Below are 53,783 nucleotides of genomic sequence, written 5' to 3'. Positions count from 1 at the left end.
GGCCATCTGAAGAGGTAAGTGCCATGGCAGTGGATGGATCAAAGCCCACAGTCCCACTGAAAGAAGAGATTGTCCAGAAAATTGGAAATTTGCTGACGGGAGAGAACTGGGAACTTTCCAGCAGAGAGTTTGGCAGAAGCAGAACCAAGAAGTTGAGGCGGGGGGAGATGGCGGGGACTGAGGTGGGGGTCAGAGTGGGGTGGGGGAGTGGGGGGGGAGGAGTAACACGCTACCTAAGAGATGCTGCCCAGCCCTGGAGGGGGGGCTTCGAGCAATTCACAGAACAAAAGAATGTATCCCTCTGCCACTCAAGAAGTTTTCCCTTTACAAAATCATTAAACCAGCATCCTCTTTGCATTAGTTTCCTAGAGCTGCCCATGACAAATGACCACATTTGGTGGCTTACAACAGGAGGGATGTATTGTCTCCCAGTTCTGGAGGCTGGAAGTCTGAAATCAAGGTGTTGGCTGAGCCATGCCCCCTCCCTAGACTCTAGGAAAGAATGCTTCCTTGCCTCATTCTGCTTCTGGTGGCTCCAGGCCTCCTTGGCTTAGGGCTCTAAGATTCCAACCTCTGCCTCCACCTGCAAGTGGCCTGCCCCTCCTTCTTCCCTTTGGTCTCTTAGAAGAATACTCATCTCTGGATTCAGGAACCATCTGGATAATCCAGGATGATATCTTGAGACACTTAACTTAATGACATCTGCAAAAACTCCTTTCAAATAAGGTCACCTTCACAGCTTCCGGAGGTTGGGACACGGGCTATCCTTCTAGAGGACTTAATTCAACCCACTATACTCTTTAAAATGTGAACTTTACGGGGTGCCTGGGTGGCTCAGTCGGTTGAGCGTCTGACTTCGGCTCAGGTCACGATCTTACGGTTCGTGGGTTCAAGCCCCGCATCCGGTTCTGTGCTGACTGCTTGCTCAGAGCCTGGAGCCTGCTTCAGATTCTGTCTCCTTCTCTCTCTGCCCCTCCCTTGCTCACGCTTTGTCTCACTCTATCTCTCAAAAAAAAAAAAAAAAAAAAATTAAATGTGAGCTTTACTTGAACGTAGAGCTCCGTGACACAAGTCACTAAAGAACAGAAAATGTGAAAAGCTGCTTAAAATACCACACTGCCAGCAGATACTAGAGCAAAAAAACAAAAACAAAACCAAACAAACAAAAAACCCTAAAAATGACAATGCAAAATTCAAAGAGTCAAATGAGGGAAAAGTGGTTGCTTTATTAAAAAAAAAAAAAAAAAAAAAAAAGATCACAGTAGAGCTTTAGATAGAAAACTTTCAGTATATTCGTGACTGTTGAAAATTGTCCAAAATCTAAAAGTATACAGAACTTTTTGAGTTCACCTCTCCTAACCTTTCACGTTGTTAAAAGCTCTGATGAGGACTTTCAAGCCTTCAATTTGTCTCAGCAGCTCACTGAAAGTGGAATTTGGCCATCTGCTTTGTGGTGCCATGAACTAAGAGGCCAAGACGTGGCCACAGAGCCTGCCCGCCTTTCTCTCAGAAACGCACGTGCTAAGGTCTTAAAGCTCATTTCCTTCGTAGATAAATTGGAGCGATGCTCATGTACCAGGGAAATACAAGATGAATGTGTTTTTACATCAAAATTCTGACACTGGATTTCACAAGAACAAGGAGCTCCCTCCCAGAGCTTAAAAGCCCCGACCAAGTACTCCTCTCAGGAGAACAAATCATCGATTTTAAAATACCGGGAGTTGATCTTCAGGCCGCGGTGTGCCAGAGCTGAAGGGAAAATGCCCTTTAAGGTGAGGATGTGAGAACTGAAGAGGACGCGTCCGCACAAAAGCAGGCACACAAACGATCACAGCAGCATCATTCAGAGTAGCCGACAAGTGGAGGCGCCCACATGTCTGTCAACTGACGAACGGGTAAATAAAACACAGCACATCCGTACAGTGGCATATTATTTGGCAATAAAAGGAAATGAAGCACGGTACACGCTGCAACATGTAAGAACCTTGAAAACACGATGCTGAGGGAAAGAAGCCAGTCACAAAGACCGTGTGTCGTAGGCCTCCATTTAAATGAAACGTGTGGAACAGGCCCATCTCTACACAGCAGGTAGACTGGTGATGGCCAAGGGTTGGGGCAAGGTTCAGTTGGGGGCAGGGTGAGTGATTGGGTTTTGCTGGGGGGGGTGGTGCACAAAAATGTCCTAAAATCAATTATGATGACTATACAACTCTGTACATATACTACAAGCCACTGAATTGTATACTTTAATTGCCTGAATCTTACGGTATGTAAATTATGTCTCAAAAAGCTATTATCTTGGGGCACCTGGGTAGCTCAGTTGGTTAAGCGTCCAACTTCGGCTCAGGTCATGATCTCACGGTCCGTGAGTTCGAGCCCCGCATCGGGCTCTGTGCTGACAGCTCAGAGCCTGGAGCCCGTTTCAGATTCTGTGTCTCCCTCTCTCTCTCTGCCCCTCCCCTGTTCATGCTGTGTCTCTCTCTGTCTCAAAAATAAATAAATGTTAAAAAAAAAAAAATTAAAAAAAAAAAGCTATTATCTTTTAAAAAAAAAATTTTTTTTTAACCTTTATTTTTGACACAGAGAGAGACAGAGCATGAACAGGGGAGGGGCAGAGAGAGGGAGACACAGAATCTGAAACAGGCTCCAGGCTCTGAGCTGTCAGCACAGAGCCCGACGCGGGGCTCGAACTCACGGACCGCGAGATCATGACCTGAGCCGAAGTCGGCCGCTTAACCGACTGAGCCACCCAGGCGCCCCTATTATCTTTTTTTAAAAAGTTCCAATGATCCACTGTGTCAAACACTGCTAAGAGACCACGTGGGAGAAGGAAGGAGGATGGACCATGGGATTTTGTTTTTCATTGTGGTAAAATACGTAAACACAAAATTTAATAAGTTAATCACGGTACGTGCCCAAGTCAGTGGCATTAAATATATTCACAGCATTGTGCAACCATCGCCAGCATCCATCTCCAGAACTTTTTCCTGATCCCAAACTGAAACTCTATGACCATTAAACACTAACGTCCCCCTTCCCCAGCCCTGGGAACCACCATTCCACTCTAGGTCTAGAGGGTCTGACTCCTCTAGGGACCTCATGTAAGTGGAATGATACCATATTTGTCCCGTAGCTGGCTTATTTCTCTTGCATCATGCCTTCAGAGGTCATCCATGCTGCAGCATGTGTTGGAATTTCCTTCCTTTTTAAGCCTGGCGCATATTCCATTGTCTGGATATACCAACTTATGTTTATTCATTCATCCATCAATGGAAACTTGGGTTCCACCCATCTTTTGGACATTGTGAATAATGCTGCTATGAGCACAGGGTGTACACACAGCTCTTCAAGTCAGTGCTTTCACTTCTTTGGGGCATATACCCAGAAGTGGCATCGCTGAATGGGACCACTGGATTTTAGCAGCATGGAAGCCACTGGTGACCCTGGCAAGGGCAGCCTGATTGGAGTAGGTTCAAGGGAGGACAGAAGACAGAGGGGATAGCAAGGAAAGGCAATTCTTTTAAGACGTTTTTCCATAAAGGAGAACTGTCGACTGAAGGGGGCAATAACAGGAGAGCCCTCCGAGGGCAAGAGACGATTTGACTTAGAGCAGCAGGTTTTCATACTCACAGGGGTGATGGACGAGAGCACAGGGAGAACCCAGAGTAGGAGGGAGGGCATGCGGTCAGTGCACATGAGGGGTCTGGCCTTCAGTAGGAGCAGAGCTCACCTCTGTCAATAGAAAGGAAAGGGGAGCATGTGGATGTCGATGCTGGCAGTTTGGAAGATTCCGGTGGGGGAAAAACTAAGGAAGTTATTCTATCCTTGGTGAAACAAGGAGCTGAGAGGCAGAGGGAAAGGAAGAACCAAGTGGGAGAGTTTAGTGAGGAGGGAAAGACAGATTTCCGGGCAGTGCTGAAGGCCCACCTGAGGTTTGGGGTCAAATTTTAAAAAGTCCAGCCAACAGGGCTGTGTTTTGCTCCAGTCACGGTCATTTCCAGTGCAGGAACTGAGTCACTGAGAGGTGTCCCTTACCGAAGCTGGGTTCTGGAATAATTATGATTTAGAACTACATAAAATTTAAACAGAGTAAGAAGGGAAGTGAGGACATGAAGAGGGTGATGATCATTGAGAACTGATTGAATGTTCTAGTAGTGCTGAGGAACTTAATGGGGGGGCGGAGTCTATGGTAAATTAATGTTCAGATACAGTCACACACACGTGCGCACACACTCCACTTCCAGGGGTGGAGTACAATTCCTCACTCTTGGACTTTGGGCTTAGCCATGTGACTTGCTTTGGCCAATGAAATATCAGTGGGCATGGCACAAACAAAAGCTTCAAAACCCTTGTGCAATTGGGATTCTACTCTTGCAATCTCAATTTCCAGAGAAAGGAAAAAGAGGTTTCCTTTTCTTGCATTCTTACACTTCTGCCATCACTATGGCCTAGCCATCACCATGCATCCCAGAAGGCTGAGAGACATGTGACACAGAGTCACATCGCCAAGCTGCCCCAGCTGAGCCCAGCCTAGATCAGCCAATCCCTAGCTGACTTGGACACGTAGGTGATATCTGACTTAAGTCACTGAATTTTAAAGTGGTTTGTTACAATGCAAAATCTGACCAAGACACAGTCCTAGGGGGCTGAACTGGAAAGCTGTGGTGGTCAAAGTCAAATATTTTGAATAACCACCATACAACCCTAGGGAGATAAGAACAATTATTGATTCCACTTCGAGATGAGGAAACTAGTGCTCAGAGAGGTAAAGCAACTTACTCAAATATCCACAGGTGGATAACACACCATGTCTCACTAATTTTAGTCACCTTATGAATTTGGCTCAGAAACTCTGAGGATGTCTCTTAATGTCACTTAAAAGGAATACAACTAGGTATTGCTTCCCAGGAAGGAAAACCTAACTGGGGAAGTTAACCTCATCAATATTTATCTTTGAAAATTACAGTAAGACGTCTCCAGAGCAAAACTGGAGACACTTCCAGGTGTCAGATTTTTATATACAGGAAACACGTTAAATGCACGTGATTTTAACTACTGACTTATTTCTAGATGACAGAATAAACCAAAACGGGAAATTATCTCAAAAACTCCATCTCTGTGTTTATAACCAATATTCAAATCAACTCCTTCCCCACTGTCAAATTATATTAATTTGTATGACTTTATCTTATATCATAAAGATACATATATTTATCTTTTATGTACTGTAGAAAGACAACTGTAGTGAGGTCACCATATTGAAAGTATTCACCACTGGGTACATATGGATAATCTTACTTTCTATGTTGACAAATGTAATAGTTTCAAAAACACACACAGGAAGAATTTAGGGAGTAGGATTTGGCAGGGGGTGGGGGTGGGGGGTTAAAGAAGTTTGAACTAGAAGATTGAAAAGATCTCAGGGAGTTCCTGCGAGCAGAGTGCAAACTGGTTTTCAAGATCAGAGATGAAGGGAATAAGGGTTTTCAAAGAAAACAGGTTTTCACCGAGTACTTCAAAGCACTCTACTTGATTTTCGGTATGACAGGCAAAGACGAGTCAAAGAAAAAAAGAAAGAAAAGATAAGGAAGTGAGCTAATGGACAAGAGATCTCGGCAATTTTCAAATTTGAGGAAATTTGCTATTTTCCCTATAGAAAAAAAAAGTCCTGGTCCCCAGTGTCTCAGAAGGCTACTGGTTTAAACAAATAACAATAGCATCCTTGTGACATTGGTTTATTTTCAATTTTAAGGGTAAGCATCTGATAACACATGATACTCGGATTAAGAGTCCAAATTCCAGAAAGAGCCTAAAGAAATCAAATACCATTCTTCTATTCTTATGTACAGATTATTTTATTGTAAAAATGTAACAATTACAAATCAGTCTGTCGTAAAATCAATGCTATATTAGCATAAGTGTAATCCCAAGTTTAAAAAAGCTGAGCAGTTCCAAGCAGGAATAAGCATTAAGCTATGATGTCACTGAAGTTACTATCAAAAAACATCAATGCATTAAATGTGTTTTTTCTATAGGGAACTGAGAAAAATTAAAATTTCTGAGCAGATTATCTTTTCTTCTTATATAATCACAGACATATTTTCATTTAATAAGGCCATGAGATGATATGTAAACATACTAACTTCAGCAAGATTTTTTTTTTATCAAATAAAATCATCTTTCTGTTAGAAACTTTCATTCCAGTCATCTTAAGTGAATAATCCAAATGTCAAAGCAAATACATTTTCTTTAATATGACCGGTTAAGCCCTAACCCTCACTTCCTTCTAGGGGAACAGCATTAAAAGCCATTGCTGCATTACTTGCTATAGAAACCTGGATTATCATTTTAAAGGCATGAGCTTGCCTTTGCACACCTAGCACAGGAGAAGGCTCTATCCAGCGAAGAGTGGACACCGTGCTCTGCTTCACAGGTGGAGAGCAACCTGGGGCCGGACCAGGGCGCCGACTCTCACAGATTCGCTTTCTCCCTGGCAGCCAAGTGAGACCCATGCTGCATCCAGGTGTGAATGGCTTTCTGTTTGAAAAGAACAAGACCAGCAGGTTAATTAACTCCCTCAGCAGCAACATGGTTTTCGTCTTTGCTTTAATGTGTGCTCACACTAAAATAATAACAATTGGGAATTCGTTTATCTAAACTGCCTTATATCGTCCAGAGCTAAAATGAAGAGTATGGGCTTTGCAAGTGAGTTCTTTACGTGGCAAATGAGGGTCCGGACAGCTTCGGAAATCTAATAGTTGGCCCTGAGAAGAATCACTGTAAAAGGAAACCAAACTACGCATCGTCTAATCCAGGGTACCCTTCCTCTACCTCCAGGCTGCACTGGGCTCACCTTAGGTTTCTCAGCATTGTATTTGTCCAAAAGAGCCTGGATGCGGGCCCCATAGTCAGAATGGACATCACTGAAGTTCTTGACCTGAAACCAAATGAAAATGATGTAAATGTTACCCGAGCCCCTAACAGGCCAGACCCCGGTGTCCGGTTCACAGTGTTTACTCGTTGGGAAGGAAGGAAGTGTAGAACCACACAGGGTCTGTCGACACGGGGTAAGATTGGGACGGGGTCTGGGGAAAACCTTGGCCCATACTGGCTGAGCAACCTTGGATAAGTCATTCCTCTGAGCTTCAGTGTCCACTCCCCATAAAATGAGTGAGATAATTAAGCCTACCTCACAGAACATTATAAGAAAAACACATACGAGGTGAGCTGCGCTAACGACATGTGATGAACTGACCTCAGAGTGGCTCAAGTCACGGTGATTCGTGTACAGAAATGGGCCCAGACGCTACCTGAATTTTAAGTGACGTGCACAAAGACACTGGCACCTGCTGGACAACTCCACATACTTCAAGCAGGAATTCCTCACCGGGGGCTGATCCGGAGCAGACAGCAGGAGGTGGGGCACCGGGAACCCACATGAAGCCTCCCGGCTTCGGCGCATGTGAGATAAGAACGCCAAGGGTCCGAGCCCAGTTCTGCTACTTCTACACATCTCACTCGTTCTCATCAGTAAGAGGAGCTAAAACCCGTACCCCCTTATCTCACAGAGCAACTGTCCAGTTCTCTGCTGCAGGCGGCAATAATTAAATAGTGCCTCAAGAATTTAAAGGGTTATTTTTCATACACTCACTTGTGAAAGACAGTTAAAGACACAGAACTTTGCCTACAGACAAAGTGCCCAGCCTGCTGGTCCCTGTCTCCAGGCCTTTGAACACATCCCACAGAGCTGCCGGCCAGCTGCTCCTTTGAACAGAAAAGCAGCAACCACGAGACGAGGAAACTGGGGTTGCCTAAATTTACGTGAAGCTTAGCCCTGCGGCTGGCCAGAAAACTGCCAAGTGAGAAGGCTCCGTGTAGCACAGTGAACTGCCATCAGAAATACCACAGTACCTCCGCTCAGAAGTTCAGCCTGAGTTTTGGAAGCAGCTCAGTTTTCCCCAGAGAGCATGGAAGTTTCTAGTTGCTTCTGAAGGAGGGTCAAGTGTCATGACACCCAGACAGGCTTCACGATATAAAGTTGCAATCTGTTATCTCTCACCTTCTTTTTTTTTTAATTTTTTAAGTTTATTTTTTTATTTTGAGAGAGAGAGAGTGTGCACATGTGCACGAGCGGGGGAGGGGCAAAAAGACGGAGGGAGAGAGTTCCAAGCAGGCTTCACACCATCAGTGCAGAGCCCGATGCAGGGCTCGAACTCACAAAATAGGAGATTGTGACCTGAGCCGAGATCAAGAGTCAGACACTCAACCAACTGCACCACCCTATATTTCTTATCTTCTAAAGTCTAAGAAAAATTGTGGCAGGACCCACATTTTTATATAGGACAGTACTCTCTTGAACAGAATTTGGCTGCAGTCAATAAAGAGCATAGGAGAGAATTCACCCGAACTCAACTAAATTATTATATGCCGGACAAGGAGCTAATGGATCAATGGATACACCATACTCACTGCAGATAAAACACAGAGAAAAGGATCAGAGGTTGGCTGGGGATTAGTATTGATGTTTTTTTTAAGTCCAATTAGCTCAAGTACAATAAAAATGACACTTCCTTTTAAGGGTTCTTTCACACAGCTGCACTCTCTTCGGCCAGCAGATGTCACCGTCGGCTTACAAAGCGTGACTCACCGCTTTCTTCTGGATGAAAAGCTGTGCATCTTTCAGATGGCCAGCAATGTTCTCACACAGGCGTTTCCTCTCCTCTTCATTCAGTACCTTCATATAGAAGGTCCGCACCTGCTCAGTGAAAATGCACAGTGCAGAGAATCAAATAACCAGTTTATCATGAACAAAACTCACCCGATGGGCCCCTTTTGAAATGAAAAAGTAAGACTTCTTATTGGCATAAGAATGAAAACGATTTTAGAATTTAAGGATAATTTAAAGTTCTAGTTAAAATTGTCATTTGTGCGGAGTTCATCACTTTTTTTTTGTTTTATTTTAAGCAAAACAGAAAGAATTCAGTTGATCAGAGCCCACAACTGCTTCTTCATAACGTCCTTCTTCGTCAGTGTTTGTAAATCTCTTATGAACAGAAAACCATACAGTCTACAATTAAGAATCCCACCACACCTTAACACTGCCAAGTCCAAAGTGTGCAAGCTGTCATCACATAGAAATTCAGCACAATACAACCTTTGTTCAATTCACCCAGAACCACAGAGGAAAAAAACTCTAATTCATTAATATATATCCTTAGTTTTTCAGAAGCCAAGCTTTCTTGGAGAAGACACAGGGTGCCTGGGTGGCTCAGTCAGTTGAGCGCCCGACTCTTGATTTCAGCTCAGGTTGTGATCTCAGGGTCATGGGATCGAGCCCTGCATTGGGCTCCACACTGAGTGTGTAGCCTGCTTAGGACTCTCTCTCTCCCTCTCTCTCTGCCCCTCCCTGCACTCCCTCTCTCTAAAATAAATAAAATGAAAAAAAAAATTTTTTTATGAAGATACATGTTAGTAATGATATTTTGTTTATATTATTGAGCTCACCTCTAAAATTAATATCAATAGATTAAAATGGAAAATTGGAGCTTAGTATTGGTATAGGAGCCCTAATGGACTTTGTTCATTTCTGAAATCAACCATTTCAAGGTAATAGCTATGATTTTATTCTACTATTTCATTCATTCAATCAACTGATACTTATTTACTGAGTACCTATAATGTACCAGGCACTGTTCTATGCACTTTATATTAATGTTTATAAAGTTAAAAAAATCCCATTATCCAAAATATCAAATTCATAAAATGTCAAAATGTTCATAGCTTTTCTAAATATGTTATCAAATATCAAGCCATAAAAACATTGTTTAAAAATCTGAGCAAAGTTTACGTTTGACACCAAAGTTTAAAAATCTGACTTTTGATAAGAAGACAATCCAATCACAGTACTGCATTATGGGGATTTTCTCAGATCTCTCCCTCAATTCACTAATTCTCTCTTTAGCTATATCTAACATATTGCTTAATCATCCACTGAGTCCCCATATCCATTAAATTCTTATTTGAAAAATTGTACTTTTTGATTCTAAAAATATCTATTTGGATCTTTCTTAAATCTATTTGTTTTTGTTTCCTCACATCCTATTCTTATCTTGTAAGTCATATTCCTTTCTGTATCTCCTTGAATACTGTATACATGCTTATTTTAAAGCCCTTTTAGATTATTCTATAATGTACAGGATTTTTCCATCTATTGCATGCGCAATTTCTCAGGGCGATGGATTTCCCTATATGTACTGTAATTTTTCCCTGTGACTCATGTCCAACAGGAGTTTTCTGCACAATCAATTGTATCCAAGTTATGAAGGTGTCTTGTGATATTTTCACCATCTCTGCAGAAGCCTAGCAGGGTTCACTGACCCACTGTCTCTCACTTCAGGGCTTCTTTATGGTTCTAAGTGGAACAAGAATACAGAGACCTCACCTAGAGGAGAGGAGCAGAAGAGTGGGACCCCCAGTTTCTCAGGAAATCTAGGGCCCACATGCCACAAGCTGCAGCCTCAGTCTGGTGGATAGTTTGTTCCTGGCAGTTCCTGGCTCTCACCATGTCAAGAGCCCAATTCTAGCTCTCTGCAACACAAGGAGCCTGAAGCCTATACTCCTACCCCCTTAAGTCATAAATAGGGTCTGGTTACACACCGTAATATATATACCTTCAATGTTCACACACTGTTGTTATTCCTAGAGATTTAATTTTGTCAGCTCAACCACTTTTTAAAAAAATTTTTAAATCTAGCATGTCTATGTGTGATGAGTAGAAGTAAGGCATCCTGTGTCCCATCAATCACCATCAAACTGAAAGGAATCTGGTCCTGCAATTTCAGTAGTGTGCTGGAGCCCGCTTGCTCATGAGGGCATACTGTCATCTTTTTACAAATTTTGTGACCTGTTCACCATAGCCGTTATTAAAAATTCAATTACATAAACTTACATTATAAACTTTATTTATAAAATAAATTATATTACAACAAAGATAATAAACTCCTGGTTTCCTGGGTGGCTCGGTTGGCTGAGTGTCCAACTTCGGCTCAGGTCATGATCCCACGGTTCATGGGTTCAAGCCCCGCACTGGGCTCTGTGCTGACAGCTCAGAGCTGGGAGCCTGCTTCCAATTCTGTGTCTCCCTCTCTCTCTGCTCCTCCCCTCCTTGCACTCTGTCTCTCTCTCTCTTTCTCTCAAAAATAAACATTAAAAAATTTTTTTTAAAAAATAATAAACTCCCAAAATGTATGATTTCCCAATTAATACATGTAACCTATGCTCCTGAGGTTATTTGTGTCTGCTGTATCTCTACAGTGGAAATACTGAACATCATATCCCTATGCCACAGATTCAGTGACACCATGTTGCTAGCTTAAAATCAGCTCCAGGGAATATCTTCATCAAGAAAATTGACAAGCACTATAATCCAGGGTTTCCCCTGCCCGCCCTGCACACAACTGCTAATATTTATCAACACACCACTGAATAAAAGCCATACAAAAAACTTGTTTGCCTAGGATCTGGCTGGTCTAGCTCCAAGTTTTTTAAAAAGTACACGTGCAAACAGTGATGAACAGCACCCCTATCTCATCATGCGGACATGACGACTGCAATGTAAATAGTATGTAACCCTTACCATCTAAGCCTGGCTTCAGCATTCACACCACTCAGGTCAAAGGCAGGCTGGGACGTGGAAGTCAAACTGAAGAAGTCTCCAGGGTGCTGTGATCTGCATGTTCTTACACCTGGCTCGCAACCACCATCTACAGTTGCTCACTATAGGTGGCACGGACCCCACACATGGGACAGCTGTTCTAATTTATTAGCCAGATAAGGATTCTGAACAGCTTTATCAGCTCCAACACTTTAACCACAGACCTTTGACCAAATTCCCTTTAAACATTTTTTTAAACATTTTTTTTTAATGTTTATTCATCTTTGAGAGAGAAAGAGACACATAGCATGAGCAGGGGAGGGGCAGAGGGAGAGAGAGACACAGAATCCAAAGCCGGCTCCAGGCTATGAGCTGTCAGCACAGAGCTCAACATGGGGCTCAAACTCGTGAACCACGAGATCATAACCTGAGCCAAAATCGGACGCTTAACCAACTGAGCCACCCAGGTGCCCCCAGAAAACTGGTATTTTTACTAGTCTATACAAAGTGAGAGAATGATTTTTTTCTTTAGTAAGCTTATTAATTGAAGTATAATAGGCCTATAGTAGAGGGCACCAACCATAAGTGTGAGGTTCAATATTTGTAAGTGAACACACTATGTAACTACCACCCAGATCATTCACACTCAGAAATCTGCCCACTGTAGTCCCTTTTCCCAGTCACTTTCTTTCCCCTCCAACTGCCTCCCTAAAGGCAGTTCTTTTGACTGCTAATATTTTATTTATATATTTTGAATTTTTTAATGTTTATTTTTGAGAGAGAAAGAGAGACCGAGTGCAAGCAGGAGAGGGGCAGAGAGAAAGGGAGACAGAATGTGAAGCAGGCTTCGGGCTCCGAGCTGTTAATACAGAGCTTGACAGTGTTTGAACCCACGAACTGTGAGATCATGACCTGAGCCAAAGTCAGATGCTCAACTGACTGAGTCACCCAGGTGCCCCGACTTCTAATATTTTAATTGTGTTTTGCCAAATGTGCTTATCCAAGCTCTTGTTGAGCATTTGGTAACATGAACAGTCCTGTACGTTTCTTCAGGTGCTCATATGTACACATTTCTATTGCGTTCCCACACAAGAGTGTACTTTACTAGGTGAAAAGACCCACACGTGTTTAGCTTTAATGGATCCTGATACACAGTTCTCTGAAACAGCTGGACTAATTTACACTCACAGGAGAGTTAGAGTTGTTTCTCGTTCTCTCGACACTTGGAATGGGCAGTCGTTTTAATTCTAGACATCCTGGAGCATATGTAGTGCTATCTCTTTGTGGTTTCATTTTACATATCCCTGATGACTACTGAGATAAACCACCTTTCATATGTTTTTCAGTCATTTGGATATCCTCTTTTGTGAAGTACCTATTCAAGTCTTTGCCCATTTTCTATTCATTTGTCTTTTTCTCACTGCTCTGTAGAAGTTCTTTACATATTCTGGACATGAGTCTTTAGTTAGATGAAATGCAAATATATTCTCTCACTCTAGAAGCCACTTACTATCTAAATTAATTTTTGCAGACATTGTATTCGCTAGTTTAACACTGGAATAGGCCTCATGCAGGCAAAATTCTTTGAGAGGCAGGGATTGTATTATAATATACTTGGTAACACCTGCCTCACCAAGAATAATGCAGTTACCACAAAAGGCTTTTAGGTGTTTCATTTCATCTAAATGTGGTTTATATCCTACTATAAAGTAATTTCTTTATTATATACACATATCTATGTATACACATATGTGCCTTTCAAATAAAGGTATCTCCACAGTGAATAAATTCATGTATTTCAATATCTTTTACTTGGAACCGACATTTATAAACTGAGAAACTAGATATAGGTCCTATTCTAAGTTTATACACTAAGTTTAACACCAGCTATCCAAACAGAGCTCTTAAGGCAACTAGACTCTTTAATTTCATTCTTCTCTTGTGTGAGGTATAAGTTGTACTGGACATGTTAATGAGGAGGCTGCTCTATAAAGTCAAAGGGTCTCTTGCAGTGCATCCACAGAACAGCTCTTAGGCAGCCACAGGGGATTGGAAAGAGGGTGGGTACTTGACCAAGGGCAGTCAACCATAGGCTGGCCAAAGGCCAATGATGCAAACTGAAGTGAAAAGATCAGTCAAATCAATCAGACCTCCTCTCTCCAGAAACTGATATATAAATATTGAGAGACAGAGAGAGAGAGAGAGAGAGAGAGAGAGGGAGAGAGTGAAAAATGGTGTAAAAAAAAAAAAAAGTGATACATGGAGAAAGAAGCCATAAAGAAGGTTAGGCCATGGTCAGAGCAATGTTAAAACAGAAGCTATGAGGTGGTGAGGAGAAACTCGGGAGGACATGGTAAGAATAAGAAATCAGTTCTAGAAAACAGAAGACGACAGGTGGAAAGCAGTGGAGTAATATGAACAGGGTGCCCTATGATGGAAACATGCATACTTTTGCTACCGAGGCTCCTAGAGCTATTGTGAATCAAGTTCCAGCCCCTTAAATCTAGGCTGTCCTGCCCATCTTCTTAGATGTGGTTGTACTTAGTTGCCTTATTTGCCCATCTCTTACATTCTTATGTGTCACTGCTTCCCCAATGGCCCCCACCTATAACCCCTTCAATAAAATTTGGGGGAGCTGAAATGAGTCTCCATACCTTGTACTGAAAGAGCATAGCAACACAGCTCTTCAACTCCATCTAATAAAGGGACTGATTTATGATTAGGGATGTCTTCCATGAATTCAGTTTAAGACATATTAGACACTTTAGGAGGGGGAAATATGCAGACACTAACAAGAAACTGATCTAATGAGTCTCACAGCTGACAAAGGAGTCATTACCTGAGTGACATTGTCTTCATTGGCACTGTTGAAGCGCTGCACATCCGGAGAACACCGGCTGCTATGTTCGATGGCACAGCGCTGTTCTTGGGGGGCACTAAAGCTATTGGGGTAATAATTTGGAGCACCACCTTCAAAAAAAAAAACCATACGGATTCACTTAGGGAGATGAAAACTGAAGTAAGTCTGAAAACAGTCAACGTGATAAGATATAATTCAAGTGGCAATTACACATACACATATATACACACACATGCCTGCGTATATACACATACAATACATATGCATGCCATGTACCTATTATTTTTAAGGTCTTCTGTCTAGCTACAGGCAGGACTCAGATTCTTAAAGAACAATGCCAGCTTCCAAATGCTCTCACATGGGCGGGCCCACTCTGGGTCTTGCTGAAGACATCTCAAGGTTGCTTGAACACTTCAAGGGATCTGACCTTTAAAATCCTCCGGTGCTTACCAGTACGAATATATTCATACAGGTTTGATCTGGCCCCCACAGAAGAAGAGACCCAAAGACACGTTTCAAATCTGAGAGTTGCATTTGGGCTTGAGCTCAATTCAAACCCCAAATCACAGAATTCTTGGGAGCAACTGAAAGTTGCTCTGCTCCTTCAATCTACAGACACATAAACGGAGCCCTGAGCTGTTAACTGCTCGCCGCATGGTCACGTGGTCATTAGTGGCAGAGCTGGTGTCGGGGATCTTTTTCGTGCCTTCCACTGCAGCACACCCATCTTCCCATTTCCCATTCCAGAGCTCTCCTTCACCCTTCCTTCAAGGTTTTTAACATTCTCGAAGTCTCTTTCCTTTATTGACTATGACTTTATTCAGCTCTAGCTTCACTTTCGCTTCCCTCCACAGATGAATAAAAAAGGGTTTTCAAAAAAATTTGGTATTTCAGGTATGTCAGCACTCATTTATCTAGACTTCTAGAAAAAATAAGGATAAAATGCAATCAAAACATATTTTACAACTTCTGGAATAAACGAAAAGGCTTTTCTTTTTCATTTTGGCATATTTACTTTCCTACCTGCTTTGACTGGTATTAGCTGAAGCTTGAGTTACCTGAGCACATGCTGCCTAAATAGGAGTGGCCTAGAAACATATTAAGTGTTCTGAACAAACCAGTCTGAGCTTGGAACTTTAACCAGCTCACTGCCAGAACAGATTATCCAGAGTGAATAATCAAGATGCACCTGTACATGACACTGATCAAGGTACCAAGTGCACGTAGGAAGAAGGAAGGCACCATACTATTACGGAGCCCAATTACTAGCCCTTGGAAGTCATTCTAGGCGAGCTTCATCTATATCAAAGGTGTTGTGCTCCAACAACCAGCCACTACAGTGGTCTTCTGCATTTAGAATCAGCTCTTTGAAATGTGCCTATTTGGGTAATCTTAAAATTCTATTTCCAAATAAGTTCCGACCTTTACTCAAAGTAGGAGTTGTCTTCGAGTCTTTGACTACTGGGAACAATTGAGCTCTTTCATCAAAACTCAAGAGCACAACCCAAATGCTTGGCTTTTAAAACTGGGCAAAGGGTGTGTCAAAATGTAGCCTTAAGTAGTTTTTTCATACATATGCCACTATAATGGTAAACAAGAATGATAAACATGAAACAGGTACTAATTAATGAAGTTCTGAAATCTACATGAACCTCTCTGATACAGGTAGTCTCAATAACAGAAGGACTGAGGAATATGAAAGAAAAAAAAATCACTTTAGAATAAAAATACAGAAGACAGATACAAGGAAGTAACAATTACTTTGGGTAATAACACACCCCGTTAGCCCTATAAACCTCAGAAAGCAGAAGTATTGCAAACACCTAATATAATCAGTTAGTGAGTAAGTAAACTTGTTAAATACATAGAAAAGGCTTAGTCATGATGATAACAAATGCAAGGCACAAAATCATATAAACAAAAAAATCTTAAGTATATAAAAAATAGTCACAGAAAAAAATACAGCAAGAAATACAGCAAAATGCAACAGTTGTGGTCTCTGAGGGCTGGGGCTGAAAGTGGGTTTTCCTTCTCCCTTCTCTTCTTTCCCTTATGTTTTCTAAATTTTCTTTAGGGCACATGTATTATTATTATCATAGAAAAGTCATCTTTGAATATAGACATCTATAGCCATAGATATAAATATAAATCATCAGTAAAATTTCTAAAGGGATCAATGTAAGCAGCCTATTGCTAAAATAAATGTGTCCTAAATAGAAAACAAAAAGAAAATTAAAATCTATATTAAGCTAGAAAATATTAAAAGGAAAAAAACATTAATTAAACAGTCTCTAATTAGAACAAGTTATCACAAATAGAGGCTGCTGGTACATGGCACCAAAAACACAAGTCAAAAGAAAAAAATCATAAATTTGAAAAATGAGTTCCAAAAAACAAAATGATGCACTACAGTCTCATCTCACCAGTTGATTTACATGAATTCAACTACACGCCCTTAGTGAAAAGGGAAGAATGCCTTGATTTACTCTGTCTCCCTTATCTCACCTGCCCCATCCCCTCTAAACTCTAGCTACATTTGCTCCTCCTCAGCCCCGGCAAAGTGCAAAGAGGAACAAGAAACAGGAACTCTTGGCTGTTGCACTTCCAAGAGTCTAAGTCCTAGCGATTTAAGAAACTATCTACTTTGTGAAGTCCCTAAAACCTAACCCCTAAATTGAATGCTACTCGACAACAGCCAGTGTGTGTGTGAAGGATTTTCCTCCCTGCCTTTCACTATCAGATGGACAGCAAGTAAAAATGTGAGATGGGAACTGTCAATAAAACCTATCAGATAAAGTATACAGATAAACTTTCCTTGCTTCATAGAGGAGAAGGTCCCCTGGGTCTTCTCCACAGAGCAGGACACGGCAAACCGCTGGCCTGGCATGGCGTCCCCTGCCCTCTCCCCACTCAGCAGGGCCCTCTGCCCTCCCTGGGCGAGCCGAATGTCTTAGGCGTACCCTGATTGTCGACCATGCACATGGGGCCGTCACGCTGGTAGTTGGCCACTCGAGCACGGAAAGGACAGTTCACAGGTATCTGTAGATAGTTGGGTCCCAGGCGGTGGCGGTGGGTGTCAGGATAGGCAAAAAGGCGGCCCTACAGTTATAAATGGAACAGGCATTGGTGCTGTGCAGTAACAAACAGAAGGGTCTATAAACTTCACTCTCAACTTTGTAGCACAAAGCACTCTGTACCGGGTTCCACAAACGCTGCCTACTATCCCCTGAAGACAGCAAAGTTTCTTCCCTTATGAAATGAGTTCTCCCTAACTGAACAGCTCTTAATCTTCCACGTCACACAGCGAAACAACTCCAGATTTTCACACCTGTTCTCGGTAAGAACGCCTTTGTTTTCTCAAATAACAAGTTAGCGTCCTGTCTTATATTACTTCCTACTCTCAGAGATGTATCACATCGTAGGCAACTAACTGGAATCTGTGTCCTTTTCACGGTGATCTGGCTTACCACTTTGGATGACCCTTGAAAATTTATTAACGTGACCTTGCTGAAAGGTAACTGAACCCACTGTCCATTACCATACAACCACTACCACCCTCGGACACTCCTCAGCTCCTGTTGGAGTAACTTCAAAGTTCTCCTCACTGGCTCTCCGCTTCCCGCCCCTCCTCCGACAGTATCGTCCTACACGCTCCTGCCACAAGAATGGGCCTAAGGCCCCACACCGATTACGTTACTTACCTACTTTAAACCTTTCCTCACTGGTCACCAAGTGGCTAAACGAGTATCACGGTTCTTCCCTACATGTCTCCTCACATGCTCCAAGGCATTAGAACTCACAGCCAATGACTTGAGAAGTTGTGGAAAAACCGGGCTAGGGACTGATATCTTGACTGTGCCTACTACATAAAGCCCTTTCACTTTCTAAACACACTTTTAAAAAACTGTAAAGACAGCACATTGAATATAAAATACATGTTTGCCACAACCACAATGCTGATAGAAATTATATGATTCATTCATATAATTCAATTCACCCGTATAATTGCATGGTTTGCATTTATCATCTTTTCTCAGGACTCTCTTCCCAACAGTTTCAATGAAAGGGCTTAGACATTTATTTTTTCTTGTTGCAGAGAACATGTATTTGATCTGTGGTCCTTTCTCCTGGGCCTAGGCCTCCACCCAATGCTTCCGTGCTCTTCTAATTGTATGACTCGGTGTTGTTAACTGTCTCCATGTCTCACTGTGGTCCCAGAGACCCATGGTGACACGGATCGTGAAAAGAATTTTGATGACATTTGCTCCTCACCCTGTGTCCTCAATACCAAGGCTATGCAGTCTTGGCTCTACCCATGCCAAGTTCATGCCTTGACAAATCCCATTAACCTCCTTCACACGGTCCAGCCGCCTTCCAACTCCAGGCGGGGAGGTTGAGGGCCCAGGGTCATGCTGTCTTGGCTTCCTTTCCTTTCCAGTTTCAACACAGGCACTTCTGCCTATCCTCTGCACTCTGCTTGGCCTTTCTTCTCTCCTCCCTAACCTTCACTTCTCTCTTGTTCTGTCACCAACTGGAGCGATGCTACTTGATCACAGATCACATTTCTCAAAACGGAAGAAACTTTCTTTTCCTAAAAGGTATAACTGTACAAACTTCTACTTAAGCACTGAAGTCCCCTCTGACGTATGTTCCATGTACCCAATCCTACGTCTTCTACTTCAGGAAAAAGTGACTGCTTACAGTTTAAATACGGTCCACCATTGTATCTATACTCAGGTCTCTCTCCTGCCCCATTTCATCTCTGTTGAAAACTGAAATCCTATCCATTCTTCAAAAGCTATCTCAAATGATAGCTCATTCTCAAAACTCTGTCATCATCCTCCTAACAGACAAGATTTCTCCTGATTCATGGGGCCTTCTGCTTTATATTATAGTTATTGTGAGTCTTTATATCTGTTATAGCAGCCAGGGCAGTTTGCCACACACAGAGGTATTCAATTTATAGTAGTTAAATTGAACTGAAAACGAACAAAAACTTATTTTCTATAAAAGTCCCAAATGTTCCCAATGTCAAATCAAACAAGGTTCTATTAAAAAAAATACAGGGTACCTTAGCTTGTCTCCATGGACAGTGACTCCTGAACTGGACTTGGACACTTATATAAGAAGCATCCATCTGTCACTATGGTCTGATCTGGGATAATGATCTTTAACCCCTGTATCATGGTCAGAGTCCAAAAACACAAGAGATTGATTTACTCACTAATTATTAAACCAATTATTTTCCTACTGATTTCTGGCCCCCCAAAAATATTTTTCCCTATTTCTACTCTTTTTTTTATGTTTATTTACTTTGGGCGGGGGGATGGAAGAGGCATAGAGAGAGGGAGAGAGAGAATCCCAAGCAGGTTCTGAGCTGTCAGGGCAGAGCCTGACCTTGGGTTCAATCCCATGAACCTAGAGATAATGATAGGTGTAGAAATCAAGAGTCGGATGCTTAACCAAATGAGCCACCCAGGCTCCCTTACTCTTTCTACTCTTGAAAGAGCATAATGGAAAGTGATTTAAAAAAAAAATAGTGAATGAGTAGGAACATTACTGAGACAAATGGTTAAATTAACCCACTGCCTTCAATCAGTGGCAACAGACATTTAGTTCATAAAAACCATCTCCTGTCTCCTTTTACAGATGGAAAAATTCAAGCATCACCATGGAAGAGGAAATGAATCAAGTTATACTGACCAAGGTGTTATAATCAATTAATGATATTCCCTCCCACCAATTACAGACTGAACAAAGAGTGCTTTACTCTATGGATAGCTGAGGTTTTTCTAATGTAACTTCTTTTAAACTAAGAGACTAAATGTCAAAGTCTTAACATACTGAAAGACTTTACTATGAAATTTGCTTTATACTGTAATACTATAATCTACGAATGCTTCAGTCAGACCCACAGGAACTGAGGAAACTAAGGACCTAGATGAAAATTTAAGTGATGTTTTGGTTAATTCTTCATACAAAAGTCAGGCCAAATTACACAGTGTGTGTGTGTGTGTGTGTGTGTGTGTGCGCGCGCGCGCCCACGCACGCATATATGTGTGCTCCTGCCTCTGAACATCTCAATCCACCGGGTTTACCTGAAGCATTTTGTCAGGACTGGGCTCGATGCCAGGTGGCATGTTGCTCGGGTCAAATGCCATCTGTTCAACCTCAGCGAAGTAATTCACTGGATTCCGGTTTAAAACCAGTTTACCAACTGGGATAAGAGGGTAGTCGTTGTGAGGCCAAACCTAAAAATAAATGTCATATTCACAATTACCAGACAACCAACTACAGGAAACTAATATAATGAAGCCCACGACAATAAGTGAAAATAGTGATTTTTTTAATCCAATAAAATGAAAAGAACTTCAACTGAGTACATTGGTTGAATCTTTCACAACAGTTAATGGTAAATATTGACATCTTCCCTGGGCACAAGTACATCAGCTTTTCAAGATCTGTTCCCTGCTAACAACGATAGATCAAGCCACCTAGAAGAACTCAGTGAACTCAGCAAACAGGAACTAGAAGTGTGATGCACAGATTAGGAAAATCCAAAGAGGCACCACTGCCATTTTGTACATGACTTCTCTATCATTATGAATGCTTGACTGGAATCTGAATAATTAGGCACAAAGAGACTTAAAAAAGAAAACAATTTGGCTGTCAACGGACTCACCTTGGTGACATCAAATGGATTAAATGGAAAGGTTTCTGCCTCACTGAACGTCATGACCTGGATGTAAAAAGTCCAGGAGGGGTAGTTGCCTGTGGCGATGGCATTGAAAAGGTCCCGGAGGCCATAGTCAGGATCTTCCTGGGAAAGTCGTGCTGCGTCTTCAACAGAAAGGTTTTTGATGCCCTGGTCAGTCTGCAGAATCAGAGAAGGAAGCTCACACTGAAATGTACTGGCAAAGTTACGGAACTTTAATCAGTTATGCATTGAGGAGGATGAGCAATGCTACACAAACACTGGACCTTCCTTGTGACAATTCCACTCTTTAACTCTGACCCAAATATGAATTTATCAACAAGAAATTCCACTTGGTTACCCTCATTCTTTTAAATATGCAGGGATTCTGTAGGTGCATTTCATATTTAAAATTAGTCCTCTCTTTCCCTTTCTGTACCCTGAATTCTTTTAATTTAACTCTTAACATATAGTTGATTTTCAACGTCTCACCCATAATAAGAATGCTGTGATACTGTCTTCAGAAAAGCCAAAAACTTTTTGGTGTAACATATACAAAACATAAAATGTACCACTTTAACCATTTTAAAGTGTCCAATTCAGTAGATTTTTTTGAGTATATATCTCAAAATAAAGGTGCCAGGTAATATGGTAATTCTATGTTTGATTTCTTGAGGAACATCAAAATTGTTTTCCAGGTGGCTATTATTTCAATTGTTATACTCATATTACTTTTCAAATCAGAAAAAAGAGCAAAAAATATTGTTTAAATGAGCAAAAAATTAATAAAAGGACTATCTTTTTTCATGAAGTAATTTTTTAACTCCCTGTTTTATAATAGCTCAAATAAATTACTGAGATTATGCTCAGCTAGCATCCCTCCACCTCTACTGTCTTCCTTTTTTTAAAAGAAATTGTAGAATCATAGTTCATACAGCTGAAAAGAACTTCAGTAGAGCCACTCTGAACCAATTCTCTGACTACGAGTAGGCAAAACTAGTATTCTGACTTCCCAAGCAAGCCATTAAAACCCAAATAAGTTAGTCACTGTCACCAGTGTTCCTATTATCACACCATACTGCTCTTCAACAGATTTCCACCTATATCTTATTCTGAAGATCCCCACAAGCCAAGCATCGAAAGATTTCCTCAGCAAAGTGAACTCTGAAACTCTTTCTATCACAGAAATCTCAAGTCTCTCTAACCAGTGGCAAGACCTGAACTCTTCTTACTATCAGACCAGAAGTACAATCACCTTCCAGATTTAAAACTGGAGGTCACCATCTGCAGATCATCCAGAGAGCGAATCCATTAAATTGTGCAATAATATTGCAATACTTTTCTGATTTTAATTGAATTCCCTTGGGCTCAGAAAAGACTAACCATAGGTCAGAATAATCCAGACTGATACATCCAAGTAGGTCTCAGGCCATCCCAGGGCCCTCTGCTGAAGAGACCCATAAGCAACCCAATCCTTGCAGGATCATGGACAGTTGCTATGATTATCCCAATTTTAGAGTGACAAAGCTGGAGCACAGAGAACTTTCAATAATAGTAGACCAAGTCACAGATATCCAGAAGAGGGAAGAGTTGAATTCAGACTGGTCCAACTACAAAGCCACCACCATGCCGGTGCACCACAGTCACTTAGTCTGGCTTCCAGTGACACTACACCTCTCCTCTTGGCACTTACAAGCCCACAGGGCAACTGTTTCTTAAAACTGTTCCTTGCCAAAGATTATAGATCCAAGTTATAAGTACAAAGAGGGGAGACAGTTTTCCTGTTTGATATACATACATAAGTTGTTCAGATAAAGATTAAAACAGGACAGAAGGAAAGAACAGGTCTTGGGACAGATACCATTAAGAGGGAGACTGCATTTGTCCTCAGTCCACTTCTGTCTGTGCTTATTTTAGCAGTAGTATTTGGAAACATGTTCTTAGGCAACCAGAGATTCTTTAAATAACCTTCTAGAGTTCTCTGAGAATACTGCTTATTGCAACAAATGCCAAGATCATAGTAAGAAAGACGAGCCCTTTAAAACACTTCAATTAATTCAAATGTTCTCAAAGCTTCCCCGAAGGAAAGTTATTTGATATGATTGTATGAAAGTAAATGAAAAAAAAAAACAGAATTTTTATTTTCTTACATTTGTAACTGATTTTACTTTTTCCCCTATTCAGAATATACCCTTGATAAATGCTAAATAAATGGATGGAGGAGTTAAAAAGTTAGAAGAAATGTTTCTGGAAAGATAACATCAGACATTGAGAGTAATGGTGAGACTGGTATTACAGACAGGAAGTCCCCATTTCTGCCACTGTCCCCTCCTGGACCACAAAAGGTATCTATGCTCAAATCGATGACTCTGGGCTAGGAAAGGCAAAGCAACATAATACTTTACTGTTTGCTAAGGCTTGACTCTAAACTCCAACAAAGAAGTCTAGAAAGCTAGGCTAAACATGGTAGAAATCTCCTTTCATATAGCATGAAGGCCTGTATTATCTCCTTACAATTGAGCCCAAAACAAAACCTTAGGTCTTCCCTCTCCAGGGAGAATGGATACGCACCTGCCAGCACCAGAAACATTAACCCAGAGAACCAGCATGAAATGAGCATTTTCCCAAATATTTACACATTTCTCCCAGGACCCCAGAAGGAGAAGAGAGCTTGACCGTTGCGAGCAGCTGTGTGTTCCTACCCTCTGGCCACATGGAAAGAGACCAAAGAGAGCCCACACAGTTCCCCTAACAGGGCAGCGCACACCTGTTCATTTGGGCATAGCCAACAGAAGAGTCATGATCCTGATCAACTGAGTCAATACTTCCCAGCCTTCGGAGTGGACATAAGGGAAAGGTGGAAAGGGCCTTGATCTCTGCCCAATCCTCAAGAGAAGTAAGGAGACATGGGTGGTGAGAGCTTTGTCCCCTCTTCCCCAAAGGCAACACGTACCTTATAATGGAATTTGCAATAAACTACCTCTCCATTCGCATTAACTAGCTTGAAAGTATGCGATCCATATCCATTCATGTGCCTGTGTCCATCTGGAATCCCTCGATCACTGAACAAGAAAGAAACCTAAGAAACAGAAAAGTAAATAAAGCCTAAATTTTTTCAGTTTCAATCAAAACATCCTAGATTCTTAAGACATTCCTAAGTTTCCAAAAAAATCTCTTACTGACATGGGGCACACTAACCAAGTACCCACAGGAAAGGTTATCATTAGTATCATTTATACAAAATAACAAGAATTTTAAAGCAGAATGATATGTAAATCATTAGCCTCATGGCTCAAAATTCTATAAAGAAAAGCAAAAGCAAATCTAAAAAATTGCTAACTTGTTATTCAAAATCTATTTTAACAGTAAATGTGTTTGGTACCACTTTTCCCTTCTCTCCCTGATACAAAGAGCTTTACTTCATACTAGAGGCTTTAATCCTTAGTATTGGGTAATATCAACTGATAATGTTTCTAGATCATTTAAGGCCTATGAATGAGGGAAGATGAACAAATGCAGATTATAAAACTCTTCAGGATCAAGCAACCTGAGGAAGCTCCCAAAAAGAAAGTCAGAAACCAAGTGCAGTGAGATAACCAGCACTGGAGAAATGGCACTACGGGGCATAATTCACAGTGACATGTTCTGATACAGTGAAAAAGGAGAGCCCCCACCTGATGCAGAGACTCAGGGCGCAGGCTCCAGAAGTCCCAGACCATGTCCGGATCCTTCAGGTGCGTTTGAGGGTTTCTCTTTTGACTGTGGATAAAGGACGGAAACTAAACAGAAAAGGAGGCAAAAATCCAAAAATCAAGTTTATCGGAGTGATGGTGTCTTACATTATACATTGCCTATTGGTAGGTAAGCAATATAATTGTTATAATTGTTGGATGATAATTCTGAATAGTATAATCCCAGAATTTCACACTGCCAAGCCCTAAAACAAAATTTACCCTCTACATGTTCCCAGGACAAAGTGCCTCTTTTCATTCATGGCCTTAATGGGAATAGTCCCATTACATGGAAAACTGGACTATTCCCATTAAGTCAGTGAATCTTGAAATGCCAAACTGAGGACCAACAGTAATTGTTACTTGATCTCATAAAAAGATACTAAATACAGAAAAATGTGCTTTAAAAGGCAATCCAACCAACCCAAATTCTCTTCTTTCTGCTTTTCCCAAGGCCTCTCCTCAAAGGACAGTCAAAGCAGATTGTCTGAAACCAATTTAAATCAACAAACATTTGTAGAGTGCAAGATACTTTATCACCTACCAGTATGGCATCCCTGATGAAAAAAATGGGAGTGTTATTTCCAACAAGATCCCAATTACCATCCTCTGTGTAAAATTTCACTGCAAACCCACGAGGGTCCCGAACTGTGTCAGCTGAGCCCGACTCTCCAGCTAGAAGGTTCAAATGGGAAAAATGAGGCATAAGCCTAAGGTCATAAAAAAACATTAGGATCTATGCTTTCCAACCCACTTCCTAGAAGGAAATCAGTCACTTAAGTGCCTGAGCCATTATTTCTTCCACCTGCCAGCCAATTCAGTCCCCAAATTAAACAAAATAATTGAGATTAAGAAGAGAGAGTTTTTGGGGCGCCTGGGTGGCTCAGTCGGTTGAGCATCCGACTTCGGCTCAGGTCATGATCTCCTGGTTTGTGAGTTCGAGCCCGGTGTTGGGCTCTGTGCAGACAGCTCAGAGCCCGGAGCCTGCTTCAGATTCTGTGTTTCCCTCTCTCTGCCCCTCCCCTGCTCATGCTCTGTCTCTCTCTGTCTCAAAAATAAATAAAAAACATTAAAAAAAAAAAAAAAAAGGAGAGTTTTACATAACTGTAAAAGCTGAAAAGATTACCCACTTAACATAAAATAGTTCAAACAGGTAATTAAATTTTAAATTAAAATAAAGGAAGAAAATAATTGTAAAGATTAAGGTAGTAAACAAAGAGAATAAGTGAGTTGTCAAAATTATGAGGTTAATATTAAGAAAATGAGTTAAAATATAGATTCTTATTCTTAGCGTCATTTATTTTTTGCATCCACAGTATTTTAAAAATGCACAAACACAGACTGAAACAGAAACAGAATTATTCATGCATGTGGTGTATTAAGATGTAGTTGATAGATCTAATTCTTACTCGTGCTACTGAAAAAAATCACTTAACCACTAGAAATAGAAATAGCCCCACCCTGCAAAGCAGATCCTACAGATGAGATTACAGACAATGTCTGTAAAGTGCCCAACGATGAATGGCACAGAGTTAATTCCCAATAAAGGGTAGCTGTTGTGGTTACTGAATAAGCTTCCCACTCCACATTTCCATCTGAGGCAACCACTTGTGGGAAGGTTCTTTCCAAATGTCACAGAATTGCAGTGGTGGCCTCTGCATAAGTGTGATTTCCTAAGACCTCGACAAACAGAATTAAAAGTAACTTCCTGCATGGCTCGAAACAATTTTTCTGCTGTAAAAACCTGGTATAATTTGGAGAAGTGTTTTTTTTTCTACCTTCTAATACGCTTTTCTTGAAATGAAGTTATAAATGCCCAAAATAAGGTACAGGGTTGAGTTACGCAGTGCCAGTCACGCAAACAGATGGACTTACCGACAGTGGAGAATCGAACCGCAATGGGAGTCCTCTTTCCAATATGCTCAAACACCTTTGCTTTGCAGTATTTGGTAATGTCATGAGTGACCTCGAAGTAGCCAAAAGCTCCTAATGAGAAAGACACAGAAACCCTCATCGTGAGACCATCACAGACCACTGGGCCCACTGCCAATAGGCAGCTAGGTGACAAGGGAAGCCGATGGTTCGGCACTGGCCTTCTGGGAGCTTCTGAGATGATGGGAGAAGGGGAGATAGATGGCCAAACACAAAATGAATGGGGACAAAATGCAAAGTCCTGTTACCACTCAGCGGTAACCCAAGGGCTACACAGCTGGAGCCAAGAAGAAAAAGAGACGAGTGGGGGTGGAAGTAGCAAGTCAAGGCTGATCCAAGGACACAGGGCCTGAGGAGGCCTTGAAGTACAGGTAGGACCTAGGAGATAAAGAGAAGAACAGGGAGAAGAGGAGAAAACACAGGGAAAGAAAGAATAGGATAAACACAAATAAGACACCACAGGCCAAACAACAAACTGAACAGCATACCAAAGTCGTGATGGAAAAGCCACACAGAAAAAGCTGGAGAGGGATGGAAGAAAAAAATAAAAAAAACTAGAAAGTTCTAACCGGGAGTCCAAGCAAGCAGCTAGGAGAAAAATTTTTTCTTCCTTCCCATCAAGCTTGCTTGTCCAATTGAGTTTTTGGCTTTATTCTAAACAGCACCCTATCTTTTTGTTTCTGTAATAAAAGCAAGATAAAAGTTTTCACAACTTTTGGACAAAAAGGAAAAATCACCAGAAATCTACCACCCTAACACAACTATCCTCAATTTTGCACCATTCTTCCCAGTATGTAGCCAATTAGGGCTCCATCTAAATCTAGCTACAATTCCAGAATGCCCATGTCTCTATTTTCATATTTTTATTTCTTCACTAAAGTGCATAATGGAAGAAAAGGAAGATTACTTTCATTTTTAGTAAAATGAAGCATTTTACATATAACGTTCAATCCAGAGAAATAACCATCATTTAATTACGAGCTCCTCTCCTGATGGACATTTTTTTCCCTTTCTCCCAAGAATGGAGATTTGCTGCTTCTATTAAAGAAGCCCAAACCCTGTGAAAGGTAAATTTTTAACCCAGGTGTTATGAAACAATCCTTTCACAACAAATAAACACAGCTCTCACCTGCGCCTTTAGCATGCACCACTCTCTCAGGAATTCTTTCCCGGTCAAAGTGAGCCATTTCATCAGTGAAAACCACATCCTGAACAAGAAGAGGTCCCCGGGGCCCTGCTGTAATAACATTAAGTTTGTCTCCGATTGGATTACCGGCCCCAGTGGTCAGGACGTCAGGTTTCTAAAGTGAACAAACACAAAAGAACACAAAAGTGTGCAGAGACTGAGTACAATCAAACCATTATTTACACTGCCAGAGGGCACGCCGCCTTCCAATTTTTATACCTTCTGCTCCAGCTCTTTTTAAATTTCCTGTGTCTGAACTGCTGAAATACTACAAGATATGCCATTGCCTGAAATGTATAGGCCAGTCTTGGAAACCCTTGAAAAATCTCAACCCCAATCTGCTAAGAAATCCGCTCTGAAGAGTGGAAAGAAGGCTCAATAGCCTGCCACCTCGCTCGGCCCCTGCTCTAGATACAGCCACCAGTGGGCTGGAAACCCCCAGATGGGGACCCCCCCTAAAGAGATCATATGTGCTCAACACTGAATGTCCAAGTGATAGTAAGAAGATGGTCTCCAGAGAAGCCATGCTGGCTAATGCTTGCGGATGCTTTAAGACCGCTACAGATGTGAAACTGGGTCATCCTGTATGGTGCACTTATTTCTCTCAAGCAGCAAACACCAGCTATCTCCAATATCTCTTTTCAATTCCAAAACAAACAAACAAAAAAACCCAAAAAAATTCAATGGCTTTTATTGTCACTGAAAATAAACCGTTGATGGTCAAGATGGATTATAGTATTAACTTGCTAAAGATGTCAAAGGTCCCTGAAATGGGACAGGTTATTTCACTGTAATAAAGAATTCATTTTAGGGGCGCCTGGGTGGCTCAGTCAGTTGAGCGTCCGACTTCAGCTCAGGTCATGATCTCACAGCTCGTGAGTTCGAGCCCCGCGTCAGGCTCTGTGCTGACAAGCTCGGAGCCTGGAACCTGCTTCAGATTCTGTCTCTGCCCCTAAGCCACTCACATTCTGTCTCTGTCTCTCTCAAAAAGAAACATTAAAAAAAACATTTTTTTTAAAGAATTCATTTTAATCCACCCAATTCTTCAATATCAGTTACACTGGAAGCCCCTCAGCTGTCCCTTCTCTGGGACGGGACCAGCAGTATGTTTTAATTAGTGATCCTGCACAGCTCTTAGCATCATCTTGCTTTAGGGTCACACACTCTGCTCTTGACCAGAGACAAATGTCTCTCCAATGTCTTCCCCTGGCCTCTGGGAAACCAGGGGAGATGTGCGGGTGAAGCAGAGCTAAGCCACCTCCATTCTAGGGGAACAACTCAAAAAGGTCCAGTGATGGAAGTCCACGCTTCCAGCTTCCTGTGCCCAGAAAAGCACTATGCACAGAATTTTCGCAAACCTGAAATGGAGTGGATAACTTTTGCTCTCGAGACACACCCGCTCTGAGTAGTAAAATAAACTCAATACCTGTCTCTTCTCTACAAGGGGATATGAGGAGGAGAGGGGTCACTTAAACTATAAAAATACCATGAGCTCTTTGGGAAAATGCACTGAATAAGAGAGATCTTGGAATCTGCAGAATTAATAAACAAGACTCATACACACACTAGGATACCCCCCTGCCCACCGGAGTTCTATTCACATGGAAATAGGAAGAGGCCAACATAGAACCGTGGAGGAACTGTGAGCACTAGGTCCAACTGTGTATGTACAGCTAGCTCTGTGTATGTACTAGCATATTACTTACTATTTCTGAGTCTCAACTTTTCACCTGTAAAATGGACAAGAAACAACTACCTCCTAGAGTTAATGCATGGATTAAAAATGCTAAGTTCATGCCAAATGAGGGCCCCACACAAGGCACACACATGCTAACGTTTTACTGGCTGTATGAACGTGCTCTGATAACAAAAGCAAAGCATTTTAGGTATCTTTTTCTAACAACCATGGCACACGTGCAGCCATCCATTCAGATTCTCTTACCCTATCCCTTCCTCACCCAGCTGCAAACTCTCCCAAACATAAGAAAGTTTAAGGGTCTAATGAGCAGATACCACCCAATCGTGCCACACTCTCTTTTGAAGATACACAAGAACTAACACATGGGATACTATATACTTTTTATTATTATTATTAATTTAAAGTAGAAACTGCGGGGCACCTGGGTGGCTCAGTCGGTTAAGCATCTGACTCTTGATGGGTGTTCAGGTCATGATCTCATCATTCATGGTACCGAGCCCCACTCTGCGCTGACAGCACGGAGCCTGCTTGGGAGTCTCTCTCTCCCTCTCTCTCTCTCTGTCCCTCCCCCCCATTCACGCATGCTCTCTCTCTCTCTCAAAATAAATAAGTAAACTTAAAAAAAAATAAAGTAGAAAATGAATCAGAAAAAGGAAGGAAGAAATTGCACAAGTTCACCTTTAGTTGAAACCTAAAACCTTGATTTTCAACTATGGCTGTCACTGGAATCACCTGCAAAGTTGTTGTTTTTGTTTTTGTCTTAGAGAGAGTGAGTGCGAGCAGAGAAGAGGGGCAGAGGGAGAGAATCTTAAGACTTAAGCAGGCTCCATGCTTAGCACAGAGCCCGATGCAGAGCTCGATCCCACAACCCTGGGATCATGGGATCATGACCTGAGCTAAAACCAAGAGTCAGACACTCAACCGACTAAGTCACCCAGGCGCTCCACCTGGGGAGCTTTTTAATGCATACTGATAGCTGGGTCATCCACCTAGAAATTTCTGATATAATTAGTCCGGACGAGGCCTGGGCATCAGGATTGCTTTGAGCTCCCCAGGTGATTCCTAAGTGAAGCCAGGATTAAGAACCACTGACTTAAAGCTTTGGGGTGAACTACAATTAAAATAATAAGAATCTGAGCAAATAATTTGTCCACACCTTCCTGTGCTCTTTTCAACATATAAACATGGCACTAAAGGAAATCTAAAACTATAAATAAATAGAGGGGACATCGCATAAAGGAGGAAAGTATGACAGGAGATACAAAGAAGCTCAGGAAAAGGAAAGGTAAACAGGTCAGTGTCACGTACATCCCTCCATCACTCATGGAAGCGATAAAACCACATCACATGTCCCCTCCTGTGGACCAGGTCAGAGTGATAGGCTCAAGAATAAAAACTATGCCCAGAGGAGGTACATGCATAGTAAGGTGGATGAATGAATGGCTGAGTGAAGAACTGAAGAATGAGACGGTCTCCCCTGATGGCCCAGACTCATGGAAACTTGGAAGCAGGAATGCCGGAATTTTCCCGCGTTTTGGCCTCCCTCCCACCCTGTGCAAGAATGTCCACCACAACACCGATCAAGCTAAGAAATGAAACCTGGGTTTCAAAGTTATAAATGTAGCACTCAGCCTCTCTTCCTTGCTCTAATAGATCAAAGGCCCTAATTTTTAACAGCTTTCTTCACACACACTAAACAGAAACAACATCACAAGCTTAGAGCTGGAAGCTCTAAGCTTGCTCTGCTAATGGGATGGAGGGTGGCCATTTCCAGTCCAAAGTTAATCAAGAAAGGCAGAGAATCAATGCAGTTGACAGAACTGTACAGAACTCCTAATTTCCCTTTATAACCACCATTTCTGGAGCACCTGTCATATGCAAGGCTTTATCCCAGCTACCTTTGCATAAGTCACCTCACTTAAGCCTCCAATAATCCAGTGAGAGACATGTTATTATTCCCATGTAATGAGTGATGCTGTATGTATGATCAGAGACTTTGACTGATTTTACACAGATTTCAATGTTGGAGCCCAGGTTTACTTGTTACATATAAGAAGCAGGATGGGCAAAGAGATTTCTTCCAACTTGCTGATTATTATTATCATTATGTTGTTGTTGTTGTTTTTAAACTCAGATCACTTTAGAACTAGAAATTTTAATGACAGAAAAGCTTTTAATTGCTGGATAATTCTAAGAGCTCTCTCTCTCTCTCAGGAAAAGCAGCTTTTCTACCTGTTCAGGTGTTTACATCCTTCTGGCTGCCAATTATTCCTGATATTCATTCATACACGCTTCTCCTGAACCACTCTTCCTGCTCTCACCCCTACACCATCCCTTGAGCTGGGCCAAGGGCATCTTCTTGTACCCCACTGAACAAAATCCTTATAACTGCCGGTCTGCTTCACTGTTTTTCCTCTCTAGAGAGTATACTTGTTTTACATCTATATCCCTGATACCTGACACGATGCTGTTATCAACAAGTACACAAAAAAATGCTTGTGGATTCAACGTGTGAATAAATTAAACTATGGGCCAATCCAAAATGGCCAAGAAAGATTATCCCTAAGTAGGAGGAGGAAGCAACAAGAGTTTACCTCTCTCCCTGCATCTCCCCTCCCTGAAATAAACAAGAAATATTTGAATTCATAACTTCAAATTGTGATCAAACACCTTCAGACAAATGTTATGAAAACTGCTGCAGAAACTGGTAAAGAAGTACTTTGGCTTGGCTAAAAACTGACACCATGATTAAAAGTAGGGACTCAAAGTAAAATTCCATTTTGGCTTTGCCCTTTGTATCTTTTGGCTGGAGTTAAGCTATGAATGAAGAAATTTTCCTGGGAGGAGTAAGGCTGGCTTTCTCTGATAAAATATTTTATTGATGTAGTTTCCACTTATTAGTGCCCTCGGCGCACAGAAGGCCCAAGAACTCACTAAATATCGTTCTCCTGTTTTTTAATAGATAAAGACTGGTAATACGCCCCTCCCTAACTTTCAGTCCCAAAGGAGTCATAATGACACAGCTTCTCATTCTCAGAGTCCAACACAGAATATGCCTGATATTTTCTAGAAAATTATTGCTTAAAACACTACATTTATTCAACAAAGGTTCATCAAGTACCTACAATGTGCAGACCCATGTACAGAAGACCGAAGACTGTCTTGGCCCTCAAATTTCTCTGGGGAAGTGGGAGAGATAGCAGAGTGCCTCCTGGTCCATTCCATGGAAGGGGAGAGACTTCCCTGAGTGGGCAGTTTGGGAAAAGAATCCAGGCCTGCACAGGGACCCCACTCCTTTCCCCTTTAGAAACCACAGGCAGCACACATCCTTCAGCACACATCCTGCTCTCCCAGGGGGAGGCCTGGTAATCTTCATTGCCTAAATGCAAGGAGTAAATTCAACACAGGGGTTAAAATCTCAGCAAGCTCTCTTGGCCAAAATTCCCAAGCCACAATCTCCAATTCACACTTGGAACTTACTCATCCCACTGACTCCTTGTTTCGGCTTGGGTATGGAATGTACATGTGACATTAGACATTCTCATTCTCATTAGACATTCTCATTAGACATTCTCAAACCGCAGAACAACAGTAATAACAGCTTACTAAGCAGGCATTGTTCTAAACTCGACCTGGGTTATCACAAGCTCTCTTAATTAAGGACTATTATAATTCCCATCATACAATAAAGGAAACTGAGGCACAGAGAAGTTATGCAACTCCCTCCAAGTCACCCACCTAGAAAAGGTCAGAATCAGAATTTAACCCAAGCAAACTTGCTCAAGAACCCAAACTTTTAACCATACCACTATAACATTTCTTTAAACAACACAGCTCACATGTCCTGTAGACATTCTATGTGCTGGGTAATCAACATACATTAATTTACACATATATATTACATAAATGAATCCTCAACAAGCCTTCAAGGTGGGGAGAATTATTATCCCATTTTTAAAATGGGGAAACCATGGGGGAGGGAGGTGAAGTAACCTGCCCACAAGCAGTCAGACCATAATCTGACTCCTATCTGACTGTAAAGCCTGACCCTTCACTGCTTCACTAAACCACCATAAACTGTGTTTACAACCACCAGAAGATAAAGAGGAGCTTAAAAGACATACCAATTAATGCAATGTGTTAACTTTATTCTGAACAAAGCATTCTAAAAGAGACAGACAGACATGTCAAGGGTCCCCAAAGACCACCCACCTCTAGGTGACTCCCTAGGAGGGGTCGCAGCTAGTCATACTCGGGCTATAATTTTTACAGCATTTTAATACAAAGCAAAACCCTAGCAAGGAGAAAAGGCACAATGGAGTGAAGTCCGGAGGAAACTAGCGCAAGCTTCCAGAGTCCTCTCCCAGGGGAGTCACATGGGACACGCTTAATCCCCCAGCAAGTTGTAGCAACACATGCGAAATGCTGTCTAGTGGGAAAGCTCATGAGAGACTCAGTGCCCAGGGATTTACATAAGGAGCTGATCATGGAGGTGCCCCCTGGCTCCCAGAAGGAAAGCAGGTGTTCGGTACATAAACCACATTGTTTGCACCCTTTGGCATGGTCAGCCATTCTTATCAGTTCAGGTGGGGGGAGCCGTTCTGAAATCCAACTTCCAGACTGCAGCCCAGGGCCACCCTTGCAGGTAGGCCTTTCTAGAGACCGTCTTCTCTGGTATATAGGTAAACTCTCTTCTGCACAATCAAGGTAAGTGAACACACTGACTGGCTGAGGACAGTAAGCGATTACTACTCACTTTTCTAGATGCGACAATGGTATTCTTTTTTTTTTTTTTTTTTTTTAACGTTTATTTATTTTTGAGACAGAGAGAGACAGAGCATGAACAGGAGCATGAACGGGGGAGGGGCAGAGAGACAGGGAGACACAGAATCTGAAACAGGCTCCAGGCTCTGAGCTGTCAGCACAGAGCCTGACTCGGGGCTCGAACTCACGGACCGTGAGACCATGACCTGAGCCGAAGTCGGCCGCTTAACCGACTGAGCCACCCAGGCGCCCCACGACAATGGTATTCTTAAAGAGTCCTTATCTTTTGGAGACACAGGCACTTGGCAGACTCATTACACAATCCTCTCTACTTCAGTTCTGGTTTGAAATCTTCCGCAATATAAAGTTTCAGAGTTTTCTTAAATCAAGAATCAAAGAGAAGTGTCTGATAAAAGAAATAAGGAAGAAGTTGAAGGAAGAGAAAGGGGGGGCTGCATCAGTCACCCTAACACATGGGTGCTCATTCTGACCACACTCCGGATTGAATCCGTCTGCCACCCTAAACCGTTTGGTCAAGACAAAGAGCAGAGCTCAGCCCTGTACACAAAACACACACGAGGCAACCAGCCAGATGGTTAATGCTGGCTCCTGCCCAGAGAGGGCTTATCGTCACCAGAAAATGTGGAAAACCCTAACTACCATGTAGACTATTTAATCCTAAATTCCTGACTCAGCCTGATAGGCTTTTTTTTTTTTTTTTTATTAACCTTAAAACATTCCAAACATCAGAAGGTGCCCCCCTTAATGCCACATCACACCAGGGTGATTCACAAGCATAAAATATGTGAATTGATAGCACTAGGAAATGTTTCTGATAGCCTTCATGACTGAAAGCTATGCTTTCTGGGCTAGGCGTGGGGACTTCATCACTGGGATACACTTTGTTTTGCAAGCTGACTTCATCATGGTCAAGCCACCATGGTATAAAGTCAATGCCAGCTGGTCATTCTGAGTTCAAGAAGCAAGACCGATTTTCATTTTATTTTACTCATTGTCTAAGTTATCCTACATCCTCCATCTAGGCTGTTGCCACTCAAAAAAAAAAAAAAAAAAAAATTAAATAACGTATCATGGAAAAAGTGAAATCCAAAAAGGGTAAGAAAAAAAATCAAGCTGTTTTTTTTTAAGTATAATTAACATACATCTACAACATATTGATTCCATAATTCTATCATTACTCAATGCTCACCTTGATAAGTGTGGTCACCATCTGTCACCCTACAATGTTATTACAATATCCCAACTGTGTTCTTAACAAAGAACACAAAGGGATCCTGTTGGTACTAAACAAAGTATCTGAAAGCTTCTGAACAGGCCATTTCAGCAGTGCATTGCTACCACATCTGCAACCTTTATGGCCTCAGACTAACAATGCCCTGAGCAAGGAACAGTAAGATCTATCAGGCACAACAAGAATTGCCTGTCCACGGAGTTGAACTGAGTGGGGGAAGGGAGGAGGAGCAAACGACGAAAGAAAATAAAAAGTGATTCCAAGGATCCCAGGAAAGAGAACTAGTGGGTAGTTCATTCAAGAAGAAATGAAACAAAAGTTGCCTTTTACAAGGAAGATAAATGTCAGACTTAAAGGTCACATGGCTGGATCTCTGCGCACACACACTGAACACACCTCCTCCTCCGCCCCAAGGAGACATGTCTGTTTTCCAAGCAAGGCTGTTTGCTGTTTCATATTAGTATGTGTAATAGCAAAAGGGTCATGATAGTTGCCAATGGTTTTTTTCTCTCTTCTTGGTGAGCTGTTAACGTCTCCATTAAGAAATGGTCAAAATATTGCTATTGATTTTCAATCATTAGCAAACATTTAGAATAATCCTATCGATAATAAAACCTTTAAAATACACAAAAGAATAGCTATTGCAAAAGGTTTTTCTCTGCCTCGGTAACTGTCTAAAATAAGTATGGGGGCACTAAGAACTGGCCTAGTCCTTTAATCTTTCGAAACAGTAGGGAATAAGAGGAAATGGTAACAAAAGGCTCAAAAAATGAAGGATAATTGATCCACAAATGTAAATGATTCCTTGACTCTTTTTATTAGAAACCATAGCAGTCACAATACTCGGGAGGAAAATAAAGAACAAAACCAAGAATAAAATAAACAAAACTAAAGATCTGCTTGTTTTACCTTTTGCCATCAGCCACTCTTTTCTTACCTGGAGAAAAAAATATAGAGTGGTCTACATGCTGGCTAAACACATGAAAGCTTAGAAATTTTGATTCCACTTCTCATGTCTCTTTCACTGCCACACAACGACCCCGCCATCTCACTCCTATGTAATTCCCAAAAGAAAAAAAAGCACATGTGCACAAGGAGTTGTAAATCACCCCTTCTCCATCCCAAATGCTGGCAGTGTAATATCGATGTAGGTATTATCAAATTACCCTGAAAGATACATAAATCCTCATGGGCTCTGTCTTACGACTCAGTGATAGGAATGGATGGACTAAGACCCAATCTCTCTCCCAGGTAATAAAGGAACCGTTTAAAAAAGGTAAAGCTTGGGGGCGCCTGGGTGGCTCAGTCGGTTGAGCATCTGACTTCGACCCAGGTCATGATCTCGCAGTCTGTGAATTCGAGACCTGCGTCAGGCTCTGTGCTGACCGCTCAGGCTCTGTGCTGACCGCTCAGAGCCTGGAACCTGCTTCGGATTCTGTGTCTCCCTCTCTTTCTGCCCCTCCCCTGCTCATGCTCTGTCTCTCTCTCTGTCAAAAATAAATAAACATTAAGAAAAAAAAAATTTTTTAAGGTAAAGCTTGAACTGTTCAAATTCTCCAATTTTAAAGGGATCAGAAGCTACTAATTAAGCCTAAGTATCCAAAAGGAAGAATACTCTAATTGATGAGCAAGAATGTTCCTATTTAAGCTCATCCAACGTGACTGGGAATACCTGGAAAACCAATTCCTTCCCTTCAATGAATTTTGAGAGAAGGAGAAATAAAGATTTTCTTTAATGTTTATTTCTGAGACAGAGAGAGAGAGAGAGACACAGAGAGAGAGACACAGAGAGAGAGAGAGAGAGAGAGAGAGAGAGAGAGAGAGAATATGAGTGGGGGAGGGGCAGAAAGAGAGGAAGACACAAGAGTAGGCTCCAGCACAGAGCCTGACACAGGTTTGAACCCACGAACCACAAGACCATGACCTGAGCCGAAGTCGGACGCTTAACCAACTGAGCCACCCAGGCGCCCTGAAATAAAGATTTTTAAGAAAATCCAAGTCATACCTATAACATTTGATTCAGTGATCACTTATTAAGGTTTACGAAGCTTCTAATTCACTTTTTAGCAACAAAATCTGACTACAAGGAGAGATTCCCAATAAACTGTTTTCACATTGGTTGACACTTTGGTTCCAAAGGAGGATACGCCCAGCTTGGCATTCTGCAACTGGTTCTTGAGGGAGGAGATAACAGGGTGCCTTCCTATAGTAGTTCCAAAACTTCAAGTTCTCACAGTCTAGTAAAAAACTAAAAAAACAAGGAATGGAATGGAGGATGTTGATACAGAGCTGCCCACTTAAAGAGAGGCATTTGCCAAGTATGGAGAGAGAAGAAATACACACACACACACACACACACACACACACACACACACATTATCCATTACTATCATAATTTTCTAACAAAGAATATTTTAATGCCAGAAGGTAAAAATAACATAATCTTTAAAAAAAGATTATATCTGCTTGCCCATCACCCCATCATAAGAAATGGCCAGATTTTCACATGGAATGTATTGTTTGGATAAATAGTAGTGCTGGCTACCTGGACAGAGGTAGACTGCATTTCCCAGGTGCCCTCACTGTTAGCTGTGGTCATGTAACAGGTGTGGCACCACAGCAATGGAATGTGAGTAGAAGTGACCTACACCACTTCCAGCCTGGTCCCTAACCTTGCCACATACCCTCTTCCGTGTCCTTAATCTTCCATGGCTGGACTGTGATGCCCAGGGCAACCTTTAAAGCCAAGTATTGTCAAAGGGGAAGACTCCTTCTGCCTGGAACATTCAATAACTGTGGCAGTAGAGTACTCACCCCATCTCTTCAACCTCAAACCACTTTAGCTCATCAGGTAAGAGAGAAAGAAATCTCTAATGTGTTTATACCATTAGAGATTTGGAGAGTATTGCAGTGCTTAGCTTGTGTATGATTTAAAATATGAGCTATGAATCAACAATTAAAAACTAATTTTTAAAGGACAAAAGAATTGAACAGGTATGTCAAAAGAACACATACCAATGGTCACTAAGCACATGAAAAGACAGCTATCTTTCGTCATCAGAACAATGCAAATTACAACCACAGAGACATCATTTCATACCCCCAACAATGGCTGAAATTAAAAAGCTGGTAACACCAACGTTGGCAGGATGTAGAGCAAATGGAACTCTCACACACTGCTGATGGAAGTGTAAAATGGTACAAACACTTCGGAAAAAAAGGCTTAGCAGTTTCTCATAAAATATTCACTTACCCCATCACCCAGCAGTTCTACTGCTAGGTATTTCCTAAGAGAAATGAAATGTGCACAAAAATACTTGTATGAGACTTCTCAAGGTAGCTTTACTTATAACACCCCAACACTGGAAATAGCTCACATGTCCAGCAACGGGATAAACAAATGGTGATGTGTATTCATCTAGTGGAATACTACTCAGTAATAAAAACAGCAAACTCCTGATACATGCAACAACATGAATGACTCTTAAAACATTTTTTTTCTTTTTTTAAATCTGAAAACATTTTTGCTGTACGAAAGAAGTGTTAACACAAAAAAGTACATAAGCCAATGGCTAAAAAAAAAAAAAAGTCAAAACAGTGGTTGCGTGGGGCAAGATTGCAGGGGATGCAATAAATCACTAGGAAGCAGCATGAAGGAACTTTCCAGGGTGACAATAACCTTCTATATGTCTTGATGAGGGAAAAGGATTCACAGGTGTATATGTTTATCAAAATACATTGGAATGGTACACTTAATATTTGTACACTTCACTACAGGTATTACCTTAAACACACAATCAAACACGGAACTCTGTTCATTTGCAGGCTTAGTGTTTAGGCGTAAAGTCTACTGATGTCTAGAATCTAATCTGAAATGTATCCCCAAAAGAGATGGACAGATAGAATAACAATAAAAGATACATACCAAAATGTGGTGAATACATAAGTATACACTGCACAATTCTTTCAACTGCTCTGTTTGAAATTTTCCACAAAAAGCACTGGAAAATTGCAAAGGCTACCTATGCGAAATTCCTTTTAGAGGATCAGGAGAGGGGATCACCTCAAAGAAATAAGTAGTTTTCACTAAGAGCAGCTAAGAGTGAAGGGCAACAAGACATCGAAGTGACTGCCAATCAGGACCACCTACACAGCGCATGGACATACCACAGGCAGAGGAGACAGCACTATTTCGACTATGAGTCCCCCGATCATAGATGTGCTTTTGTGAGCCAGATGTTTCACACATAGGCAACCATGTAGGGAAAATCACTAGTAGGGTCTTAATGACTTAACAACAGTTACTGATTCTCCAAATGAAGAGGTAAGCTAGTCTCAGAACAAAGGGGGGCGTGGGGGGTCCTTTAAAAATGAATAAATTGTGCCTTATGAAAAACTCACCATATAGTCCATATTTTTCTCAATTCACAGAGTATCATGAAAACTTCAGCGTGAACCAGGATTTAGTGACCACTGGATATGGAGAGAATCCTGGCCCCACCAGCTACGTTCTAATCTTGACTCTGCCACTAGCTGCCTGTCCTTAATTAATAAGACTCTAAGTCGCTCTGGTTCACTTTAGGAATTCATGAAAAACTGAACTACCCTTCTGGCATATAACAAAGGACAAAATGAGAAGAGAGATGTTCCAGGCCCTTAGAGGAGAATGACAGACAGCCTTCTCAAGAGCAGGGAACAATAAAGCAACCCATGGACACTTAGCATTAATACCCCAGTTCATGAATACTAACCTATTTTTGAGAAAGAGCATTAAGATGAGAAAAAAGCATGGCTCTCGTCCTCTGCCATTAACCAACTGCCATGCGAACTAGGCAAGTCCCTCAGACTCTGTGGGCCAATATGACAAGACTCGGATCAGATGCACTCTCAACTGATCGAACCTGCTCAAAGATGCTCTTTAAGACTGCGCCTGTGGATACTGGCCAGGAATGCCTCACCCACCACCACTGAGCTGAAAGCCTTCTCATCGTTACAGCTCTCGTTCAGATGTCACGTGCTTTGGGAAATTTTCCAGCCAAGTCCGGTCATTCCCTTTACACTTTACAGATAACCTCTATTAGAGCCCTCACCATGCTCCCTGTATGTTAATCATTTGTTTATCTGTGTTGTCTCCCTGACTAGACTTTGAGCTTCTCAATGCTACCGTTCTTGCCTCACTGGCATTTGTACACCTTGTCTCGGCTCAGTGATTACGCAGGCTCTCAAAGAATACGTGTGAATAAACGCCATTAATCCCTACTGTCGCTTCCAGCTCTACAAAGTTAGGCATGGTGTTTTTTAAATGCAAATGCAATAATGGATGTTAGGAGTGTTTAGTCGCTCAATGCAGTGCGTACTGAGTATCTGGTATCGTGAGCAGTGTTGGGGACGAGATGATAAAACACGATCCCTGCCCCCACGTCAAATATGGAAGCTTGTAGTTATTGCCAGATCAAGGTCAAGGCTGGAGCCCCATTCCCACTCCCCCCCCCCGCCCCCACTTCCTTTCTTGCTGCGGCTCTCTGCCTCTTTCCCCATGAGCCTTCATTCCTCCCTCAAGCTGCGACCTCTGTCCTAGCTGGCAGAAGTGCAAAAATCGGAACCAATCACTCACGCCCTGCGGCCGACGACAAATCCTGCAGGCGTGCCCCGGGCCCCAGAAACCTCTCCCCTTCTCCCCACGAATGGAACAGTCCTTCGAAACAGGAAAGCAGCGCCCACCCCGGCCCGTGATCAGTGGTACTGCCCCTCTCCACACCGCAGCGCAGGAGAAGCCGGGCCGTTACTTGCCCACGCCCAGCTCTCTGCGCAAACCTTCAGGCCGGCTCGAGGGACGCAGGGTATACCTGCGAGGCCCGCTGCTCCTTCCAGAGCTTCATCTGGTCGCTGGCTGGATCCCGGCTGTCCGCCATGGTGTCCGACTGGCTTCGCAGAACGTTGCTGGCAGCCTCGGCGACGCGTCTCCACCCTCCGCTGGAGAACCAGTCTACCGGCGCGCGACTGAAGTAGGCGACCGCAGGCTCCGCCACTCAGCTCCGCCCCTCGCCCCGTCCCCCGAGGGAGGGCCGCCTCCTGATTGGCCGCTCGAGCGCCAGGCAGGATGGGATTGGAAGCCAAATATGGGCGGGAGAAGAGGGGCCAGGCGCTGGGCCTCCGGGAGGGAGACGCAACCCGGGGACTGGGAAAGGCCCGAGAGGTGTGTGAAAAGCGGGGGGAGCCCCGCCCTCCCGCCCCCCCAAACGGCGGGATTTGTGAACCCGAAGCTGGGCCCCGTTTAGGGGGCCCTCAATCTTGCCCCCCGGTTATCAGCATCCTTCAGGCTGCCACGCGAAGCGACGGTTGGTGGCCTGCCTGTTTTGCTGAGGAGAAGCTTAGGCGCTGCGGGGTGGGGCTTTGAGGCGTAAACACGATCTCAGCTCATTTTAATAAGTCAGAAATCCTGGGATGAATTCCAGTAATCTTCTCAAATGTCACGTTAGTTTTCCTGGATCACAGACTATTTCCACGGAAAAAATGAAACATTGACAAGTTCTTAAGGGTCTTCATGGTCTAAAATCCTTAGGAAGGAAGTTCAGCCTTTTAGGTTCCCTTTCGGCTTAGAAGTTCCCCGTTTTGGACTATCTGCTGTGTGCCAGATGCTGCTAGATGTTTGCCAGACTATATCGTTTAATTTTTCAATCTCATGATGAAAGTTTTATTATCCCCCGCTTGAAATATGACGAATCTGAGGCTTAAGAGAGGTGGAGGAACTTACCTAATGGAGCTTAAAAGCCAGCAAAATGTCAGAACCTAGATCCTTGGGGGCCTGGGTCCTGAACCACTATGCTATCCTGCCTTTCTAAGAATAAGAATTTTGAAAAACTCTAAGAATTTTAGATTTCTAGGTCTTTAAAGAGCCATATTGGAAAATTAAATCTTGAGTTATTGACTAATTTGTCATTGTTATCAAATGGGTTGAATGATTTTCCCCCTTCAGGTGCTACGATTTCTCTTTAAATATTACCTTGATGCAGACGATCTTCAAATTAAGGGTGCTCAACTTTTACATTTGATATTTTTCAATAAAGCTACATATAATGGGTAGATACAGGATAGTGGAACTTTCAGGTGTTCTTGATTTTACAAAAGTGTGATATCAAGAATCTCAGTCCTACAAGTTTAACTTTTGCAGTTCATTGAAAGAGCAGCTCCCAAAATCGATCTTCGGTGCCCTGTTATTTTTCCTTCATTACACCTAGCACAACTGCAAAGATGCTATTAGCTGTGTGATTTGTGTGGTGTCTTTTGCTACCCACTTCATTCCTACTGCCACCAGAGTATAAACTCCATGAGGACAGGGGCCACATCTTGCTCTGTGTTGTATTCTGCACACCTAGAATTTATTGAGTAATTTACTCCATGCCAAGGAGTCTTCTAAGATTTTTGTGTGCACCTGCTTACTTCACCCTCCCAACAACCCTATGAGTTAGGTACTAATATTATCCTCATTTTACAGTTTAGGAAACTGAGGCATGGAGAGGTTAAATAAGTAACTTGTCCAAGATTACACAACTATTAAAGGATAGAGCCAGGATTCTAGCCCCGTTCATCTCCTGGGCTCATGGCTTGTTGAATAAATAAATGTTGAAAAGATCAAACTAATCATTTTCTGTGTGGACTAAGATAAATTTCAACCAAGTAAATGAAAAGAGGCCTGGAGTCATGTGCTAACCCTTGATCTCTACATGAACATTGTCCTGTTTATTTTTTTTCTCTGTGTTTCCTTTAGTGTTGGTTTGGATTCCTAACGAATTTCCAGTGAAAGAGAAATAGAGAGACAAGACACTTTCAGATCATGTCAAATCTTGTACATTAAAATAAGGTATGTGCTTACAAGTAATGGCCATGAATTTATATTAGCTACACTGGTAGCATTATATTCATTGGCTTTACAACTATAATCTAATTATAGTTTAAGTGAAAACACTCCTAAAAACCAGCCCTAGTTTAAAAATACATTAAACTGAATCTATTTGACTCCTAGGTAATCCCAAATGATTGGTTCAGTAAACAAATATGGCCCCAGATTTTTATATTTTATTAATACAAACACGTGAATATTTTCATTGGTATTGAATACAATTGTTATTTAGAAAATACTGTTCTCTGATTATTCAGAACCCAGTGAAATAAAATATACTGGCACAAAACATAATGTTATTAATCCTGATATCACCAAATCTAAAACCAAACTTACAAAGTAGGCCATACAGTAAATGTTGAAGACAAAAGTGTGGGCACTCAACTAGGAACCTTTACCTTCCTTCCATTTACCTTTCCCTTTCCTTTCCCTTTACCTTTACATTTCCTTTACCTTTACCTTCCATTCCATGAAAAGTAATGGAAACTGAGATAATTATTTCTATTCTAATTCCACCCACCCTCTGAGGGACTGAGAATGTTCCACATATTTTGATTTCATTCTTTTCGCAATAGCCTTGTGGAGTAACCTGGGGATAGAGAGAGGGGTAGAAAAAAGGAAGAGTGTAAAAGAGAAGAGATGTGTCACAACCCAGAATGCCCTGTGAGGGAAGGACAGTGAACACTACCACAGAATGGTATGTGTATGTTTTCAACCCACTGTGGACTAGTCCTGAGCAAACAGGAGAGGGAAAGCCAATTTGCAGAAAGTGACAATGGTTCTCTATGAGTTTATATGTGTAAAACAGACACATACCTTGTACTTTGCCTATTTTGCTTTTCCACACATTACTTCTCCTCTAATAAGAACAATTACTTGGGGCACCTGGGTGGCTCAGTCGGTTAAGTGTCCAACTTCAGCTCAGGTCATGATCTCACAGTTCATGCGTTTGAGCCCCACATCAGGCTCTGTGCTAACAGCTCAGAGCCTGGAGCCTGCTTCAGATTCTCTCTCTCTCTCTCTCTCTCTCTCTCTCTCTCTCTCTCTTTCTCTCTTTCTGTCCCTCCCCTGCTCACACTCTGTCTCTCTCAAAAATAAACATTAAAAATAAATAAATAAATAAATAAATAAATAAATAAAACAATTACTTAAGAGGAAGTAGCCCAGACCTCCTTTGAGGTCTGTTAATGGCCATAGTTGGAACATCCTGAGAGAAAAAAGCCATGTGCTTTTTCTCTTCCAGGCTACATGTTCCATGTTATTTATCTGTGTGTTTGAAAAAAGGAAACAGAAATAAGAATTTGGATTTTGTTATTACCCTAACTTTTTTTTCTGATTTTAAAAGTAATGTATGCCTCCTAACGAGGGCTTAGAAATACAAAATAGTATATAAAATAAACAATTATCCACAGGTAGTAATAAATAGATATCTTTCCCACCAACATTTTCTCTTGTGTATGCAATGTGTGTGTGTGTGTGTGTGTGTGTGTGTGTGTGTGTTTGTGTGTGAGAGAGAGAGAGAGATTAATAACGGATCATACAGAATGTGTAATTTGTTGTGTGCTGCTTTTTTTTCCAACTATTAAATCTGTTTAGTAAAGATAATTTTGCTCATACAAACAACAACAGTTGACAACAGTCTGAGCGCTGGACACACCATCAGAGACGGGGAGGCACTGCAGGCACTCTGGAGCCCTTCCCCCACGCCCAGAGAAGAGCCTGGGTGCTTTTCCACCACCTTGCCCCTGAGGGAGATGAACGCTGAAGGATTACTGCCACCCCCTGCCCCCAAAAGACCATGGCACGAAGGACTTCTCCTTACGTGGTCCGCTAATACTGGGGGAGGGTCTCCCTGCCCTCCCTGCCCTCTCTTCACTGGCCTGGACACAGGAAGTGAAGTTGTTCGGGAAGGGGTGAAGAGGCTGATGGGGAAGGACCAGAGTCAGGACATCCTACCCACCCAACAGACCACAGTGGAAATTTGCAGGACCACAAAAGTAGTGCTGCCTTTGCCCACAAGCTGATTTTTTTTTTTTTAACTTTCAAAACATTTGATTTGGCCCAAATTTCATGTGATACAAAAGCATTACATGCTTAAACCTGTCACCCAGATAGAAGGCTCTTTTCATTCTTCAGGCCAACTTTCCTCACAGGCAAATAAATAAGAAACAAAGTATATTCTGTAGATCATATATAGAAAATTTTCCTTTACAAGAACAAAAATACTTAGACATGTTATATTTAGTGTAGCTTAGCGTTCCAGTTTATGGTGATAACTTCAGTTAATTGTTTGGAGGTACATGACATATGCAGAAGAACTCAATAGACAGCAGATAGGTTCACTCTTGATTAAGGACAAAATATCTGACAGGTTTCTTTTCTTGTATTTTTTTTTAAAGATACTACATTTGTAAATTCAAGTTTGGTTGGCCCTTTTTAATCTTTTTGCTCAACATTTTGAATGCTTCCATTTTTTTTCATTTTGTAGAGCCTTTGAACTTTGTCTCTCTCGTTTTCTACTCTGAAATTCTTGTTTCTTAGCAGCACACTTAGCTTGTACTCATTCATGTTTTTCTTCTGCTTTTCCATTTGATGCTTTCTTTTTCTTTTTTTTTCTTTTTTTTTTTTTAGAATAGTAATGAGGTTTACTCTTTTGCTATGCTGTTCTGGCTGAGCTGGTCACCTCTGCAATGTTCTTCAGACAAAGCCTGGTCAGTGCTAGATAGTTCTGGCAATGGCTGATCAACTTGTTCTTCTGACAAAAGCTGATTAGCTTTTCTAAATTGCTTCCTGAGCTTTCCTCTTCATCTCACTAGAGATGTTTCAGATTATCAAGGCATCCATCTGTGAATTGGGATTCCTATGAGGTTTGAACCTTCTTTTCCTACCGTAGCAATTTCTTGTAATTTTGCTGAATCTCCAGTTTTCTTGAAATGCAAAGCGTGTCCATCAGGAATGCTTCCTGCAAAAGAAAGCGAATGGTTAGGACCACATCCTTTGTTTAAATTTCTTATTCCTGATGGAAAACTCCTTTGCCACACATCCCCAAACTCCCTGTCCACCACCTTGCTGCCACCTCTCTGGCACTGTGGCACATCAACCATGTCCAAAGTCCTGCTTCTTTTACTTAATATTATGGAATGAAATTGTTCCTGAGTCTTTAAATATTCTTCCAAAGTGTGTGTTTTTTTTCCCCTCATGCCTGCACAATGTGCAATCAAAGGACTGATCCCTTATTTACACATTCCCTTACTGGAAACATTTAATTTTTTCCTACTATAAATAACAGTATAGTGAACATCCTTCCTCTATTTGCATTTGTACTTACTTCCTTAGGACCTACTTCTAGAAGTAATTTTTGGTTCAAATCATATGCATATTTGAAGTCCCTTGTGACATACTGTCAGTTTTTTCTGCAAAACTTGAAATAGTTGACATTCACCAGCACTGAGAGTAAGGACTGGAAATAAAATTTTAAAGAAGGATAAGTTGTTAGATTCTAGGTACCTATACATTGCATATTTTATTAGATTGTTCAGAAAGGACAACACCTCTTGCATTATATTCAGCCATTTCCACCTACCCCCATGAGATTCATTCCATCTGGTGAGTGGCTACAATGTCCTACGCACTCTGTGTGCTTGACTTTGGGAACATAGTAGTGAAGAGATGGGGATAGGCAAAAACAAGCAAAAAGCCAGGAAATAACATGATGTGAAGAGTGCTCTGAGGAAGAAAATACAGCTGCTGCAGTGGTATCAGAGAAGTTCACCTAACCTGAACTTGAGAGGTCATGAGAGGCTTCCTCAAGAAATAAAGGCCAAATGAACCTTGAAGGATGAACAGGTGTTAGGTATAGTGCCAAGAATAATCATTACCTTAGCCCCACTGCTACCACAGAAAGCCGAAGAGATTTCTTCCATTCTTTCTCGAAAGTCTGACATCATCACTGATGGTATTGTGATACCTTGAATAGTATAGAGAGAGGAAGCAAACATTTGCGGCTGGAGTTCAGCCTTTTCGAAGTTTGCCCAAGCACGCTGGCCTCTGTATCTGACTCAGACTGGCTTTGACTTCTGCTGCTCACCCACTTTTCCTCCTCATCTGGGATCCTGCATGGCCTGTGCAAATCTGTCATGTTAACTACTGGGATTGCTGTGCCTGGCTTGAGTTGTTTTCCAGGGCTGCTGTCTTTGAGATATTTTGACTGCCTCCTTTGTATGTGCTGTTAAGTGTTGTATTTGTGCTTGACTCCGGGCTTAAGTCTGTATGCAGAATCCAGACATGGGTTCTTAAAGTCCAACAATTCAAAAAAAATGACAAATCCTCATAGATAAATCAATGCATTCAATATAGCTTGAGACCACACACTTACGTATCTATGGAGAAGTGAATAGTTATAAATTATACATGCTGAGTGGAACTACTGGTTGTAGCTGGGGCTGTAGACCAAAAGGAGGGTCTCTCTCTTATCTTCTTTCCCAAAACCCAGATCATAGACCAGCAGGGCTTCAAGGGGCAAAACAACATGATGCACAGTTAAAGGTCTCAACTCTAGCATCAGAGCAGTGGGATTTGAATCCCACTATGGCTTCTTACAAACTGTATGACCTCCACCAAGTCTTTAAAGCTTCTAGATATTAATAAGATATTAGGCAATTAGCTATCAATACCTTCTGTAGTATGTATAATCTAAGCAGCCATAATGAAAAGAACCTCCCCAAATACCATGGCTTCAACAATGTAAAAGTTTATTGCTCTCACACAAAACATCTCAGACCTAGATGGCACGACTGGTTAGGCAACTAAGCCATCCTCAAAAATGAGGCCTTCATCTCTGAGTCTAAGGCGGCTGTCCCCCTCACTTGGTCATGACCGCATGCCAACCATGAGAAGGGAAGCAAAGGAGCAAATGGAGCACACATCTGTCCCTTTTGAGGGCACAACCTTGATTTCTGCTCACATCAAATGGCACACTTGATTTCTGCTCACATTCCCTTGGTCGGAATTTGGTCACATGACCATGCCTAGCTGTACAAGAAGCATATTATATTATAGCCACCCCATATAGTAAAGAGACTGCCTCTGACCACTGCAGGTGTAACTCTGGGTTCACATTGTGATGAATATTTAGAACACTGCCCTAAACCAAACCTTCTTGTTCCACATAGCCATCACCTCAAACTTATTTTATTTATTTATTTAGTAAGCATTTATATCATCCCTACTATGTCCCAGTCTCCACTGTAAAGGTGTTTCCCAATGTTAACCTATCTAATCCTTACAACAACCCCATAAAGGGTGAACTCTTATTATCTTCACTCTACATATGACACTGAGATATAGAAAGACTAAGTAACCTCCTAGGATGCCTAGGTGGCTCAGTCATTAAGCATCCAACTTCAACTCAGGTCGTGATCTCACAGTTGTTGAGTTCAAGTCCCACATTGGGTAAGCACGAGCCCCATTCAGGTGAGTTCGAGCCCTGCTTCTGGTGAGCTTCAGCCCTGCTCCATGTAAAAACATGAGCCCCAGGTGAGCCCTGCTCTCTCTCACGCTCTCATTCTCACTCTCTCTGCCCCTTGTGTGGGATTCTCCCTCTCCCTCTCTCTCTCTCAAAAAAAATAAGAATAAGAATAAGAAAGAAAGAAAAGAAAGCCTAAGTAACCTCCTAAAGTCACATAGCTAATTAGTGCTGGGGCCAGGATTCAAACCAGGCTCCAGAGGTCACATCTCAATTTCAACATTGTTCTGCCTGCCACAAAGCAGGCAGGAATACAGAAGGATCTGAGGTGAGTGTCCCACATTCTTAGAATACAACTGAAGTGAGGAGGCGTTAAGATGGCATGGGAGTAGAGAGAGCCTATGCTTGCCTCGTCCCTTGAACACAGCTAGATAAATATAAAATCATTTTGAACACCCAAGAAATTGATCTGAGGATTGAGAGTAAAACTGAATAACTGGGGTGAATAAAAAAACACCACATCGTGGAAGGTAGGAACTGCAGAGAGTTGATTTGGTGGAGGGAAGAGTTGCGGATGTTGCGATGGGGAGGAAGCCCTGATCACACAGAGGAAAGAGACAGAGAGACAGAGAGACAGAGAGGGAGAGAGAGAGAAAGTACAATGGGGCAATTGCACAAGAAAAACTCTTCCCCAAAACCATTGACTGGGAAAAAAGAGAGGGGCTGAATAGCACAGGTTTTTATAAACAGTGGAGTGCAGAGTCTGACATTTCAGAGGTCCACACCATCGCCGGGGTTGCACTTGGTGGGGCTCCAGTGGGAAGGAAGGTAGAGACCCAACAGCAGGCAGCATGGTCTAAGGATACCCTGGGTTGCAAGGGGAGAGGCATTTCCCCTGCTTGGAAGGCATTTGGGAGAGGGGGCATGAGCACTCCAGGGGCAAAAGACCCGGTGGGCACCAGTGAGCTGCTCTGTTCACTAATATAGGAATGGGGATGCTGGCTGAGGGCAGCAAGACTTTCTGCCAGCTTCCTGCTGCCCTTTACCATAAACTCTGAATTGCTGCACAGTTGCACAAACAATTTCTGGGACAAACTGGCAAACAGCTACAGTGCAGCGAGACCCTCCCTCAGGATCTCTAAAATTTGGAGTTTTTAAGCTGAGCCACGTACCTGAGATAAGATACAGGATTGCTGTGCCCCTGGCAGGCGGACACCTCAGACCCAGGCAGGGTGAAGGAGGGGATCTGGTGGAAGCCAAGGACACAGAGAGGTGATTGTTTGCTCGTCTGTGAAGGCTTCCTGAAGATCGGTGGGTGGGAGCTCCCTGCTCCAGGGATGAGAGAGCAGGGCCACCCCATTTTCACCCGGCCCATCAGCACTGACCAACTTCGGGGAGCAAAACAGAGCCACCAAGTGGCTTGTCCCAAACCGCTTATACCAAGCCTCACCCCTCTGAGTCCTGCAGTTGCCTCTCCAGCAGGCAAGTCTGCCTGGTAATCAGCACCACAAGCCTCTGCCCCAGAAGACCAGCATACTGCTGGCATGCATCAAATCTACCGATTGTAGAGTGCTGCAAACTTCAGCTCTAGGGGAAATAGGATCTAACTTCCTTTTTATTTTCATTTTGTCGTTATTTTATTTTTATTTTTGCTTTTAGTTATTTTTTTATTTTTTAGATCTAGCTTCTTTTAGCAAGTAGACAAAAACACACTAAGGATCTAGATTTCTTGCCTTTAAATTTTTTTTCATTTATTTTTTTATTTTTGGATCTAGCTTCCTTTTTTAAATTTTTTAATTTTTTTTTATTTTTGAGAGAGAGAGAGCATGAGCAGGGGAGGGGCAGAGAGAGACACACACACAGAATCTGAAGCAGGCTCCAGGCTCTGAGCTGTTAGCACAGAGCCCGACACGGGCCTCAAGCTCACTGACCACAAGATCATGACCTGAGCCAATCAGACACTTAACCAACTGAGCCACCGAGGCGTCCCTGAATCTAGTTTCTTTTAATTAGCAGACCAAAACACACCTATGATTTAACTTCCCTTTTTTTTTCTTTTCTTTCCCTGGGCAAAATGACAATACATAGGAATTCACCCCAAAAGAAAGAACAGGAAGAAGTAATGGCCAGTGATTTAATCAATACAGATATAAGTAAGATGTCTGAACTATAATTTAAAATAACAATTGCAAGGATACTAACTGGGCTTTAAAAAAGCATAGAAGACACTAGAGAATTTCTTACTACACAAATAAAAACTAAAATCTAGTTAGGCCAAAATTAAAATGCTATAACTGAGACGAAAACCCATGGATGTCATGGCAGTGAGGATGGGTGAAGCAGAGGAATGAATCAGTGATATAGAAAATAAAATTATGGGAAATAATGAAGCTGAAAAGGAGAGGGAAATAAAGGTATTGGATCATGAAGGTAGACTTAGAGAAGTCAGTGACTCCCCAAAGCAAAATAACATTCATATCATAGGACTCCCAGAAGATGAAGAGAGAGAAAAAGGGGCAAAAGTCTTCTTTGACCAAATTATAGCAAAAACTTCCCTAATCTGGAGAAGGAGACAGACATTGAAACCCAAGAAGCACAGAGAACTCCCATTAAATTCAACAAAAGCTGGCCATCACCAAGACGTATCACAGTCAAATTCACAAAATACAAGGACAAGGAAAGAATCCTGAAATCAGTAAGGGGGAAAAAGTCCTTAACCTGCAAGGGAAGACAGATCAGGTTCTCAGCAGATCTGTCCACAGAAACTTGGCAGGCCAAAAGGGAGTGGCAGGATATATTCAATGTGCTGAATGGGAAAAATATGCAATCAAGATGCTTTATCCAGCAAGGCTGTCATTCAGAATAGAAGAAGAGATAAAGAGTATCCCAGACAAACAAAAACTAAAGGAGTTTGTGACCACTAAACCAGTCCTGCGAGAAATATTTAAGGGTACTCTTTCAGTGGGGAATAAAAAGACCAAAAGCAACAAAGACCAGAAAGGAACAGAGAACATCACCAGAAACACCCAACTTTGCAGGCAATATAATGGCACTAAATTCGTATCTATCAGTAGTCACTCTGAATATAAATGGACTAAATGCTCCAATCAAAAGACATAGGATATCAGAATGGATGATTAAAAAAAAAAAAAAAAGAACCACCTTGGGGGCCTGGGTGGCTCAGTTGGTTAAACATCTGACTCTTGATTTTGGCTCAGGTCTTGATTTCAGGGTTGTGAGATCAAGCCCCATGTCAAGCTCTGTGTTGAGTATAGAGCCTGCTTACAATTCTCTCTCCCTCTCTCTCTGCTCCTCTCCCCCACTTATTCTTTCTCTCTCTCTCTCTCTCTAAAAAAATAAAAATAAAACAAAACAAAACAAAACAAAAAAACCCATCTATATGCTGCCTACAAGAGACTCATTTTAGACCTAAAGACACCTGCATACTGAAAGTGAGGGGATGAAGAACCATCTATTATGCTAATGGACATCAAAAGAAAGCCAGAGTAGCCATACTTATATCAATCAAACTAGATTTTAAAACAAAGACTGTAATAAGAGATGAATAAAGGCATTATATCATAATTAATGCCTCATAATCAAGAACATCTAACAACTGTAAACATGCCCCCAACTTGAAGCACACAAATATATAAATCAATCACAAACATAGAAAAACTCAATGATAATAATACAGTAATGGGGGGCTCCTAAGTGGCTCAGTTGGTTAAACATCTGACTCTTGATTTTGGCTCAGGTCATGATCTCACAGTCATGAGATTGAGCCCCACTTCATGCTTCATGGTGAGCATGGAGCCTGCTTAAGATTCTCCCTCTCCCTCTCCCTCCACCCCTCCCCCACTCACAGTCGTGCTCGTGCTCTCTCTCTCTCTCAAAAAAAAAAATTACAATAATAGTAGGGGACTTTAACATCTCACTTATATCAATGGAAAGATCATCTAAGCAGGAAGTCAACAAGGGAACAATGGCTTTGAATGACACACTAGATCAGATGGACTTAACAGATATATTCAGAATATTTTATCCTAAAGCAGCAGAATACACATTCTTTTCAAGTGCACATGGAACATTCTCCAGAAAATATCACAGAATGGGTCACAAATCAGCCCTCAATAAGCATAATAAGATTGAGATCATACCATGCATACTTTCAGACAATAACACTCTGAAACTTGAAGTCAATTACAAGAAAAAATATTGGAAAGACCTCAAATACATGGAGGCTAAAGAACATCCTACTAAAGAATGAATGGTCTAACCAGGAAATAAAAGAAGAAATAAAAATTACGTGGAAGCAAATGAAAATGAAAACATGACAGTCCAAAATCTTTGGGATGCAGCAAAGTCTGTCCTAAGAAGGATGTATATTGCAATACCTCAAGAAGCAAGAAAAGTTTCAAATATACAGCCTAACCGTACACCTAAAAGAGACAGAAAAGGAACAGCAACTAAAGCCTAAATTCATCAGAAGAAGGGAAATAATAAAGATTCGAGCAGAAATAAATGATATAGAAACAAACAAACAAACAAACAAACAAAAAAAAAAAACCCAGTAGAACATATCAATGAAACTAAGAGCTGGTTCTTTGAAATAATTAATCAAATTGATAAGTGCCTCGCCAGGCTT

The 53,783-nt window shown here is 41.8% G+C and overlaps 1 protein-coding gene across 1 annotated transcript; it reads right to left on the bottom strand.

Moving 5' to 3' along the window:
* Positions 1–5,834: 5,834 nt before the first annotated feature.
* On the bottom strand, positions 5,835–41,806 carry CAT (catalase). The gene is made up of 13 exons (XM_042904523.1): positions 41,618–41,806; positions 28,000–28,171; positions 26,814–26,924; positions 25,483–25,613; positions 24,882–24,986; positions 24,161–24,286; positions 21,196–21,387; positions 20,612–20,764; positions 17,474–17,612; positions 14,493–14,623; positions 8,648–8,755; positions 6,854–6,937; positions 5,835–6,537 (listed from the first exon to the last, which is right to left on the bottom strand). The coding sequence occupies exons 1-13, from the start codon at positions 41,681–41,683 to the stop codon at positions 6,472–6,474; spliced, it is 1,584 nt and encodes a 527-aa protein (XP_042760457.1). The 5' UTR covers positions 41,684–41,806; the 3' UTR covers positions 5,835–6,471.
* Between the last annotated feature and the right edge of the window lie 11,977 nt (positions 41,807–53,783).

The sequence above is a fragment of the Panthera leo genome, chromosome D1 (genome assembly GCF_018350215.1).
Source record: "Panthera leo isolate Ple1 chromosome D1, P.leo_Ple1_pat1.1, whole genome shotgun sequence".
NCBI classification, from domain to species: Eukaryota; Metazoa; Chordata; class Mammalia; order Carnivora; family Felidae; genus Panthera; species Panthera leo.
This window is presented reverse-complemented; position numbering and strand designations above follow the sequence as displayed.

What these genes read in the sequence shown, in the direction of transcription:
- CAT (XM_042904523.1), bottom strand. Translation starts at nt 41,683, where the DNA reads ATGGCGGACAGCCGGGATCCAGCCAGCGACCAGATGAAGCTCTGGAAG. An exon ending in GTGCATGGTCGACAATCAGG is followed by an intron (nt 14,624 to 17,473) that starts GTACGCCTAAGA and finishes TTTTTTTTGAAG; the next exon opens with GTGGTGCTCCAAATTATTAC. An exon ending in ACAATGCTGAGAAACCTAAG is followed by an intron (nt 6,538 to 6,853) that starts GTGAGCCCAGTG and finishes CTTTTCAAACAG; the next exon opens with AAAGCCATTCACACCTGGAT.